Consider the following 72,089-nt stretch of genomic DNA (forward strand, 5'->3'; position numbering starts at 1 on the left):
TGTTTTATCTACACAAAGAAATGAAAAAAGGAAATTCATGACCACTATGGGTTGAAAACAAGAGCTTTTAAAACTTAGAGTTTTTGAGAGATGAACAAGTGGGATGTATAATACTTATAAATAAATAGCAATAACTAGATTTTTTACAACTCAGACCCTTTTATGATCTATCATGATAAGTTTAAATTTATAAAATGACTTAGAGTTATTGACATTTAGTATGGGTTACCATAAGGAAAATTTGGCACTCCTGAGGATATTTCCCTGAGGTAGGCAAACCCCCATATGAAAACATAATATATAGGTATTAAATCATATTTTGGGAGTTATTGCCCCTGATTAGGTTGAAAATACTAATGAAGTGAACTCACTGAGGAATAAAAAAAAAAAGAACAAAATAAAGCTAGATGAATTCTTGCAATCCACCCTTCTGACAAGAAAGATACCTCTAGGTCTTATGTTAGAAATAGAAGGGATACTATTATGAAAGAGGAACAGAAAACAACCTGGATAAAGACGATTTTTTTTAAAGTCACTTACCTTATGAGTCAAGCCCTAGTAAGCCAAAATGCAAAGTGTGTTATAATAGAAACAACTTATAGGCAAAACTACACTTAATGATGTTTACTTGCTGCTACAGTTATTCAATTTGGGTAGTTCCTGCTTTGTATCTATTGTAAATGATCCTGCTATGAACATTCAGCATGAGTTTTTGTATGAACTTATGCTTTCCTTTCTCCTGACTTTTCTTCTGATTCTAGAATTTGAATTGCCTGGTTATATGGCAACAATGGTTCAATTTTATGAGAAATTCTTAACCTGTTTTAGAAGTGGCTATACAATTTTATTACCACCAACCATTTTTTTTAACTTCCTAATACTTATTTTCATTTTAATCTAAATTAAAAACATATAGGGAGTCCCAATTATGGCTCAGCTGGTTAAGGACCCAGTGCTGTGTCTGTGAGGATGAGGGTTCAATCCCTGGCCTGCTACAGTGGGTTAAGGATCCAGCATTTCCATAAACTGTGGCATAGACATGGATGCAGCTTGGATCCATTGTTGCCCTGCTGCCATGGCGCAGGCCACAGCCGCAGCACTAATTTGACCCCTGGCCCAGGAACTTCCATATGCCATAGACACAGCCATAAAAAGAAAAAGAGAAAGAAATATATATATATATATATATATATAGCCACCTTGATTGTTATAATAAGATATCTCACTGTGGTTTTTATTTTCATTTCCCTAATGACTAATGATGTTAAGAAAATTTTCATGGGCTTATGGGCCATTTGTATGTCTTTGGAAAATCGACACTGCTCATTTAAATGTATTTTCATTTTTATCATTGATAGCAAGGGTTATTTATGTATTCTAAATACAAGTATAATTAGATATAATTTGCAAATATCTTTTATTCTCTTGTTTGTCTTTTCATTTTATTGATGGTATATTTTGAAGCACAAATTCTATAATCTTGTTGAAGTTCAATTTTATCTATTTTATCTTTTGTTTTTGATACTTTTGGGGTTATATTTTTGAAGAATTTTTCCAAACCAAGGCTATATATATATTTACTTCCAAATTTTCTTTGAGCTATCCCTGATCATTTTCAGTTAATTTTCCATGTATGATTTGAGGAAGGGCTTCACTTTTATTATTTTGCATATGAATATCTAACTGTTTTAACACTATTCTCTTCACAATAATCATCTTAGTATATTTTTCAAAACTGCTGGTGTCTTGATTGCTATAGATTTGCAACAGATTTTCAATAGGAGAAAGGTAAGCCCTCCAACATTTTTCTTTTTTCAAAAATTTTTGCTATTCTGGGCTCTATATATTTCTATATTCATTTTAGGATAAGCTTTAAATTCCTACAAAAAAAAAGCCAGCTTAATTTTGAAAGAGATTGTATAGATCAATTTTGGTGGAGTTTATCATATCAACAATATTACTTTATAAGAGTAATATTTTCTTAGAGCTTTATAATTTTACTTCTAATATTTACATCTTTAATCATTTAGAGTTAAATTATTTCATGTATAGTTTGAACAAAAGCAACAATTTCATTTTGTATTGATTAATTTCATGGGTAATAAATGGATTCATTAACCTTTAATTAGGTATTATTTAATGTATTTCAATAATGTTTCATTATCTTATATGTACATATTTCACATTTTTTTTGGTTAAATTTGTTTCTAAATATTTTATATTTTTGATGGTATTATAAATGGAATTGTTTTTTTAATTTAGTTTTCAGGTTTTTTATTGCTAGTATATACAAACAGAATAAAGTTTTGTATTTTGATGTTGCATCCTGTAACCTTGCTGGGGTCATTTATTACTTCAAATTATTTTCAGTGAATTCTTTAGGATTTTCAATATGTAATATTATATCAGGTATAAATAGAGATTATTTTTCTTCTTCCTTTCCATTTGGGTGATATTTATTTATTTTTGTTGTCTAATGTTCCCTAACGTAGATATAAATTACAATTTTTTAAATTATTTTACCTCAATATTTAAACCATATATTGGTTTGTAGTTTTTTCTTTGCCTTCATGTTGGTATCAGGGAAATACTTGCCTCATAAACTAAATTTGGAAATATTTGACATATTTGTATGGAGATATAAAAGACCCCAAAGAGCAAAAGCAATATTGAGAAAGAAAAACAGAGGTGAAGCAGTCAGGCTCCTTGACTTAAGACCCTAATACAAAGATACAGTCATCAAAACAGTATGGTATGGTCACAAAAACACAAAATATACATCAATGGAACAACATAGAAAAGCCCAGGAAAAAACCCACACACCTATTGTCAATTAATCTATAATGAAGGAGGCAAGAATATACAATGGACAAAAGACAGCTTCTTCAATAAATGGTGCTGGGAAAACTGGACAACTGCATGTAAAAAGTGAAATTAGAACAGTCTCTAATACCATACCCAAAAATAACCTAAAATTGGATTAAAGAACTAAGCATAAGGACTCCTAAACTCCTAGATGAAGTCTAAACAGAACTCTCTTTGGTATAAATCACAGCAACATCTATCTTTCTAGAGAGCTTTTATCAAATATGTATGTTGAATTTTGTCAAAAGATTTTTCTACATCTGTTAGATTATCATATGGTTTATATTCTTCAGGTTCTTTTTTGTTTTATGTATTTATGTATTTTTGTATGTATGTATGTACATATGCATGTATTTTCTAAGCTACCCTGTGGCATGTAGAGTCCCTGGGCCAGGGAACAGATCCATACTATAGTTGCACCCTACGCTGCAGCTGCAGCAATGCCTGATCCTTTTACCCACTGTACTGAGCTGGGGATCTAACATGTGTTTAGGAGCTTAGAGATGCCACAAACCCCATTGCACCACAGTGGGAACTCCCTTTCTTCAGTTTGTTGATGTCAGGCATCGCATTGATTGTGTATTAAAGAAACCTTGCATCTCTGGTATAAATAAAATTTGATCATGTTGTATTATCCTTTTAATATATTGTTGGATTAAGTTTGATAATATTTTGTTGAGGATTTTTGCCAGTGATATTGGCGTATAATTTCTTTTTTTTTTTAAGATATATTTGCCTGGCTTTTGGTATCATGGGACAGTGTCTCAAAGAATGAGTTTGGGAGTCTTCCTCTGAAATTTTTTTGAAGAGTTTCAGAAGGATAGGTATTAATTCTTATCTAAATTTTTGATAGAATTCTTCTGTTAAGCCTGGACTTTTGTTTTTGTTTTTTTCTGAAAGTTTTTTTTTCTTTTATCTTTTATCTTTTTATGGGATTAGAGCAGCATTTGTGAGTTCCTGGGCCAGGGGTAAAATTTAAATTGAAGCTGGGACCATGCCACAGCCATGTCAACAACAGATATGGGCTGTATCTGCAACTCATGCTGCAACTTACAGCAATGCCTGATCCTTAACCCACTGAGCAAGGCCAGGGAGCAAACCCACCACATCCTCACAGAGAATACATCTTGCCCATACCCACTAAGCCACAATGAGAACTTCAGTTTTTTTGTAAGTTTTTAAATCAAAGTTTCACATTCAGAACTTGCGATTGGCTAATTCATATTTTCTTTCTCTTCTTGGTTCAGTCTTGGAAGGTTGTGTCTTTCTAAGAACTTCTCAATTTCTTCTAGATTATCCACTTTATTGCCATATAGTTGTTTGTGGTATTCTTTTATGATACTTTGTATTTCTGTGCTGTCAGTTGTAATTTCTCCTTTTTCTTGTATAATATTATTGATTTGAGCTCTCACAACTTCTTGATGAATCTTCCTAAAGATTCATTAATTTTGTTAATATTTCCAAAGAACCAGATTTTAGTTTCATTGATCTTTTCTATTATTTCTTAGTCTCTATATCATTTATTTCTGAGCTGATCTTTATGATTTCTTCCTCCTGCTCATTTTGGATATTATTAGTTCTTCTTTCTCTAGTTGCTTTAGTTGTAAGGTTAGGTTATTTGGGATTTTTCTTGTTTTTTGTATTGCTATAAAATTCCCTCTGAACTGCTTTTGCTGTGAAGGTTTTGGACCTTTGTGTCTTCATTGTCATTTGTATCTAGGTATATTTTAATTTCCTCTTTGATTTCTTCAGTGAGTCATTAGTTGTTTAGTAGTGTATTGTTTAGCCTCCACGTGTTTCTGTTTTTTGAATTTTTTTTTTTGTGGTTGATTTCTAGTTTCATAGCATTGTGGTCAGAGAAAATGCTGGATATGACTTCAGATTTCTTAAGCTTGATTTGTGGCCCAGAATGTGATATATCCTGGAGAATATTCCATGTGCTATTGAGAAGAAAATGTATTCTGCTGCTTTGGGATGAAATATTCTATAAATATCAATTAAGTCTGTCTGGTATATTGTGTTATTTAAAGCCTATGTTTCTTTATTGATTTTCTGTTTGAATGATCTGTCCATTGCAGAAAGTGGAGGGTTAAATTCTTCCACTAATATTGTGTTACTGTTGATTTCTCCTTTTGTGGATGTTAGCAGTTGCCTTATAGAATGAGGTGCTTGTATATTGGGTGAATATGTATTTACAATTGTTGTAACTTCTTGGATTTATCCATTCATCATTAACAGGTGTCCTTCTTTGTCTTTGTCTTTTTAGATTTTAACAATTGTAATATTCTTTATTTTCAAGCCTATTTTGTCTGATATGATTATTGTTACTCCATCTTTTTTTGGTAAATTTCCATTTGCATGGAATATCTTTTCCATACCTTCCCCTTCAGTCTGTATTTGTCCCCAGATTTGAAAAGGACCTTGTGTAGACACCATACGTAGGGGTCTTGTTTTTGCATCCATTCAGCCAGTCTCTGTCTTTTGGTTGGAACATTTATCCATTTACATTCAATGCAATTATAGATGAGTATGTATTTATTGCTATTTTCTTAATTGTTTTGGATTGTTATTTTAGGTGTTTTTTCTTCCCTTGCTCTTTTGTTCTCTTCTCTTATGATTTAATGACAATCTTTAGTGTTGCATTAAATTATTTTTTCTTTTTTATGAGTGTGTCAATTGTAGTTTTTTGGTTTGTCATTCTCATGAGGTTTTGAATTAGCATTCTGTATGCATAGAAAATTATTTTAAGTTTATGGTCTTTTAATTTCAGATGTCTTTTCAATATTTTGCATTCATCCTTTCCCCTTCTCGTGATTTCTTGTTTCGATATCATATTTGCCTGTGAATGACTTCCTACTTTGATTTTATTTTTGCTTTTCCTGGTAAACTTTCACATTTATAAATTTCCTGTTTCTAGTTATGGTCTTCTTCTTCTTTTATTTTTGTTTGTTTGTTTGTTTGTTTTCAACCTAGATAATTTCCTTTAGCTTTTGTTGAAGATGGCTTGGTGCTGGATTCTTATAGCTTTTGATTATCTTTAAAGTTATTGATTTTTCTGCCAAATTTGAATAAGAGCCGTGATGATTAGAGTATTCTTGGTTTAAGTTTTTTCCCTTTCATTATTTAAATATATCTTTACACTCTCTGCTGGCCTGTAGTGTTTCTACTGGGAAATTAAATTATAAAGTTATGGGGTTTTCCTTCTATGCTTTTTGTCAGTTTTCCCTTGTGGTTTTTAATACATTTTCTTCATATTTGTCATTTGTCAGTTTGATTATTATGTATCTTGATATGTTTCTCCTTGGGTTTATTCTGTATCATATTTTATGTGCTTCCTCAATCTGAGTGTTTTCTCCCACCCATATTAGGGAAGTTTGCTGCTATAATCTCATCAAATATTTTCTCAGGTCTTTTCTCTCTTCTTCTTCTGAGATGCCTATGATGCAAATGTTGGTATGTTTAATGTTGTTCCAGAGGTATTTTAGAATGTCCTCATTTCTTTTCATTTTTTAATTCTTTTGCATGGCCATGATTTCCACTACTCTGTCTTCCATCTCTCTAATTCATTTTCAGCCTCAGTTATTCAAACATGGATTTATTCTAGTGTCTCTTTCATTTTAGACATAGAATTATTCTTTTTTTTTCTTGTTATTTAAATCTTCCAGCTCTTTGTTAATCATTTTTTATAACATTTTTATCTGTGCATCTAATTTTTTCAAAGATGTTGAATCGTCCATTCTATAAGTACTTTGAATTCTTTCTCAGGTCGATTGCCCATCCCTTTTTCATTCAGTTGGGTTGGCAGGGGGGCTCTTATCTTGCTCCTTTGTCTGAAACATATTTCTCTACCATTTAATTTTGTCTAGCTTTTTATGATTGTGCTCCCCTTTCCACAGGCTGTAGGGTTTCTGTTTCTCATGTCTTCTTCCTAGTGTGTAAGGGTGGCCCAGGGGCTGTGCAGACTTCTTAGTCAAAGGGACTGGTGTCTTCCCACTGGTGGGTTGAACTTTCTCTTGTCCCTCTGGTGGTCAGAGCCATGTCAAGTGGTGTGTTCAGAGGTGGCTGTTGGTTCAATATGACTTTAGGCAGACTGTCACCTCTTAACATATATTTGCTTTTATCCCCTTGATAGGAGGTGTGCTTGTTGTTGTGATGACCCAAACCTGCACTGGATATTGACCTGGGTTTCCAGTTTTCTCTGTGGTTATCATTGCCCTATAAAGGGTAAGTTCTTCTCTCTACTCGTTGAAGTAGGAGCCCCAAGATCAGTAACTGAGCTGTGTCTCTTATGTGTTGTGTGATAGGTAAGTTTGCCGCATTCCCACTGGATAAGGAGCCACTGAGTATTCCTCTCCTGGTGCTGTTTACCTCTGATTGTGCTATGTTGTCTCACATTTTACTCCTTATGAGGGCTCAAGAGACACTGTTTTAGCACTGTTTACTGGCGTATCACAGACAGTTTTGACCTCAGTACAGATCACCTGAGGTCATTAGTCAGGATTGTAGTATTTGTGTTCCTAGGCCCACTATGGGATTTATGGAGGCAGCTCATATTCTTGCAAAGTCCACAGTTACTCAAACCAGACACTTCTCAGGAGCAGAGACACTCCATTTCCCTTCATATGTTTCACCAGTGCTAAATTTATTAGGCTCAGAGCTGAGGAGTAAACCTGTTGTTCACACAGTTGAAAGGAGAGATTTAAACTCTTCCTCCTTAATCGCAGGGCTGTTTTAAGTATGGATATCCACTGTCTCTTTTCTCAGCATGTGTTGCCTATTAGTCATGTGGTAGAAATGTGCAGATGCGGCCACTGGTGCCTGGTCCTGAAGTTCCCACTAGGAGTAGCAGCTCTCAAACACACCAAGAGAGGTCAATAGGAATGGCAGTAGAGAGCCTTGTGAGCTCCCAGGGAGTCAGAGTCAGTGGTCAAGTCCCACTCTCAGTTCCCCTGGAAGTGGCAGCAGAGAGCCTTTCAAGTTCAAGTTCTCAGGGATTCAGGGGCAGTGGTTGGTACTCAGTCAAAGGCTCCCTGGGAGTGGTGGAAGCAAGAATTTCAGGTTCCCCGAAGAGGCCAGAAAATGGTTAGTGCCTTGTTGCAGTTGGAGGTCCACTGGGGGCAATTCAAGGAATGGGCCTTGTGTATTCCTGCAAAGAAAGGAGCAGTGACAGTGACCTACTCATGAGACCCTCTGTGGAGGCAGTTACCTGCTCCAAATTCTAGTGTTCCAGATGACTTTGTGGATAGCACCCACACCAGGAGCTCACGCGAGTGGTGCCCTTATGGGTTGAGAGCCTGTACATGGAGAAAGAAACACCTCTGGTGGTCTTGGGTCTCCCTCTCATGCCCAGCAATAATGGCACTTTGCCTCTCTGGAAGGCCCAAGCTTCTTTTCAGTTACCTCAATTTTGGGAACCCCACCCTAGCTCCCTCAGTTTGTCTCCTTGCAGCCAATCCCAGTACTCCCCCTAATCTGAGCTCCAAAGCCTGAGACTCAGCGTCCTGCCCCCACCCACCTCACTGGTCAATGTCTCTGGTCTGCTGGGCAGTGGAACCAAAAACTTTGCATGTCTTTCTCCAGTTCTCCCTCCATAAACCTATTGCTGCGGTCTCCTCCAAGACTTCAAACCCCCTTTCTGCCCTAGGTGTTCTCTCTGCAAGTGTGGGGTTTCCCATTATTCAGTAACCATTCCTCTTTCACGGGTCCCTCCCAGGGGCACTGTTCTTATCCTGATTCCTTTCTCTCTTTCCCTCTCTATCTTCTCTTTTGTCTGACCTAGGTAATTGGAGGATTATTTGCCCTTTTAGAATTTTGAGATCTTCTGACTGCATTCAGTAGATGTTCTGTGAGAATTGTTCCACATGTAGATATATTTTCAATGTATTTGTCAGAAAAAGAGTACTCCATATCCTATACCTCTGCAGTCTTGCCCCTACCTCCTACATATCTTACTGGGTCAGTATCAACAGTTTTTATTATGTGGACATTTCAACTAAATTATCTAATTCATTGATATATACTTATTTATAGCATTCTTTTAAAACTTTTCATTTCTGAAAATTCAGAATTAATGTTCCTCTTTTCATTTCTCATTTTAGTAACTTAGTATCGTCTTTGATCTTGTTTGATGCACTTTAAATGTTCAGATATTTTTAAACCTTTTTGTTTATTTTTAATCATTTATTTATATATATTTTTCCTAATCTGTTCCATCATATGTGACTAGAGAGAGTTCCCAGTGCTACAGGGCAGGATCCCATTGCTAATCCATCCTGAGGGCAACATTCTGCATCTATTTACCCCAAGCTCCCAGTCCCTCCCCGTCCCTCCCCCGCCCCCTTGGCAACCACAGTCTATTCTCCAAGTCCATGATTTTCCTTTCTGGGGAAAGATTCCTTTGTGCCATATATTAGACTCCAGATATAAGTAATATCATATGGTATTTGTCTTGCTCTTTCTGACTTATACCACCTCACACCAGTCAGAATGGCCATCATTAATAAGTCCACAAGTAACAAATGCTGGAGGGGGTGTGGAGAAAAGGGAACCCTCCTGCACTGTTGGTGGGAATGTAAGCTGGTACAAATACTATGGAGAAAAGTATGGAGGTATCTTAGAAAAATATACATAGAACTACCATAAGACCCAGCAATCCCACTCTTGGGCATATATCCAGATATAACTCTACTTAAAAAAGACATATGCACCCACCTATTCATTGTAGCACTATTCACAATAAACCTTTTTAAAAGCCAAATTTTTGTTAGATATTTTCTATTACTTCATATTCCTATTTCATTAATTCCTACTCTAATTTTTATTATTTCATTTATCCCTTTATGGACAGTTTAGTTTGCCCTTCATTTTACTGTGTTAAACTGAAAAACTGGGTGATAGAGGTTTTTCTTTTTTTAAAATATAAGCCTTACAGGTATAAATTTCCATCCTAATAGTGGCTTGTTGAATTCCCTAAGTTTGGGTATGTTTTGTCTATGTTTTTGTACATTTCATAATGCATTATAATTTTCTCACAATTTGTACTTTTCCCAGTTGATTAGTTAGGTATGTGCTTAATTACATAGTATTTGTGAATTTCCTCAAATTTTGTTATTGAATTCTTTTCTTAAAAAAAGACACATGCACCCACATGTTCATTGCAGTCCTATTCATGATAGCCAAAACATGGAAACAACCCAAATGTCCATTAACAGATGATTGGATTAGGAGGATGTGGTATATATACACAATAGAATACTACTCTGCCATAAAAAAGAACAAAATAATGCCATTTGCAGCAACATGGATGGAACTAGAGACTCTCATACTGAGTGAAGTAAGCCAGAAAGAAAATGACAAATACCATATAATATCACTTATATCTGGAATTAAATATAAGGCACAAATGAACCTTTCCACAGAAAAGAAAATCATGGACTTGGAGAATAGACTTGTGGTTGCCAAGGGGGAGAGAGAGAGAGTGGGATGGATTGGGAGCTTGGGGTTAATAGATCCAAACTATTGCCTTTTGAATGGATTAGCAATGGGATCCTGCTGTGTAGCACTGGGAATGATGTCTAGTCACTTATGATGGAGCATTATAATGTGAGAAAAAAATCTATACCTTATGTGTAACTGGCTTACCATGCTGTACAATAGAAAAAAAAATTGTATTGGAGAAAAAACAATTTAAAAAATAAAAAAAAATCATAAAAAAAGAGAAAAAAGAAAAAATGGAAAAAAATTCTAATTTTATTATATTTTTATTTGAAAATATACTTTTGTATATGCCATTATTTCAGTCATTTTAAATTTACTCATGTTCTCTTTATTTAATTTAATTAATTAATTTATTTATTTGCTTTTTGAACTTCTCCTGTGGAATGTGGAGGTTTCCACGCTAGGGGCTGAATCAGAGCTGCAGCTGCTGCCTACACCACAGTCACAACAGTGCCAGATCTGAGCCACATCTGTGACCTACACCACAGCTCATGGCAATGATGGATGCTTAACCTACTGAATGAGGCCAAGAATTGAACCCACATCTTCATGAATACTAGTTGGATTTGTGACTGCTGAGGCACAATAGGAACTCCCACAGGTTCACTTTATGAACCAGCATATGATTTCTTCTACAGGATGTGATCTTAAGAAGAATATTCAGTTGATTGGAGTGTTTCAAAATATCCATTATGTTAAAATATTTTATAATATTGTTCAAATCTTTCTTTTCTTTGTTGGTGTTTCTTCTGGTTAATACATACATATTGAAAATGAAATAATATAGTTTACAACTAAGTATTATTGAATTGTCTATTTCTTGAGGTATGTAGGTTCAGGCATTTAAATGTTCAGTTATATGCATATATATTTAAATGGTTACATGCTATTTTTTATGAGTATATTTGATTTACATCATTGTGTCAATTTCTATTGTATAGTATAGTGATCCAGCCATATATATATATATAATTCCCTGTGATGCGCAATAGAACCTCACTGCTTATCCATTCTAAATGCAATATAACAAACCCAAATTCTCTGTAAATCCCACTTCCTCCCCTTTCCCTCAAGGCAACTGCAATTCTGTTTTCTGTGTCTGTGAGACTGTTTTTATTATATACATAGGTTCACTTGTGCCATATTTATATTGTACATATAACTGATATCATCTCTTTCTCTTTCTAACTTACCTCACGTGTATGAGAATCTCTATTTGCACCTGTGTTGTTGCAAAGGAGAGTTTTCATTCTTTTTTATGACTGAATAAAATTCAACTGTATACATGAACCACATCTTACTCCATTAATCTGTTAATTGACATTTAGTTTGTTTTCATTTCTTGGATATTGTGAATAGTGTTGCTATGAACATATTGATGCAAGTATATTTTTTTTAATTGTAAGTTTGTCCAGATATTTGTGCAGGAGTCAGATTGTTAGATCATATGGTACTTTTATATTTTGTTATTGGAGGAACCTCTACACTGTTTTCCATGGTGGTTGTAACAATTTACATTCCCACCAACAGAAACTGAGGGTTTCTTTTTCTGCATAGTCTCCCCAGTACTTGTTGTTTGGTGGCCATTCTGACAGGTGTGAGGTGGTAGCTCTATGCAGTTTTGATTTGCATTCACTTAACAATTAGTGATATTGAGCATTTTTTCATGTGCCTACTGGCCATCTGTATGGATTCTTTGGAAAAACATGTATTTAGCTCTTCTGCCGATTTTTTGATTGGGTTGTGTTATTTTTGAATTGTATGAGTTGTTCCTATATTTTAGAGATTAGGTCCTTTCTGTATTTGTTCTAGTATCATACTGGTTTGACGACTATAGCTTTGCACTATAGTCTAAAGCCAGATAGACTGATTCCTTCAGGTCCAATTTTATTTTTTATTTATTTTTTGTCTTTTTATCTTATAGTGCTTCACGCATGGCATATGGAGGTTCCCAGGCTAGGGGTCCATTCGGAACTGTAGCTGCCAGCCTATGCCAGAGCCATAGCAATGTGGGATCCTAGCCAGGTCTGTGACCACAGCTCACAGCAACCCTGGATAGTTAACCCACTGAGGGAGGCCAGGGATCAAATCCATGTCCTCATGGACGCTAGTCAGGTTTGCTAACCACTGAGCCATGATAGGGAAGTCCCCCTATTTTCTTTTTCAATATTGATTTGTCTATATAGGGTCTTTTGGTTTTCATACAAGTTTTACAATTTTTTTATCTCTTTCTGGGAAAATATCATTGGTAATTTGTTAGGGAATCACATTAAATCTGTATATTGCCTTGGATAATATATTCATTTTGATAATATGATACATCCAATCAAATAATACAGTATATCTTTCCATCTGTTTGTTCCATCTTGATTTCTTTTGTCAGCATCTTATAGTTTTCAGAGTACAGATACTTTGTCTCTTTAGTTAGGTTTATTCCTAGGTATATTATTCTTTTTAATGTGATGGAAAATGGAATGGTTTCCCTAGTTTCTATTTCTTTTTTTTGGTCTTTTTGCTATTTCTTTGGGCCTCTCCCACGGCATATGGAGGTTCCCAAACTAGGGGTCGAATAGGAGCTGTAGCCCCCGGCCTATGCCAGAGCCACAGCAACAAAGGATCTGAGCCGCGTCTGCAACCTACACCACAGCTCACGGCAATGCCAGATCATTAACCCACTGAGCAAGGCCAGGGATCGAACCCGCAACCTCATGGTTCCTAGTCAGATTTGTTAACCACTGCGCCACGATGGGATCTCCCCCTAATTTCTATTTCTTATCTTTAATTGTTATGAATGAAGAAGACATCTGTGTATTAATTTTATATCCTGCAAATTTGCCAAATTCATTGATGAGCTCCAAAAGTTTCTGTTGGGGTCTTTAGGATTTTCTAGGTATGATATCATGTCATCTATAAATAGTGATGGATTTACTTCTTTTACAATTTGGATTCTTTAATTTCTCTTTCTTCTAAGATTGCCATGTCTGGGACTTTTAAAACTATGTCAAATAACAGCGCTTAAAGTGGACATTCTTGTCTTGTTCTGGGTCCTGGTGGAGATGTTTTCAGTTTTTCACCATTGAGAATTGATGTTAGCTGTGGGTTTGTACCATATGGCTTTTATTACGTTGAGGTAAGTTTCTTCTATTTACCCTTTGTCAATTTTTTTTTATGACATCAGAAATGGATTTTGAATTTTTTCACAGATCTTTTTGCATCTATTGAAATGATACTGTGTTTTTTATTTTTCAGTTTTTTGATGTGGTATACAACAATGATTGATTTGTGGATATTGAAGAAGACTTGCATCCCTAGGATAAATTGATTATAGTGTATGATCCTTTTAATATATAGTCAAATTGTGTTTGCTAATACTATTCTAAAATTTTTATATCTATTTTTCACCAGTGAAATGGACCTATAATATTCTTTTTTTGAAGTACATTTGGTTTGATTATCAGGGTGATGGTGGTCTCATAGAATGAGCTTGGGAGTATTTATTTCTCTGCAATTTTTTTGAAAAGTTTGGAAAGATTGGTATTATCTCTTCTCTGAATATTCAGCAGAATTTGCCATGAAGCCATCAGATTATGGACTTTTATTTTTAGGAAGTTTTAAAATCACATTTTCCACTTCAGTACTTGTAATTGGCCTATTCATGTTTTCTATTTCTTCTTGGTACATTCTTGGTAGGTTGTAGGTTTACAAAAATCGGTTCATTTCTTCTAGGATGTCCATTTTATTAACATAGTTGCTTATAGTTGCATTTCTGTGATCCCTTGCATTTCTGTGATGTCAGGTATATTTTCACCTTTTTCATTTATAATTTTATTGATTTGAACCCTATCCCTCTTTTTTCCTCCATGAGTCTGGCTAAACGTTATCAATGTTGTTGATCTTTACAAAGAACTGACTTTCATTGATCTTCTCAATTGTTTTATTTATCGCCATGTTATTAATTTCTGTTCTAACCTTTATGATTTCTTTCCATCTACTAATTTTGGGCTTTTTCTGTTCTTCATCATCCAGTTGTTTTAGGTATAAGCTTAGGTTGTTTATTTTATTTTTTTTTTCTTTTTTCCTGTATTGCTATAAACTTCCCTCTCAGAACTTCTTTTGCTGTATCCCATAGGTTTTGGATTGTTTTTTTCTTGATTGTCACTTATCTTTAAGTATCTTTTGATTCCTCTTTTATTTCTTCAATGATCCATTTGCTGTTTAGTAGCAGGGTGTTTAGCTTCCAGGACGTTGTGGCTTTTGCTGCTTTTTTTCCCCTTGTAGTTGATGTCTAGTCTCTATAGTGGTCAAAGAGAATATTTAAAGTACTATGCCACAAGATGTTATCTGTTCTGGAGAATGTCACATGTGTATGTGTTCTTGAGAAGAATATATATCTGTGGCTTTGGGCTGGAATGTTCTATAAACATCAGTTAAGTTTATCTTGTCTACCATATTTTAAGCCCGGGTTTCCCTATTGATTTTCTGTCTGGATGATATGTACATTGATATGAGTCATGTCAAAGTCCCCCATTATTATTTTGTTTATTTTGATTTCTTATTTTATGCTATTGGCATTTGCCTTATATTGTGTTGCTCCTGTGTTGGTAATATTTACAATGATTATATCTTCTTGGATTGAACCTTTGATCATAATGCAGCATCTGTCATTGTTTCCTGTGATCTTTTTTTTTAATTTAAAGCCTATTTTGTCTGATGTGAGTATTGCTACTCCCATGTTTCTTTGATTTCGAGTTTCATTGAATACTTTCTTTCACCCCCTCACTTTCAGACTGTATGTGTCTCTAGGTCTGAAGTTATATATCTGAGTCTTTTTTTTGTATCCATTCAGCCAGTCTGTCTTTTGGTTGGAGCACTTAAACCATTTTCATTTAATGTAATTATAGATAAGTATGTATTTATTTCCATTTTCTTAATTTTGAAAGGTTGTTATTTCGTGTGTTTTTTTCTTCCCTTCCTCTTTTGTGTGTGTGTTCACTTCTTTTTTTTTTTTTTCGGCCTTATCTTTAGTGTTGTATATGGATTGATCTTTACTTGTGTGTGTGTGTGAGTCCATTATAGAATTTGGTTTGTGGTTCCCATTATTTTGATATATGATATATATGTACACAGAACTGTTTATGGTTACTGGCCTCAAATTCAAATATATTGGATATTCTGAATTTGTCTTTTCAACTTATCATGCATTCTTGTTTTGCTATCATAATTGTCAATGGGTGAATTCCTACTTTTACATTATCTTTGCTTTTAGCAATGAGCTTTCTCATTTAAAATTTTCTTATTTCAAATTATTGCTTGTTCTTTTCTGCTACAAGATCATTTAGTAGTTTTTTTATTTTATATTACTCAATGAATTTATTACATTTATAGTTGTACAATGATCATCACAATCCAATTTTATAGGATTTCCATCCCACAACCCCAGTGCATCCTGCCACACCGTGAACTGTCTCCTTTGGAAACCATAAGTTTTTCAAAGTTTGAGGGAGAATACCTGTTCTGCAAAGAAATTCATTCTGTCTATATTTCAGATTCCACATGTCAGTGAAAGCATTTGATGTTGGTGTCTCATTGTATGGCTGTCTTCACTTAGCATGATCATTTCTAGGTCCATCCATGTTGCTAAAAATGCCAGTATTTTGATCCTTTTAATGGCTGAGTAAGATTCCATTGTGTATATGTACCATATCTTCTTGACCCACTCTTCTGTCGATGGACATTTAGATTGTTTCCATGTCTTGACTATTGCAAATAGTGCTGCAATGAACATCGGAGTCCATGTGTCTTTGCGAGTCATGGTTTTCTCTGGATAGATGCCCAGGAGTGGGATTGCTGGATCAAATAGTTGTTCTATGCTTAGTTTTCTGAGGAGTCTCCATACTGTTTTCCAGAGAGGTTGTACCAATTTACAATCCCACCAAGAGTGTAATATGGTTCCTTTTTCTCCACACCCTCTCCAGCACTTATTGTTTGTAGACTTTTTGATGATGGCCATTCTGGCTGGTGTAAGGTGGTACCTCATAGTGGTTCTGATTTGCATTTCTCTAATAGTGAGTGATGTTGAACATCTTTTCATGTGTTTCTCAGCCATCTGTATGTCTTCTTCGGAGAACTGTCTGTTTAGATCTTCTGCCCATTTGTTGAGAGGGTTGTTTGTTTTTTTGTTATTGAGCAGTTGATAAATTTTGGGGATTAATCCCTTGTCAGTTGATTCATTTGCAAAGCTTTTCTCCCATTCTGTGGGTTGTCTTTTCATGTTGTTTAGGCTTTCCTTTGCTGTGCAGAAACTTTTAAGTTTGGTTAGGTCCCATTTGTTTATTTTTGTTTTTATTGTCAGTACTCTAAGGGTTGGATCTGGGAAGATGTTGCTGCCATTTATGTCAGAGAGAGTTTGGCCTATGTTTTCCTCTAAGAGTTTTATAGTGTCTGGTCTTATATCTAGGTGTTTAATCCATTTGGAGTTTATTTTTGTGTATGGTGTCAGGGAGTGTTCTAATTTCATTCTTTTCCATGTGGCTGTCCAATTTTCCCAGCACAAGTTATTTAACAGGATGTCTTTTCTCCATTGTATATTCTTGCCTCCTTTGTCATAGATTAGTTGGCTATAGGTGAGTTTAATTCTTAGCTTTCTATCCTGTTCCACTGATCTATAGTTCTCTCTTTGTGCAGTACCATATGGTTTTGATGATTGTTGCTTTGTAGTATAGTCTGAAGTCCAGGAGCCTGATTCCTCCAGCTCCATTTTTTGTGTTCAGGATGTCTTTGGCTATTCTGGGTATTTTGTGCTTCCAAACAAACTTTAAAATGTTTTGTTCGAGTTCTGTGAAAAATGTCCTTGGTAATTTGATAGGGATTGCATTGAATCTGTAGATTACCTTGGGTAGTATAGTCATTTTGATAATATTGACTCTTCCAATCCAAGAGCATGGTATGTCTTCCCATCTATTTGTGTTATTTTTGATTTCCTTCATCAGCATCTTATAATTTTCAAAGTATAGGTCTTTTATCTCTTTAGGTATGTTTACTCCTAGGTATTTTATTCTTTTGGATGTGATGGTAAATGGGGTTGCTTCCCTAATTTCTCTTACTGATCTTTCATTGTTAGTGTATAGAAATGCCATTGATTTCTGTGTATTAATTTTGTACTCTGTGACTTTGCCAAATTCAGTGATGAGCTCTAACAGTTTTCTGGTTGAGTCTTTAGGAATCTCCAGGTATAGTAACATGACATCTACAAATAGTGATAGTTTAACTTTCTTTCTAATTTGGATTCTTTTTATTTCTTTTACTTCTCTGATTGCTGTGGCTAAGACTTCCAAAACTATGTTGAATAGTAGTGGTGAGAGCAGACATCCTTGTCTTCTTCCTGATCTCAGTGGGAACTCTTTCAGCCTTTCACCATTGAGGATGATGTTAGATGTGGGTTTGTCTTATATGACCTTTATTATGTTGAGGGACGTTCCCTCAATGCCCACTTTCTGAATGGTTTTTATCAGAAATGGGTGTTGGATTTTTGTCAAAGGATTTTTCTGCATCTATTGAGAGGACCATATGGTTTTTATTCTTCAGTTTGTTAATGTGATGTATCACACTGATTGATTTGCAGATATTGAAGAACCCTTGCATCCCTGGGATAAATCCCACTTGATCATTATGTACAATCCTTTTAATGTATCATTGGATATGGTTTGTGAGTATTTTGTGGAGGATTTTTGCATCTATGTTCATCAGTGAAATTGGCCTGTAGTTTTCCTATTTTGTGGTATCTTTGGTTTTGGTATCAGGGTGATGGTGGCCTCATAGAATGAGTTTGGGAGTGTCCCTTCCTCTGCAAATTTTTGAAATAATTTTAGAAGGATAGGTGTTAGTTATTCTCTAAATGTTTGCCTGTTTTAGCCATCTGGTCCTGGACTTTTGTTTATTGGAAGTTTTTTCATCAGTTTCAATTTCAGTTCTTGTGATTGGTCCATTCATCTTTTCTTTTTCATCTTGATTTCACCTTGGAAGATTGTACTTACTAAGAATTTGTCTATTTCTTCTAGTTTTTCCACTTTATTGGCCTATAGTTGCATATAGCAGTCTCTTATTATCCTTTGTATTTCTGTGATGTCCATTGTTACTTCTCCTTTTTCATTTCTAATTTTATTTATATGAGTCCTCTCTGTTTTTTTCTTGATAAATCTGGGTAAGGGTTTATCAATTTTGTTGATTTTTTCCAAGAACCAGCTTTTCATTTTGTTGATCTTTTATTCTTATTCTTTTATTCTTATTCTTCATTTATATTTCATTGATTTCTGCTCTGAGCTTTATGATTTCTTTCCTTATACTAATTTTAGGTCTTGTCTCTTCTCTCAAGCTGCTTTAGATGTAAAGTTAGTTTGTTTATTTGAGCTTTTTCTTGTTTCCAGAGGTGGGCTTGTATTGCTATAAACTTTCCTCTTAGAATGGGTTTTGCTGAATCCCATATGTTTGGAGTGTTGTTTCTTTGCTGTCATTTGCTTCTACGTAGTTTTTTAAATTCCTCTTTGATTTCTTCAGTGATCCATTAGTTGTTTAGAAGCTTGTTGTTTAGTCTCCACGTGTTTGTGTTTTTGGCAGGTTTTTTCCTGTTGTTGATTTCTAGTCATATAGTGTTGTGGACAGAAAAGAATTTTGATATAATTTCAATTTTCTTAATGTTACTGAGGTTTGATTTGTAACCCAGGATGTGATCAATCTTGGAGAATGTTCCATGTACACTTGAGAAGAATGCATATTTGCTGCTTTTGGGTGGAATGTCCTATAAATATCTATTAAGCCCATGTGGTCTAATGCTTCCTTCAGATTCTGTGTTTCCTTATTGATTTTCCGCCTGGATGACATGTCCATTGCTGTAAGTGGGGTGTTAAAGTTCCCCACTATTATTGTGTTATTGTTGATTTGTTCTCTTAAGGTTGTTAGCAGTTGCCTTACGTCTTTTGGTTGGGGCATTTAGTCCATTAACATTTAAGGTAATTATTGATATGTATGTACTTACTGCCATTTTATTAATTGCTTTGTATTTGTTTTTTTTTTTTTTTTTTTTTTGCTCTATTCTCTTCTTCTCTTGTTATATCCTCTTGTGGTTTGATGACTGCCCTTAGTGTATTTGAGTTCATTTTTCTTATTTTTTTGTGTATCTTTTGTAGTTTTTTGGTTTGCAGTTTTTCTGAAGTTTTGATATGTGTGTATATATATAAGAGATTGTTTTTACTTGTTGGTCTCTTAGTTGCAAGTGCATCACCAGTGTCCTGACTTGTACCTACCTCTTCTCATGATTTCTGGTTTTGATGGCATACTTGTGCATGGATGACTTTGTATATTTACTGTATATACACCTTTACTGGTGAGCTTTGTCATTTGTGGTATTATTTTTTCTTGTTGCTGTCTTTTCTTTTCTGCCTAGAGAAGATCCTTTAATATTTGTTGTAAAGCTGGTTTAGTGTTGCTGAATTCTCTTAGCTTTTGCTTATCTGTGAAGATTTTGATTTCTCCTTCAAATCTGAAAGAGAGCCTTGCTGGGTAAAATAATCTTGGTTGGAGGTTTTTTCCTTTCATCATGTTAAGTATATTTTGCTACTCCCTTCTGGCCTGCAGAGTTTCTGCTGAAAAATCTGCCGATAACCTTATTGGGGTTCCCTTGTATGTTACTTGTTTCTTTTCTCTAGCTGCACTCAAGATTTTGTCTTTGTCTTTAATTTTGGTCAGTTTGATTAATATGTGTCTCAGGGTTTTCCTCCTTGGGTATATTTTATATGGTACTCATTGTGCTTCCTGGATTCGAGTGAGTGATTCCTTTCCCGTGTTAGGGAAGTTTTAGGCTATTATCTCTTCAAATATTTTTTTCTGTCCCCTTCTCTCTCTCTTCTCCTTCTGGCACCCCTATAATACAGATGTGGGTGTGTTTAGTGTTGTCCCAGAGACTCTCTTCATTTGTTTTCAATCTTTTTTTTCTCTTTTCTGTTCTGTATCCATAATTTCCACTAGTATGTCCTCCAACTCACTTATTCATTCTTCTGCTTCCTGTATTCTGCTGTTAGATTCTTCTAGTGAATTTTTTTATTTCAGTTATTGTATTTTGCATCTCTTCTTGTTTACGTTTTATATCTTGTATCTCTTTGCTCAGTGTTTCCTGTAAGTCATCCAACTTTGCCTCCAGTTTATTTCCAATGTCTTGCATCATGTTCCACATCAATAGTCTAAAGTCTTTTTCCTGGAGGCTAAGAATCTCCTCATCACTTAGCCTATTTTCTGGGGTTTTTCCTTTCTCCCTCATCTGAATTATAGTTCTGTCTTTTCATTTTTATAGGCTTTTGGTGTGTTGACCCTTCTACAGATAATAGAGTTGTAGCCTCTCTTACTTCTGATATCTGCCCCCCTTGTGGCTGAATTTAATATGGGGGCTTGCTGTAGGCTTCCTGATGGGAGGGACTGTTGCCTTCCTGCTGGTAGGTGGAGCTTATTCCTATCCCTCTTGTGGGTGGGGCTTTGTCTCTGGATGGGATTAGAGGTGGCTGTGTGCCTGGGGGGTCTTTAGGCAGCCTGTTTACTGAGGGCAGGTCCCTGATCCCACCTGGATTGTTGTTTGCCCTGGGGCTTCTCTGCAATAATGGGTGGGGCCAGATTTTCCCCAAATGGCCACCTCCAGAGAAAGGCATGCTGATAAATACCCCTGAGAGCTTTGCTTCCATTGTCCTTCCCCCACAACAAGCCACATTTACCCATTTCCCCAGGAGGTCCTCCAAGAACTTCAGTCAGGTTTGACCCAGATTCTTATGAAGACTTGGCTTTACCCTGGGACCCAGCGAATATGAAAGTCTGTGTGCACCTTTTAAGAATGAGATCTCCATTTCCCCCAGTCCCATGGAACTCCTGAGCACAAGCCCCACTGGCCTTCAATGCCAGATGCTTCATGGGCTCTTTCTCCCAAAACCATATTCCCACATGTGAGAGTTTGATGTGGGGCCCAGAACTCTCACTCCTATAGGTGAGTCACTGTGAACCAGTTATTTTCCAGTCTGTGGGGTTTCCCACCTGGGAGGCATGGGGTTGCTTATATTGCATAATTGCCCCTCCTACCTCTTGATGTGGCCTCCTCTTTTTCTTCTAGAGTAGGATATCTTTTTGAAGGTTTCTGGTCCATTTGGTTGAAGAATTGCTCAGCATTTAGTTGTAAATTTTGTTGTTTTTAGGAAATAAGTTGAGCTCCAGTCCTAGTATTCCAGATCATATAGTAGTTTTGTAGCGATGGTTGGGAGCTGCTGAATGCTCTTAGCTTTTGATTTCTGACAAACATTTAATATTTCCATCAAATCTCAGGAAGTACATTTTGGGTATTCTTGGTTCTAGGTTACCCCTTTTCACCAGTTTAAATATATCTTGCCACTACTTTCTAGCCTGCAGCGTTTCTGCTGAAAAATTAGCTGTTATCCTTATGTGGGTTTCCTTTAATATTTTTTTGTTGTTGCTTTACCCTTCTTACTTTTATTATTTTTCTTTTTGTATTTAATTTCTGTATGTTTGATTATTATGTGTCTCCCTGTGTTTCCCCTTGGGTTTATCTTGTTTTGGATTCTCTGTTCTTGTCAACTTGAGTGAAAGTTTTCTTTCCCATATTAAGGAAATTTTTGTATATAATCTCTTTAAATATTTTATCTGGCCTTTTTTCTCTCTCTTCTCCTTCTGGAAACACTATGATGTGAATGTTTGTAAGTTTAGTGTTGTCCCAGAGATCACCTAGACTCTCCTCAGTTCTTTTCAGTCTATTTTTCTTTATTTTATTTTATCTTATTTTTTTATTTTATTTTATTTTATTTTATTTTACTTTTTTAAGTTATATCTCCAATAAAATTTTTTTTCTATTGTGCAGCATGGTGACTCAGTTACACATACATGTACATGTTCTATTTTCTATCATTATCATGCTCCATCATAAGCAGACACCATTTCCTGTAGTTCCCATTGCTACACAGCAGGATCTCATTGCTAATCCATTACAAAGGCAATAGTCTGCATCCATTAACCCCAAACTCCCAATCTAACCCACTCCCTCCCCCTCCCCCTTGGCAACCACAAGTCTATTCTCCAAGTCCATGATTTCCTTTTCATAGAACGTTTCATTTGTGCCCTACATTAGATTCCAGATATAAGTGATATCATATAGTATTTGTCTTTCTCTTTCAGTTTTCGTTCACTCAGGATAATAGTCTCTAGTTCCTTCCATGTTGCTGCAAATGGCATAATTTCATTCTTTTACAGCAGAGTAGTATTCCATTGTGTAGATATACCACATCTTCCTGATCCAATTGTCTGTTGATGAACATTTGGGTTGTTTCATTGTCTGCTCCTGCAGTCCCTCCAGGGAGGCTCTTGGTACTAATCTCTGTAGCTGCAAGGGCATAGGCTCTTCCATAGTAGCCCACTTTTTTTGGCCTCTCTAGGAAACACTCTGTAGACCCAAGGGCAGGGACTACTTACTCCATAATTGTTGCTAAAAGGCACAGTCTGTATCTACAGTATATGCAAGATTTCTGCAGTCTCTCCTCCTGCTGGGCTGTTGGCAATAGTGTTCTCTTTAGCCATTGCAGAGCTTGTAGTACATCAACAGTCACTCTGCTCACAGCTCCTGTGGCCAGCCACTCAATGTTTTCTGCTTCTGCAGTCCTCTTCTGGGCCACTGGCAAGAGCAGTGGATCTTGTGCTGATCTTGCACTCACTCTGTGTACCTATCCTACAGGGCCCATGGCAGCTACAGCAGTCAGTGACAGAATGTGAACCAATAGACCTCTCAAGGCTCTTTTGGCCAGCTATGCAGTGTGTGCTGGAAGACCTCTCAAGACTCCTGTGGCAAGCTGCATGACAAACTTTTACTGTGGTCCCCTGCTTGGCCACTCAATTTATTACTGAAGAATTATTTATTACCATAAGATGATCTTTATAATCTCTTGTATGTTTTTTTCATTTGCCTTTAAGCCTATTTTTCACATACCAATCCAATTCTGCTTTTTTAGGTTTGCTATTTGTGTACAGAACTGTTTTACTTTGAATCTAGTTATATTTTTGAAGCAAAGCTATTTCTTCTGTAGACAGAATATATTTGGATCTTTTGTTCCCCATAACCTTACAATCTCTGATTTTTTATCAGATGGTTTAATCCTTTCACATTTAATTTTTGATGTACTTGAATTTATGTGAGCCATTTTAATTTTTTGTTTAGACAAAAAAAAAAAAAAAAAAAAAGAAAAAAAAGAAAAGGAGTTCCCGTTATGGCGCAATGGTTAACGAATCTGACTAGGAACCATGAGGTTGCAGGTTTGGTTCCTGCCCTTGCTAAGTGGGTTAACGATCCGGCGTTACCGTGAGCTGTGGTGTAGGTTGCAGATGCTGCTCGGATCCCACGTTGCTGTGGCTCTGGTGTAGGCCAGTGGCTACAGCTCCGATTCAACCCCTAGCCTGGGAACCTCCATATGCCACGGGAGCAGCCCAAGAAATAGCAAAAAAAAAGACAAAAAAAAATAATTTTTTGTTTAAAAATCCCATGTTTTCTTGTTTCTTGTTGCTCTTTTTTAGAATAAAGTAGTACTAACTAGTGCAAAACATTAATTCCCCCTTTTTTTTTTTGGTTTTTGGGGCCACACTTGTGGTATTTGGAAGTTCCCAGGCTAGGGGTCAAATCAGAACTGCAGCTGCCAGGCTTTGCCACAGCCAAAACATGGGATCCAAGCCATGTCTGTGACCTATACAACAGCTCACAGCAACAGTGGATCCTTAACCCACTGAGTGGGCTCAGGGATTGAACTGGCATCCTTATGGATACAAGTTGTATTCGTTTCTGATGCACCACAAGAAGAACTCCCGATTTAATAATTTCCCACCACATATAGGAACTTTTTTTCTTACAAGTTGGCCAATAGTTTACAATATACATCTTAAATTATTACAATCTATCTTAGAGTAAAACAAAGTTAATTCCAGTGAAATAGAAATGTAATTTTATAGTTCTGTTTCAATTCCTATGTCTACACATTGAAATATGTAAATGTTATAAACCAACACTATATTATTGTAATAATTACTTTATATAATTTCATGTCATGAAAATATTGGAGAAAAAAGAAGATAAGGCCTATTTTTATATTGTTTACTAAATTCATTTCTTTTGTAGCATTTTTCATTTTCTTAATTTGTTCTTCTGGATGAGAGAATATTTCATTTCTTTAACCCAACAGGACTTTTTTCCACTCTTTCCTTTGTCTCTTATATTTGAATAGATTCTATATTTCCATATGACATAGGTCCATCAATGGAATCTTATATCTATTTTTTTATACAATTACCATTTCTATTAGCTAAGATAAAAAAGAAAAATATACATATCCACTATCTTTCATAGTTACACAGTTACATTTACTTGTGGTCTTTGTTTTTCATGTTAATTTTAATTACTCTCCAGGGTCACTTTTTATAAGCCTAAAGAACTTCCTTTATTATTTCTTATATCTGCTTACACCATATTCTATGTTTTTTTTTATTTAGGAATATTTTTATTTCACTTTCACATTTGAAAGTACTTATGATCAATGTAAGAGTCTTTGTTGATGCTTTTTTTTCTTCAGAAATTTGAAAATGTCTTTTCATTTTCTCTGACCTCTGTTGTTTTAATGAGAAATAAGCTGTTAATTTTATTGAAATTTCCATTAATGTGAAGAGATGTTGTTCTCTTGCCACTTTCAGGACTTTTTTGTTGTCTCTTGCTTTCAGTAATTTTACTGTGGTGTGCCTAGGTGTAGATCTCTTTGCTCTTTTTGTATTTAGAGTCTGTCTAGCTTCTTGATGTGTGATTCATGCTTTTTATGAAATTTGGTAACTTTATTGCTAGTGATTCAACTCTTTTTTTTTTGCCTGAACTTTATATCCTCTCTTGGACACTTGAATGGTGCACTTAATGATGTACCACATGCTTTCTGAGACTCTATTCATGTTTCTTTCTTCTTTCTTTTCTCTTTTTCACAGCACATAGTTTCCAAAAATTCATCTTTAAATTTTCTGATACACATTTTTGCAAATCAAACTACTTTTGAGCACTTCTGATAAAACTTTATTTCATATATTTAATCCTCATAATATTATAGAATTATAATTTGACTCCTTTTGTATTTTCTATCTTTTTATTTATATTCTGAACTTGATGAGACAGTAATATTATATCTTTATTTAGGCATGGTTTCTTTTAGTTTTTTTAAAATAATTGTAACAACTTTTGTGAAGACTTTAACTCTCCCACATCCAATATTTGGTCACTGTTTCTGTTCTCTCATATATAGGTCACATTTTTCACATTTTCTGTGTTTTTTATGTTTGGTTGGTTTTGTTTGTTTGGTTGTTTTTGTTTGCTTCTTTTTTGTTTATATGTTTTATTGTAAAAAACTATACATTTGAATCATTTATTTTAGTAAGTTTAGACATTAATTTTCCCTGCTTCCTCTTTATAGAGTTTGTATTTGATTTTATTTTGGTGACTTCAGGTGGAGTGTTGTAATGATTTTTTTTCCTACAGTATAAACTTCTGCTATCACTCCTTAAAGGGCATAGCTTTGGGTAAGAGCATAGTAACCCTGGATAATAGCTTTCTTAGACTATCTTCTCTGATTTCTCTGTTAACCTGTTTATCTTTTTGGTATCACACAACAGTGATTAGGCTTCACTAATTGCCAGTTGATTCCTTTTTTTGTTTTGTTTTGTTTTTAACAATTCCCTGTGCCATATATTGCTTCACAGTCTCATCTAATTTTTTACCCCTTTGAAAGGATAGTTTTTGAGGTTATTTTCTGAGGTTTGTTCTGATCACAAAAGTAATCTTTAAAGCATATTTCTCTGGTTCTTTCTAGTTACATTGTGGTCTATAGTTTATCATTTTATTCTCATGAACTTCCTAGATTCCCTTAAATTTGTTAACACCAAAATATCCATTGTTTTGAGAATGCCTTTTCAGTTCCCTACATGCTGTTCCAAATAAGATGTTTCCTAGAGAGAGAGAGAGTGGTGAAGCTGTCTTATAACCTACCCAACCCCTTGGTAAAATAGCTGCACCATTTCTTTGGAGCTTGGAGTAGAGGTAGTGGCCCAATTCTTCCAGAGAGACAATGTTTGCTTTATGAATAGATAAATTGTTTCAGACCTCAGCATCTTCCTTCTTAGCATGCTTCTTCCAGCTTGGAATATCTGCCTTATGAGCAAGCTGGTTGAGGGTTACTTGGGCCCCATTAATCCAAGCCTTCCATGGCTAGGTTGAGATTCCACCTTCTAAGTGGTTTTTTGGTTGAAGAAGGAAGTCTTTTATCTCTTGGATACACTCAACGGGAATTTAATCTCTGCCACATGCCACTGGGATGAATAGAAAATGCTGGTAGGGTCTGACCCATCTGGAGTGATCCTCTAGCCCTAGAATGGCAGCTAGGGAAGCGTGATCCTTGTCTTCTTGGCTTATGCATTCAGAGTGATGCTTTGAGCATACTAAGCTTGAGTGGAGAGGGACTGTTTTATTCCTCAAATTCCACATAGTCTTGCTGTTTTAATCACTATTTCAAATCTTCTTGAACTAGAGTTCATATATTATATGTACTTAGGGCAATTTATAGCTACTTAATTGTTTTAGTTATTTTTCACTAGTTATGGTTGATCAGTGATGGATGGGAATGTCCATAGAGCAAGTCACACCATTCTTGAATTAGGCTCCCTCCTTTATTATATTTTACATATTATTTGACCATTCATAATGACTTGGATATTTGTTTGTAATTTGAAAACAGTAGACTGGAAGATTGAAAATTACCTTTATTGGCTATGCACACTAGAAATAAACTTCAACTATTGATTAAAGAATTGGGAACATTCACGAAGAGTCTCACAGTAAGTTCCTGATGATACCACCTATAATGAAATGACTAATCAACTCAGATTACCATTACTGATTCTTGGTTTTATCATCCTTAAGAATTTTGCAACACATCCACCATCAAAAACTGGGTTCAATGAAGGACTCCATATTCATAATATAAAAGCTTCTGCTTCATGCCAGACTTTTTCCTCCTGCCAAAAAATTGCCCTATTTTGGTCATGCTGATGGAAGACACATTGTTCAGGACTTTTCCTTGCTCTCATTTTTGGCAAATTGAGTTTTTGACACCCCATAAGTCTATTGATGGTGCTTCAACATGGTTGACACATTTTAGATGTAAAGTTTTACTGCTCCAGTCCAGTCATTTGACTCCAGTCATATAACTGTGTACTTTAAAGTTAATATGTTATATTTTCAACTTTCTAGAACAGTTTTATTCTGATAATGCTGTATCTTTATCAAAACAATCACTCAACCATAGACTGGTAGTAAAGGTATTTGATGGACCTCCACAATCTTTAACATTATTCAGTCTCTAATATTTTTTTTACTATTAATACTGCCTTCTCAAATGTCAGTTCAGAAAGAGTTTTACCCTGCCTTTTTTACTTCCTTTAGATTCAAATCTTATTGAATTATTATTGTAGTTCACCTAAAAAAGTGATCCTTCCATCTTTTAGCCACTTCCTGGGGGACAGGGGCAAGGAGGTAAGTGATTCTATATAACAATGTTTAAATATTCAGAGTTCTACCTTTATCATTTCTAGACATGATGCTGTTTTCCCTCATTCAAAGAACACCCAGTTTATTGTGGGTCATGCCACACCAAAATAACAACACTGGCAAAAAGGAGTGTTCAACCTTAATTTTGGTTCTTTCAGGCATCCAGATGCTCTTATTTTATTACTATGATCCAAATTATTTTTTAAAAAAGATTGAAATTTTAGGTGAATAGTTACTTTGCTGAATCAACAGTAAACAAATTAAAATAAGTAAAGGTTCAGTAAATGATTGATTTTGTAAGTTTTAGAGGATGACTATTGTCCATTTTGGATCCAAGTTTTCCAGGTGACCTATTTGAATGTAAATATGTGATCACTGGAAAAACAATGTTATATGGAACAAAATGCACCATATTTATTGGTTGTGAAGGAGAGTAATAAATGAAGGAACTGTAGCAAGAATAACTTAGCCATTGAGACATATAGGAGAAAAAGAACATTTATAATCTTTATCTTTAGGGTATATTCCTTGAGCTTTTTTCTTAAAGATAAGGGCCATTATGCGCACCCCAAAACTTATAAGTACTTTACTTTTGTCATATTTTGAGTCTGACATCTCTCTGCCAGATTAAATCATGGCTCTCTTCATGATTTAATGATCCTATCTCTCAATATTATCAAGAAGCCATTTGGACATATCAAAGGAAAACCACAGATATGGCATTTCCCACAAAAAAAACAAACAGCCCCTCAACATCTGTGGAATAACTTTGCACATCATTTCCATAGCTATTTTTCAGTCATTATATGCAACAGATGAATGTAAATATGATGGAGGTGTGACAAAACAGTACCTTCTTAGATGACTGTCTTTAAGGAAGTTTCTTCAAAATTATGACTAGACTAAATTACTCAAGTTGAACTAGGTATCGAAAGACCTACACACTGGCTTTTAGAGAACATTGGAATGATTGACTGATGTAGGTCCCACTTAAGTTCCTTCAACCATTATCATTGATACATTATTTCAAGGATCATTATATGTTCCTCCAGAGGGCAATTTTTATGTGGAAACAGGGCTTGTGATTGACTTTTTCCTGAAATCACAATGTCTTTCACCAAAAAGTTGTTATAAGAAAACTTGAAGTGTTTATGGCAGCAGCATACCATTTATCCCTCAGATAATTTCAAATTATTCTCCAAAATGAAGCTTCCATTGGTTATTTGTTGGATTTTTCTAGTGGGATAAGAAATTGATATGTACCACTTGGGAAGCTGTTTCTAGGATGGGAGTCATCCAATTAGAAAACATAATAGAAAATGTATTCCTAATTTTAGCTGAAGTGATCAGTAATAAGATCTTGGCACCCAAAGTTGTGCTGGATAGCCTCAACTCTCTATCCAGGATAATGAGAGAATTTGTGATAGAATTTCACAAATTTTCCTTCTGAAAGTCCAAGTCTATGTAGTTGTTAGAAGAGTGATCATTGTCTTCTTGGCTTATGCATTCAGAATGGTGCTTTCATCATACTAAGCTGGAGTGGGGAGGGATTATTTTAGTGGTGCTAACCTAAATTCAAAACTGGGCCAAATGGAATTGTCAATAAAATTTTAAGAAGAAAGCCACTGGGATTCTGTTGAAGGTAGATAATGTTGTATATGAGTTTTTTGAGATAATATGGAACTCAAAGTTTTGGGACAGATTTGCTGAAGTCAGTATTGCAAATGGTTCTTATCTTTCTTCATGGAATCCTATTGAAATATACATTAGTTGAATGCTATATGAGATAAATTAAATGAATATGATCCCAAGCTTTTTCAGCCATGTTAATTAGAGTGTATGGAGAAGTGGTATTTCCACACACAAAAAAATTCCGTAAGTCAAGAAATTATAGAAATCAAGGTCAGAATCTCTGGTTTGCTCATTGTTTTGTATAACTAGCAAGCAAGTGACTGGATATATTTTTTATTGGAAAATATTTTAATGAATACCATTGTAGCACACAATTTTAGAAGATGAATAAGCATCAGAATAAAGGCCAGGCATGCTCACTATCCAGTAAATAAAGATGATATATTCCTCCAGAAGAAGGGGGGGCAGCTGGGTTTATTGTGCAGTATAGGAGATTCTGAGTTCTTCTCCTTTAACCTAACCTATTGTGAGTGCAATTTATATTGGCCTGTATTGTGTTGAAACTTAGGACCAAGAGGAACTAATGCTATGTTCATGAAGCTGATAAACTGTAAGTAATACAATATTTGGTCTTTGGTTCTTGAGTATTGTGTTTTACAGGAAGCATCTGAAATATTGTGGTGAGCAAAACTTTCAGGATACAAATAGTATAAAATCTCAGACTTTACATATTTATTTGCATGTATGTAAAACATTTTAGTCAAATCATTGAAATTATATTGTCAAGAATAGGGGCAGACACCATTTAGAACACTTCATTAAAAGAAAAAGTGTTCTAGGAAGTTTGTACTCAATTGTATGAGCCATGATTAGCCCATTATTGCAGTGCAAATATAAGAGAATTAAGTGATGGATAGTTAAAAAACAGTATTTTAGAATAGATCTGTGATAAAGATGGCAGAGGTGTAGACATGGAACACACTTTCTCCTAAAAACACATTAAAAAACAAAACAAAACTACATGTAGAGCCATTCATAGGAGAACATCTATTGAATGTTGGCGAAAGACCTCACACTTCCAAAAAGGGCAAGAAAATTTCCACCAAACTAGGTAGTACAAAAGGAGGTAAGAGAGAGTGAGAAAAGAAGAAAAGAAAAGATAAAAGAAGAGAGGAAAAATAAAAAGATCAAGCAAGGAGAGGGAGCTTTGAAAGAGGAAAGGAATCCACCACTGGTAGTCCACCTAAAGTATGAGGAGATCAGCTGGGATGGAGTGAGCCCTAAGGCCTCAAAGAAAAGTTCAGCAGTTTGTCTGAGGAGGGCAAAGCAGAGAGAGAGCTGCATAAAAATTTAGTACCACTGCCTCATGTTCCACATTCTGATACACTTTGGTGGGTGTGAGTGCTGAGGTCTGGCTTCAGATGTAAGTTCCTGAGATATGATGAGGGTTGGATGGGTGGGAAGAGCCTGAGGGGACAAAAGAGTTTTGTGCCACAGCCACAGTGAGGGAGGGCAGGAGGCCTGGGTCTACCAGAGAAGCAAGGCATATTGTTGGACAGTGTGAGAAGAGGGGTGTGGGACTATCATAGGAACTTCTGTTTCTGTACATGCTTGGGCTCTCAGGTTGCAGGGGACCTCTTGCACACTACGGTGGATGGATGTAAATTGTAGCAGCCATCTTGAACTCTTGAGCTGGGTGCAGAAAACCACCACTGAGGGTACTGTGATCAAGCACTGTCTGGCACCACAGTCACCACAGAGAGAGCCCTAAAACTCAGCACCACACATTGCCCCCACCTTCCTCTAAATATGTGTAGTCCCACACCAAATGTAGTCCTAACAGCAAAAAATGATAAACCTATACCAGCTATCCAGGGCTATTCATATATATAAATAGCCCTCTAAGACTATGGTAGATGATTCTATTCCTTAAACTCAGAGAATAAGAAAAATATAAGCAAAATGAAGAAGCACAGTAAATACTCATATTTAAAATAAGAGAAATATTCCCCTGAAGGATTAAACAATGAAACAGAATAATATAGTTTGTTTTTGACACTGAGTTCAAGAAGGAAGTAATGAAAATACTGAATGAATTAACAATGGCAATGAACGGCAAGACTGATTACTTTAAAAAGGAACTAGAAACTCTAAGAAGACGTTTCCTAGAAAAATTGGAAAATTTATTTTCTGAGATAAAAGCTGAGTTTAAGGTATTGAATAACAAAATAAATAATGCAGAGGAATAAATATGTGATTGGAATAGAGAATAATGGAAATCACCCAATAATATAGCAGAGTGAAAGCCAAATTTAAAAAACAAAAATAAAGCAATAAGATAGCTATGGAATAATATAAAGCATGACGATCTAAGCAGAATAGGGATCTGAGAAGGAGAAGAAAGAGAATAATGGGCTTGAAATTATTTTTCAAGAAATCATGTCTGAAAATTCCCCAAATTTCAAAAAGGAAACATATATCTAGAGACAAGAAGCACAAAGTGTTCCTAGCAAGATGAACCCAAACAGATCTACACAAGGCATTCATAACAAAAATGATAAAATTTAAAGAGAGAATTCTAAAGACAGCAAACAAACAAACAAACAAACAAACAGAGATTAAATTATGAGGTAACCCCCATAAGTCTAACAGTTGATTTTTCTACAGAAATAATACAGGCCAGAAAGGAGTGGCAAGACATAAGTAAATTCTAAAAGGGAACACATTGCAACATGGATATTTTATGAAGCAATATTATCATTTAAAAGAGAAGGAGAGGAGTTCCCATAATGGCTCAGTGGTTAACAAATCCAATTAGGAATGATGAGGTTGCGGGTTCGATCCTTGGCGTTGTTCAGGGGGCTAAGGATCCAGCATCACCATGAGCTGTGGTGTAAGTTGCAGACACAGCTCAGATCCCATGCTGCTGTGGCTCTGGTATAAGCTGGCAGCTACAGCTCTGATTAGACCCCTAGCCTGGGAAACTCCATATGACACGGGTGCAGCCCTAGAAAAGATAAATAAATAAAATAAATAAATAAATAAATAAATAAATAAAAGAAATAAAATAGAAGGAGAAACAAAGACTTTCTCAAACAAAAAATAAAAGGATACAGCAATATTAAACCTATCCTAAAAGAAATATTGAAAGGTATCCTCAAAATAGGAAAGAAGTAGGAAGGAATAGGGTGGAGGAAATAACAAGGAAAGTAATCACTTAAATAAGCCAGTATACAGATTAGAAAGATAAAAAATAAATAAACCTATGTATGGAATTGATGCTAACACAAAAAGAGCAAAAGGATAAACATGAAGATTTAGTTATTTATTTATTTACCTTTTTTAGGGCCACACCCATGGCACATGGAACTTCCCAGGCTAGGGACTGATTCAGCTCTGTAGTTGCCAGCCTACACGACAGCCACAGCATTCCAGGATCAAAGCTGTGTCTGTTACCTAGACCACAGCTCATGGAAACACCGGTCCTTAACCCACTGAATGAGCCCGGGAATCAAACCCATTTCCTCATGGATAATAGTCAGCTAATTAACCACTGAGTCAGGACAGGAACTGCAAACATGAAGATTTAAAAAAGGAGTTCCCGCCATGGTGCAGCAGAGGTGAATCCAACTAGGAACCATGAGGATGTAGGTTAGATCCCTGGCCTCACTCAGTGGGTTAGGGATCTGGTGTTGCCATGAGCTGTGCTGTAGGTTGCAGACACAGCTCAGATGCTGTGTTTTTGCGCCTGTTGTGTAAGCCAGCAGCTATAGCTCTGATTAGACCCTTAGCCTGGGAACCTCCACATGCTGTGGGTGTGACCCTAAAAGAAAGACCAAGAAAAAAAAAAGATTTTAAAAGAAAGGCATCAAAATCATAAAATCGGGGAAGGAGTGTAAGAAAATCTAGATTTTTTTTTTACACTATGTGTTGAGCCTAAATGAGTATTAGTGCAAAGCAAACAGATATAGGAAGAGCTTAACACACTTGACAAAAGGGGCAACCACAAATCAAAGTTGAACAATAGAACCACAAAACCCAAAGAGGACATAAGCATAAAATAAAAATAAATCATTTCACCAAAAAAAAGATTAAAAAGTAACAAAATAGAAACATAGAATTTGAAAACAAGGTTTACAATTGCAATGAATATATATATATATATATATATATATATATATATCATTAATTATCTTAAATGTCAATGGACTTAACTCCATTCAAAAGACATAGACTGGCAGACTGGATAAAAACAGGAAAAAAAATAGCCTAAAATATGCTACTTATAAGAGACCTACCTTAGGGCAAAGGACATATTAAAAATGAGGGAATGGAAGAAGATATTTCATGTGAATGGAAATGACAGGAAAGCATGTGTAAGAAAACTCAGAAGCAGACAAAACAGATTTAAAACAAAGGCCATAAAGATAAAAAAGGACCTATTTAGTGATAAAAGTACCAATTCAACAAAAGGATATTTGACTCATCATCATATATATGCCCCTAATATAGGAGCACACAAATACATTCAACAAATACTAACAGACACATAATGAGAAATTGATAAGAATACAATAATAGTTTGAGACTTTAACATCCCACCCATGTCAATCCACAGGTCTTCTAAAAAGAAAAATGAATAAAGCAACTGAGATCCTAAGTGACACAATAGAACAGTTAGACTTGATATGCTCAGGACATCACATCAAAAAAAACCCAGAATATACATTCTTTTCAAGTGCACAGGGAACATTTTTCTCTAGGATTTACCAGGTACAGGGTCACAAAACTAATACTAACAAATTTAAGAGTATATTTCAAGCATCTTCTCTGACCACAATGGCATGAAACTTGAAGTCAACCACTGGAAAAGAAATGAGGGGAAAAAAAAAAACTGATTACATAGAGACTAAATAATATGTTACAAAAATAATAGATTAACAAAGAAAAAAATTAAAAAATACTTTGAGCAGTTCCCATTGTGGCTCAGCAGTAACAAACCCAACTAATATCCATGAAAATGCAACTTCAATCCCTGGCCTCATTCAGTGGGTGAAGGATCCAATGTAGCGGGAGCTGTGGTGTAGGTAGCTTGCAGATGTGGTATGGATCCAGCATTGCTGTGGGTGTGACATAGGCTAGCAGTTGCAGCTCTGATTTGACCCATGGCCTAGGAACTTCCATATGCCACTGATGCAGGAAAAAAAAGAAAAAAAAGAAAAAAAAAAAAAAACTTGAGATAGACAATGAAAACACAACCATGAAAAATCTATGGGATTTTTGTAAAAGCAATTCTTAGGGGGAAGTTCATAGCAATACAGGCCTCCCTCAAAAAACAAGAAGCACCTAAAATCAACAACCTAACCTGCCACTAAAATAATTAGAAAAAAATGAATAAACAAAAAAACCTGAAGTCAGCAGAAGGAAGAATGTAATAAATATCAGAGAGAAAATAAAGAGATTTAAAAAATAGAAAAAAACAAATGAAACCAAGTGTTGCCTTTTTGAAGGGATAATCAAATAAGAGAATACTATGAACAATTTTATGCCAAAAAATTTGATAACCTAGAAGAAATGGGCAACCTTCTAGAAACATGCAGCCCACCAAAACTGAATCAAGAAGAAACAGATAATTTAAAACACATGGATCACTAGAAAGAAAATTGATTATGTAATTATAAAAACTCCCTACAAGCAAAAGTATAGGACCAGATGGCTACAGAGATGAATTCTACCAAACATTAAAAGAAGAATTTATGCCCATTCTTCTTAAGTTCTTCCAAAAGATTGAAGAATGAACATTCCCAAAGACATTCTATGAAGCTTCCATCTCCCTAATACCAAAACCAGGTAATGATAGCACCAAAAAAGGAAACTATAGGCCAATATCTTTGATGAATATAGATGTAAAAAGTCTCAAAAAATTTTAGCAAAACAAACCAAAAAAAAAAAAAAAAACACAAAAAAGACCTTACACCATGACCAAGTGGTATTCATCCCAATTCACAAGGATGGTTCAACATATGCCAATAAATCAATGTAATATACCACATTAACAAAAGAAAAGTTAAAACCACATGGTCATCTCAATAGAGGCAGAAAAATCATTTGACAAAATTCAACAATCACTCATGTTAAAAACTCTTATGAAAGTGGGTAGAGAGGGAATATATCTCAACATAATAAAAGCCATTTATGACAAACCTACGGCCAATGTAATACTCAACAGAGAAAAGCTGAAAGCCTTCTGGCTAAAATCTGAAATAAGACAAGAATGCTCACTCTCACAACTCTTATTCAACATAGAATTGAAATTCCCAGGCCACAGCAATCAGACGACAAATAAATAAATAAATGAATGAATAAATAAATAAACAAAGTCCAAATTGGAAGGAAAGAGGTAAAATGTCATTATATGCAGAATCCATGATACTATATATAAAAAACCCTAAGGACGCCATACGAAAACTACTCAACTGAAAAATAAATTCAGCAAAGTAGCGGGTACAAATTAACATTCAGAAATTGGTTGTATTTCTCTATTACTACAAGGAATTACAATTAATGGACTATATTTTTTAAAATATGTTTTAAAATTACACCTCCAAAAACAAAATACCCTCGGAGTAAATCTGACCGAGGAGAAGAAAGATTTTATACTGAGAACTATAAAACATTAATTAAGGAAATCAAAGAGGATTCAAAGAAATGGAGAGGTATTCCAACCTCCTGGATTCAAAGAATTAATATTGTTAAGACGGCCATACTACTCTTTGATTTAATGCCATTACTACCAAGTTACCTATGATATTTTTTTCACAGAGCTAGAACGAATAATCCAAACATTTATATGGAATCATAAAAAACCCAGAATTGACAAAGTAATCCTGAGGACCAAAAATAAAGTAGGACTCATAACTCTTCCAGACTTCATACAAAATTATAAAGCTACTGTAGTTAAGACAGTGTGGTACTTGTAAAAAAATAGACATATTCATTAATGAGACAGAACAGGGAGCCTGGAAATAAACCCACACAACTACAGTCAATTAATCTTCTTAAAGGACGAAGGAATATAAAATGGGGAAATGACAGTCTCTTCAGCAGGTGGTTCATGGAAAACTGGACAGTTGCAAAGAAACAAGAACACACCTCACACTAAAAAATAAACTCAAAATGTCTTAAAAGACTTAAACATATGACATGACAACATAAAACTCCTTGAAGAGAATATAGGCAACATATTCTTAGACATAAACCATACAAATGTCTTATTAGGTGAGTTTCCCAAGGCTAAATATATAAAAACATGATAAACAAATAGGACATAATCAAACTTAAAGGTTTTTGCATAGCAAAAGAAACCATAAACAAAACAAAAAGACAACATATAGTATGGGATAAAATAGTTGCAAATGATGGAAACCTACAAGTGTTTCATCTTTAAAATATACAAACAACACATACAACTCAATATCAAAAAAGCAACTAACAATTGAAAAATGAGTAAATGATGTAAATAGACATTTCTCTAAAGAAGACATATGGATAGCCAATAGACACATGAGAATAAGCTTAACATCACTAATTATTAGAGAAATGCAAGTCAAATTTTCAATGAGGTACCACCTCACACTGGGCAGAATGGCCATCATTAATAAGTCTACAAATAACGAATTCTGGCAAGGGGGCAAAAATGGGAAATCTACAATTTTGGTTGGAATGTAAATTGTTAGAATCAAATGTTAGAGTGTAAACCGTTAAAGAAGAGAGTATGGAGGTTCCTCAGAAAACAAGATATAGAACTTCCATATGATCCAATAAGCCCACTCCTGGGTATATACCACTCCTGGGCGTAGTACTCAGTCATAAAAATGAACAAATTAATGCCATTTGCAGCAATAGGTATGCAACTAGAGATTCTCATACTAAGTGAAGTAAGTCATAAAGATAAAGACCAATAGCATATGATATTCCTTATCATGAAATCTAAAATATGGCACAAATGAGGTATATACAAAGGAGAAACAGACTCACAGACATGGAGAACAGACTTGTGCTTGCCAAGGCACATGGAGTGTACTGTACTGGAATTCTGAGGTTAATAGATGAAATCTATTACATTTAGAATGGATGGACAATAAAGTCCTACTGTATAGCACGGGGAACTATGATGTTCTATGTTCTCTTGCGATAGATCATAATGGAAAATAATATAAAAAGAAAGAATGTATATTATGTATGTATGACTAATTCACTTTGTTATACAATGGAAATTGGCATAGCATTATAAATCAACAGAAACTGTAAAAATTAAAAAAAAGCACACAAAAAACACAATAGAGCATTAGCTAAGAGAAAAAAAAAAAACCAGTATCTTAAAGCCAATATTTCAGAAATAGCTTCCAAATTATTATTAACTTCTTATCTACAATGAATACAGAAACTATAATTTTTTTTTTACTATAACATAGATTTATAGGATTTTCTTTTATCTGTATGTTCATATGCTAGTGTATTGGAAATTCATTTCACTCAGAAATTCAATATGGATTAAAATTGTGCATAACTAAAAAGTTTGCAATAAAACTTTGCAACTAAATTTATATATAAAATTAATATTTCTAGGCCAATTTTACTTATCTTAATAACAGAAAATATCAGATTTTCTTTGATTAAAATACCTTTAAAATATTTTTTATTATTCACAGAATATAATAAATTTTGCTTTAGGATTTTAAAATTATATTCATAAAGGACATTTTAATTGCTCAACATAACCAGAAGTAAGAAATAGTCTTTAGAATGATTAAATTGCCCATTCTTAAATTCTTTAATAACATTTACATAATCATTTGAACTATTTTTATATTTTATAAAATAGAATATTTCCAAATTATGTTCCCTGTAACGCCCTTTCAAATTATTTAATATGTTTTCACACAACTCTGACATCTGTATATAAAATTAATAAAAGTCTAAGTTGCAAATTGTGACATACAATCTGTTGGAGACCACTGAACTGCTGAACCCTGCAGAAAGCAATCTTGGTACATGCAAAAGCATGATAAGCCAAGGAATGCTTGTGATGGCAAAACCAAGATAAGCATGCCTGCCAATACAGTGTTCTAAAGTGCAGGGTCTCCTGTCAAAATAAAATAAGGGGCTTATATGTTAATTGTGTTGTTCTTTAGGCAGCTGCACTATATACTAGATGTATACACCTGTGACTTTTATTGGTCGTAGCCTCCCTAAATCTCACTAAGAGAGAGCTTTGACACTCTCTATGCCTACTCTTGCTCACTAATCTAAACCCATCATTTTCCCTAATAAAAGTCTTGTGAGCTAAAGCCATTGCCTCCTGATCCCCCACTTTTAAAATGTAAAAGAGTCTCCTGTGTTTTGTATGCTGAACCATCCCTCTTTCAGGATCTCCCATTGACCTGCTGCGCAGGACACAGCAACAATCCATTTTTACAAAAATGCTAAAATTTAATCTTTATAATTCTAAGATATGCATTTTTTTATTCTTTGTAGTCTTAACATTATTTCACTGAAGGGCCACCAAAACTGTTTTCTCATAAACTGTGAAAGGAGGTACCTGCAAAGAATTAAAACATTCTTTTCAATTCCCAGAGGTAATATTTCAATCAAGTTGTCACTAATGTTATAATGTTATAAAGCTGGTGCAAATTAATCTCTAAATAAATTACTTAGTCTTTTAGTCTATACAGTTCAAGAGCTGAGAAAACAATTTTTAAAAATTTTCCAAATATGTGAGTATTGGGGTAAAATAGCTACTTATAATCTCTGCTAAGTCTACTTTGCCTTTAATCTTTAGTCAATTTTTTTTAAATCTCAATAAATTTTGTTATGTTTATAGTTTTACATGATCATCATAACCCAATTTTTCAGAATTTCCATCACAAACCCCCAGCCCATCTCTCCCTCCCCAACCTGTCTCCTTCAGTAACCACAAGTTTTCCAAAGTCTGTGAGTCAGTATCTGTTCTTCAAAGTTCATTGTATACTTTTTTTAGATTCCACGTGTAAGTGATAGTATATTATGTTTGTGTCTCAGTGTCTAACTTCACTTAGCATGATAATTTCTAGGTCCATCAATTATTTCATTCTTTTTATGGCCGAGTAATAGTCACATTCTTTATCCTCTCATCTGTTAATGGATATTTAGATTGCTTCCATGTCTTGGCTATTGTACTTCATGCTGCAATGAACATTGTGGTATATTTATCTTTTCAAGTCATTAGTTTCTCTGGACTGATGCCCAGGAGTGGGATTGATGGATCAAATAGTAATTCCATTTTTAGTTTTTTGAGGAATATCCATACTGTTTTCCCTAGTGGTTGCACCACCTTACATTCTCACCAACAAGAAAGATGGTTCCCTTTTCCCCACACCCTGTCCAGCATTTACTATTTGTAGAATTTTTGATGATGGCCATTCTGGCTGGTGCAAGGTGGTACCTACGAGTAGTTTTGATTTGCATCATTTCATGTGTTTTTTGGTACACTGTATGGCTTCTTCAGAGAATTGTCTGTTTAGATTTCTGCCCATTTTTCACTGTTTGTTTTTGGTATTGATCTGCAGGAGGTTTTTGTATATTTGGAGATTAATCCCTTGTCAGTCACTTCAATTGCAAATATTCTCTCCCATTCTGTAGGTTGTCTTTTCATTGTGTTTAGGGTTTGCTTTGCTGAGCAAAAACTTTTAAGTTTAATTAGGTCCCATTTGTTTATTTTTGTTTTTATCGTCATTACTCTAGGAGGTGGATCTGAGAAGATATTGCTGTGGTTTATGTGTTCATCCTATGTTTTCCACAAAGAATTTTGTAGTATCTGGTTGTATATACTTAGGTATTTAATCTACTTTGAGTTTCCTTTTTGTTAATGGTATTAGAAAGTGTTCTAACATATTTTTTTTTTTACGTACAGTTGCCCAGTTTTACCAGCACCACTTATAGAAGGGACTGTCTTTTCTCCATTGTATATTCTTACCTCCTTTGTAGTAGATTAGTTGACCATAGGTTCTTGGGTTTAGTTCTGGGCTTTCTACCATGCAAAAGTCATTTTTAATTGAATTCACAGCACTTGATCATAGTTCATATATAATTACTGCCTGATAGAATATAAAAATCATACCACTGTAACAATTAGTGCATTTTATTAGATCTTATTAGTTAAATTAATTGTGATATATTAACAGGTGTGGACATACACAAATTTATTTTTGAAAGATTGTAATACATGCATTTTATTATGCACAGTGTTTTTATAGGAGAGGCAAGTCAATCATACTAATATTTTAATCTCAAAATGAACAGTGAAAAACATGTTTATTAAATTTTTGTTAGAGATTTTTGATGGAAAATTAGCTTACTATGTAAATAAGTAGTAACAGTTTTCTGTAATTTTTAAAATAATGTTTGATATTAATTTTTATATTTTAGTCACTGGTTATTTTATTCAAGAAGAGTATATTTTTGCAGTTACAATTAATCAAAGAAATATTAATCCACTCCTCACTGTGTACTGATGTCTAAAGGAAAACTTCTGAAATATAATGAATACATGTTTATGTATAATTGATTCACTTTGAAATACCCCTGAAACACAACATTGTAAGACAATTATATTTCAACAAAATATAATTAAAAAAGATTAAATATATGTTTTTGTTTGTTTGTTTAGCAAAACCCATAGTATATGAAAGTTTCTAGGCCAGGGATCAAATCAATTGCAGCAACCAATTGTGCTGAGCCAGGGATCAAACCAACACTTCCACAGAGAGAAGCTGGATCATTAACCCACTGTCCCACAACAGTAACTCCAAAATATTTTAAAGTCCAAGTACTAATGACCAATGAGGTGGTAAACCTAGGATTTCAGCCTAATTAGTGATACTTAAGATAATTATGTTACTTGCCTTTCACAGACTCTTCTTATATGAAGGAAGAAGTCACTATACTAAAAGGCATAAACCAAATCATAATACCATCAAAAAGTTTTGTTTGGTAGTAATATAATTTTTTATAACATTGAAAATCTAACAATTGGAAACTTTTAATTTTTTTTCTAAGTCAAAATAAAATGTTATAGAAGAAAAAAGAGATGTCACATATTGGACATAATTTAGGGAAATTTTCACTAAGTTTGTAATGGATTTTAAATTGTTTTCTCTCAGGCATGAACAGACCACATGTAAAGATCAAAATCACACACTTTTAAAAGAAGGGCAATCACTTTGTCACTTAAGATCATTTTACATGAGAATTAGAAATAACTAATTTAAAGTATAATTGGCATTTTGCATCCAGAGTAATTACATTCAAGAGTATAGTTTCTAGGAATTCCTGCTGTGATTCAGAGGGTGTGTCCATGAGGATTCATGTTCCATCCCTGGATGCTTTTAGTGGTTTAACAATCTGGCATTGCCACAAGCTGTGGCATAAGTCATAGATGTGGCACAAATCCAGCATTACTGTAGTATAGTATAGCCTGACAGCTGCAGCTCTGATAAAACCCCTAGCCTGGGAGCTTCCATATGTCATATGTGTGGCTCTGAGAAGAAAAAAATAAAGAAAAAACATAGTTTCCAAAGCTATTATTTTATATAAAACCCTAACTTATTGAAATTGATCTTATAAGAAATCATCTTTATATTTTTAATAACACAATTTTACTAGATTTTCTGAATAATTCTGGAAAATTTCTTCTCTTAATGAAAGCTATAGCAATATAACATGAATTATAATACATAGTTACTCTCTCAAAATCCTGAATACAATAATATATTTCACAAAGAAACATGTGTTATTTGAATGGAATAGATTAATATTCTTGAAGAGTTAAAAAAGCAATACTCTACATTTATTCAGGAATCACAGAGTATGTACATCAATGTGTGTAAATGAAAATATCATTATTTTACATTATAAAATAATTTCTCAAACAAAATGATTTTCCATTATTCTATATATTAATAGAGTCCTCTAAAAATTGACTTGGAAAGGAACTATGTTCACAGAAAACACCAGGCACACCATGCATTTAAAAATATATTAAATGATGTACGTTGCCTGCTGGATTCTACACTGTAAATTTACTTGTTTGCTCTTCATAATAAAGTTTATAATTCACCCTTTGAAACTAGAGAGATATATCATATATTCCATTTTAGTGGGTCCTTTAATTTCTGCCTTTATTGAGGATCTGGCCTGTGGAAATGATTCTGTGGTATTTTACTGGTGATTTTCTAGCCATCATTCTTTCTACATTTTTAATGGGAGTCTTCTCTAGGGAAGAGTTAACCTTTTTCCTTTCCTTCTTTCTTTCTTCCTCCCTCCCCCTCTCTAGTCTTCTTTCTTCCTCTCTTTCTTTCTATAATTTTTTTCTTTCTTTCCCTTCCTTTCTCCCTTCCTTCCTTGCTCCCTCCCTTTTTTCCTTTTCTCATTCCTTCCCTCAGTATGGACTTGTGGATGTTTGTTATTCTTTGTGTTGTAATCCAGTAACATCATTATTTATTTCCCTCTTCATTGTGTTATTCCAATGTCAGCTATGGGGAGCTAATTCAAGTTAGCTCCTTATGCTCTTTGACATTCTCCTTTCTTTTTTATTCCCCTATTTCTAGCACTGGAATAACTACATTCCACAAAGAATTCTGATTCATTCTCCTGGTGAATAATACAGACCTGAGAAGTAGGTGTGCTAGTTGATACTAGGGTGTAACTACTGGATTTTGAACAGTGGAAAGGAAAAATATTCTTTAGTGATTTTTGCTGTTATTGACTCCATAATGAATTTTGGATTAAAAAAGCAATTCACACAGGAGTTTAATCAATATTATTTTATATTTCCATCAACCTGATATTTAAATCAATATTTTATATTTCCATCAACCTGATACTTAAATCAGAAACCACAATGTTTATTGTGCATGTTACTATCATTGCGCAAAAATGAACACAATTCCCTAAATGGATATCAAAAAAAGTCATATTGCCAATCATTATTAATGATAATATTTTGAAGCAAGATTTAAAAAAGCATGAAAAATCCTGATGTCAAAGAAGGGTCAGATAAAATAAAATTAAAGTTAAATACAGAAAATTATCCCAAATGAATGTGACCTATTGCTTTTTCCTGAGGAAGTTAAGCTCTGGGCATTTATTTTCCCTGTCAGTCTTAGGGACAGCCATAAAACCTGTTCTTGGAGTACTGATCTGTACTAGACCCTTGGTAATTTCACTAAAATTATTAATGGTGATGACTTAGGATCTGAGATCCTAAAATATTATTTGACTTGGGGAAAATACTTGACACAGGTAAAATGTATTGCAGTCTTAAATCTTATAATCCATTATCCACTTAAAAGGTAACAAATTTTATTTATAATTAAAAACATAAGGGTTAATTTTGTAGCATTGCCTTCTGTTATATCTAACATGAGACATGTTTGAAAGGAATTGTGATTTCAGTCTTGAAGTTCTAAAATTTAAGAAAAAAACCACAAGCATGATGTTTTTCTTTTACAAGTTATAAAAATAGCCTGATAATGCATTAAACAGATTTTTAAAATTCTATTACTTACACATTTTTCCTATACTATTTCTTAGGAGACCATTAAAATTTAACTTTTTTTATTTTAACTACTTCTTTATCTCATTTCCTTAGTTACCTATGCAATTGAGAGCTGAAATTCTACACATGAATGCATTTTTTCAAATAGCCATAATTCCAGTATCATTTAAATACTATACCAATATTTTTTGCCAAAAATTCTTTAGATAAATGTGTTGTCCCTCCACATATTTTATCTATAGTGTAATAAACTTGGTTTTGCTTTAAATTAGTTATTCAAATCTAATGTGGAATTATAAAAAAACCATTAAACATATTCTTTGCACTGTGTCCCTAGAAAGATCAGAAATATCTTAGTGAGAGAATAAGGAAGTGTATGAATAAAGTATGTGGACTTTGTTTTCTTAATCTCATAATATCTAATTTCATAGCTCAAAGAAATTATTTCATTCATTCTTATCTGCCACAAATTGAACACTTTCATGTTTCAATGAGTGTTCCTAATTCTAATGTGTTTTTGCTTAGATAAATATGCCCTGCTCATCTTATGCACATCTTCCACTATTTTATTAAAGACATGACAATCATGATCAAAAGACATTTTTATTAGAAAATTTTTTCTAATACTTTTCGGTCTTTCAAAAATAATTTATAGCATTTCTCTGCTACTCTAAGCCTAAGGGGACCATATAACCTATTATCCACAAAGGGGGTAAATTTCCTGACTCCAAGACAAGTGAAAATATGCACAATATGAGCACATTAAATCAGATGATAATGCTGCATATACCTTTTTCATAAGTTAACATTTTTTGTCGTTTTTTTAGATTAATATTCTAATAAAGATATGCAATATTCTACAATAGATTAAATAATTTGCTTTAACATTAGTTAAAAAACATTTTTTTCAAACTATGTTTATAAGTGACTGTTTATATATAAATAAGAAGATAAATATAAAACGATTCTATTTAACACTGCATTTTATAATATTTGCGTTTTTCGTATATATAATATAAAGTATAATACTACATAGTAATTTAGGTAATATATGTAAGTTATTTTAAAATTTTACTGGATATAGTTAACTTAAATGTTGTATTAGTTTCATGTGACAGCAAAGTGAAGCAATTATACATATATACATATATCCATTCTTTTGTTAAAAAAAGGAGCACAGTGTATCCTTCACACAGATGACAACAAGGAAACATCTTACGTAACTCTAGTACAATATCATAGCTAGGATGTTGATGTTATTATCTATAGACTTTATTCAGATTTGTCCATTTTTTTTTGCTGTTTAATTTTTTATTGTTTTTATTTTTTCAATGAATTTATTACATTTATAGTTGTACAATGATCATCACAATCCAATTTTATAGGATTTCCATCCTGCAACCCCAGCGCATCCCCCCACTCCCCGAAACTGTCTCTTTTGCAAACCATAAGTTTTTCAAAATCTATGAGTCAGTATTTGTTCTGCAAAGAAGTTAATTCTGTCCTTTATTCAGATTCCACATGTCAGTGAAAGCCTTCAATGTTAGTGTCTCATTGTATGACTGACTTCACTTAGCATGATAATTTCTAGGTCCATCCATGTTGCTAAAAATGCCAGTATTTCATTCCTTTTAATGGTTGAGTAATAAACAAATGGGACCTAATGAAACTTAAAAGTTTCTGTACAGCAAAGGAAACCCTAAACAAAACGACAAGACAACCCACGGGATGGGAGAAAATCTTTGCAAATGAATCGACTGACAAGGGATTAATCTCCAAAATTTATAACACCTTCTGCAGCTCAATACCAAAAAAACAACCCCATCAAAAAATGGGCAGAAGATCTAAACAGACTGTTCTCTAAAGAAGGCGTACAGATGGCCAAAAAAACACATGAAAACATGTTCAACATCACTCATTATTAGGGAAATGCAGATCAAAACCACTATGTGGTACCACCTTACACCAGCCAGAATGGCCATCATCAAAAAGTCTACAAACAATAAGTGCTGGAGAGGGTGTGGAGAAAAAGGAACCATATTACACTCTTGGTGGGATTGTAAATTGGTACAACCTCTCTGGAAAACAGTATGGAGACTCCTCAGAAAACTAAGCATAGAACAACTATTTGATCCAGCAATCCCACTCCTGGGCATCTATCCAGAGAAAACCATGACTCGCAAAGACACATGGACTCCGATGTTCATTGCAGCACTATTTGCAATAGTCAAGACATGGAAACAATCTAAATGTCCATCGACAGAAGAGTGGGTCAAGAAGATATGGTACATATACACAATGGAATCTTACTCAGCCATTAAAAGGAACAAAATACTGGCATTTTTAGCAACATGGATGGACCCAGAAATGATCATGCTAAGTGAAGACAGCCATGTATCTTCAATATTTTGCATTCATCCCCTCCTCTTCTTCTGATTGCTGGTTTTGATGTCATATTTCCCTGTGTTTGATTTCCTACTTTTATGTTTGCCTTTACTTATGAGCTTTCTCATTTGTAATTTTCTTGTTATCTATATTTGACCTTTTCTTATCAACTTAGAGAATTCCCTTTATCATTTGTTTTATAGCTGGTTTGGTAGTGCTGAATTCTTTTAGTTTTGCTTGTCTGTAAAATTTAGATATCTCCGTTGAATCTGAATGAGTCTTGCTAGCCACGGTGTTCCTGGCTATAGATTTTTTCCTTTAATTATTAAAATATATCATGCCATTGTCTCTAGCTTGCAGAGTTTCTCCTGAAGCATCAGCTGATAATCAGATTATGGGGTTCAATTGTGTATTATTTGTTGCTTTTCCCCTGTTGCTTTTAATATTTTCATTTTCATTTAATTTTTGTCAGTTTGATTACTCTGTCTCAGCATGTGCATAACCACAGAGCCCACAAATGATAAAGCTAGACCTTTTCAGTTGCAGTAGTCCATTCATATGTTCCACTAGTGCTGAATTTATAAAGATGGCAGTGGACATGTAAATTCATGGTCATGCCATAAGGAGGATATGTTTCAGCTACCCCTCCTTAGCTGCAGAGACCCTGAGGCTCAGCTGTGGGTTCACCCCACCTATAGGTGTGAGAAATCCACTGGTGACTGCTTCTTAGGCAGCAGGTGTACAGGGGGCAGGGTGGCAATCAGAGTAAATGTGGAGGTGGGATGGGGCAATAATCAGGGAATGTGTAGGCCTACTCCACATGGGAGTGGAGTGGGGCTATGCTAGGATGGTGTGGTCCAACTCAAGTGGAGACCTTCCCCAGAGCATTCATAGGCAGAGGAACGATCCTGCATCTCACATACAAATTAGCAATGGTTCTTAGCCTTTGTGGTAGCAGCCTGGGCCTCTGGCTAGAATATACCCCATTGCAGCCCTCCACCCTCCCACTCCTCACTGCTGTTTCACACAGCCAACAGCCATCCTATCCCAAGTCTATTCTCTAGTACTCTGCCTCTGCCCAGACACATGTCTCAAGCTTGGGTGCACAGGGAAGTTGAATGGACCATCTTTGTATGTCTTATTCTGTCCAGTCTGCCACAGACAGGCTGGTTTGCTTCTTCTGTTCTTCTGAAGCTCATATCCTGTCCCAGTTGGTCTTCTCACTGGCAAGGGAACTCTCTCAGGTGTGGCAAGCTCTCCTTTCTTTCATCTTCCTCATAGGGGCCCAGGTCCCAACCCACTTCCATTATTTTTTATCTTTTGTCCTTCCTAGTTTTTTGTTTTTGTTTTTTAACCTTTGTCCTTCTAGATCCATCAGGTCACTTGCTCACATCATTTCACGTGTTTTGAGTTCTTCTGCCAGTATTCAGTAGGTGTTCTATGAGGATTGTTCTTTTCATATGCATTCCTAGTCTATTTGTGGGAAGAGAACTCCACATTATCCTACTCTGCCATCTTGATCCTCACTTCTATGAAAGGTATTAATTATTACTACATTTTAAGTATTTGCTATTTCATTACTAGAAAAAATTCTATCTGATCTACAAATTTAGAAATTGTACTATAGTATAATTTCTACACTACTGAGAAGGTGTCAGTTCTCTGAATGGGACAAAGAGTAAATATTGTTTTGTGCTGTATTTAGATATAATAATAATTTATAATTTCCATTGTTTCTATCTTTATACCATAAATTGATTTTTCATTCATTGGAGTATAATTTCATTATTTTCAATAATTGCATTTTTGCTTTGTAGGACATTGTGTAATATTTTGCTTGTAGAATATTGCTTCTCAGAAAATTTGAATAAAGTAAAATATCCATTGATTATACTTTTTTGACATATTTCTTATCATATCAAAAAAAATCATAAAATTATAATCAAAACTATTTTTATTTAGTGCCTGTTGTACACTTTTCTGGAAAACTTTCACAGTTGGTATAGAATACAGATTAGAATAAATACCCTGATTTATAATTTATCAGGTCACTTGCTCAATCTTGAAGACATACTGTTGATACAGCTCTGATATAAACTCATATATATTTGGCTTTCCAGCTACCATTTTTCCTGATGATTTTCTTCACCAGTGAAATTTTGCTTCAATATATGAAGAATAGGATTTTATCTTATGAAACTCTAAATGGCACAAGAGAGGCAAATTTAATAATATAAGAAATTTCTGATTTTACCACAAAATATATAAACTGTGTGCTACTTCTTTCATATTTTCAGGAAAGGATGCAATTGAGTGAGATTTTTTTTCTAACTAAAACCATAGAGCTATAAAAAAATGTGTGTGTATATAAGAGAATGAAAAGTTAGATGAAAAAATTATTGAAAGTGTGCTAAAACATTTAAAATTATGTATATTTTGATCAAAAAACTAATCTTAATTATAATTTAGGTCACCCTTTTAATTTTATAGATAAAGTCAATTAAACCATAACAAATAATAAACAAAATGTCCAAGGTCACGTCACTAGTTTGGTCAACTTCTGGGTAAGAACTCTCTTCCCCTGATTTTAAAGAGTAGTTCTTATTTATTTTTGGTATGTCCTAAAAATTCTTATTACCACTTAGAAATATATGTTATATAAATAAATATATATGCAAAAACCCAATACTTATAAAATATATGTGACAAAATGTTATCAATTTGACCAAAAACAATTATTGTGCATATTCCAATAAATGATAAATGTTAATACATAATAACTTTTCCAATCTTCTAAGGGGTAGTTATTTAATTAGAAGAAGTCCCTGGAAGATTAAGACAATTTTTTGTTAGCTGCAAGGTGAAATTCCTGTAATAATTGTATATACTGGATAAATTCTATTAACTATAATTTGACTTTAGTTATAGAGATTTATGAGCTATAATTTTCATCATTTTATTAAATGCAGAAACTGAAATAATATATTAGCTACAATCTGCTAGCTGTGTGACGTTAGGACATTCCCTTAATTCTCTGTGCTCAGTTATTCATCTATACTGTGGGAGTTATAATAGCACTAGAGAGGCCTATTTTAAGGATTAAAGAATTAGCTCATGTAAATCACTGGTAAAATATTGCCTATTTTATCTTTTTTTTTTCCTTTAAAGTTTGTTGTAACAATTGCCTTTGTAAGGCTTTTTATAGGACTTCATTAAATGCCTGTTAGTGTTGTTAGATTGCATAAAAATTTTTGGAACTTTGAGTTTTGCTCTAATACTTTCCATTCCTCCTGAAATGCTGCCATTTCCTAGAATAGTGACTGTCTTAAAATAAGAAAAAAATAGTGGATTCTCCAATGTCTTATGACACTCATGCATCAATTGTTGGAAGAAGTGGTCTACATGTCATGGTGAGGTGCTTAAGCCAGCTCTGCCTCCAGCAATGTCTACCACCCAATATTTCTGCAGATGAAAGAAGCTTTGTTATATCAGATTGTGATGCTAATTTTGGTAATATTAATTCACTATATATCCCAGGAAGATGATACGTTTTTATAAGCAATTAATACACATGTCTTAATATGGTGGAAAAACTATACACTTTATATATTTTATGATTACTATTTCTCTTTTTTCTTCTTGTCAAATATGGTTTTTATTTTTTTTGCTGTTTAGGGCTGCACCCACAGCACATGGAAGTTCCCAGGCTAGAGATAAATAGGAGCTACTGCTACTGGCTTATGCCAATACCATAGCAGCTCAGGATATGAGGCACATCTGTGACCTACACCACAGCTCATGGCAATGCCAGATCCAGACCCACCGAGCTAGGGCCAGGGATCAAACACACATCCTTATGGATACTAGTCAGATTCATTTCCACAGCACCACAATTGGAACTCACAAAATGGGATTTTGTTTAACAATCACCCTGGATTTTATGGCTCAACTAAAAAGCAGTAAATAGCAGTATGCTTTGAAGTCATTTTAAAATGTTTTTCCTCAAATTACTCCAAGTAACTTCAAATAACTTTCCAAAAATAATAACATATTTTGAAGGCCATAACCACTCATAGATTTTGTCTAAGATAATAAATTTCTCTGTAAGTAACTGAATTCAATTCAAATTTTATAAATCCTGTTCATTGCTCATGTGAAATAAGCTCAAAGACCAGGAAGAATTTATACAAGAGGTAAACACTGAAAAATTATGTGTTACCTCTCTGTAGGAAGGTTAAAATATAAATCAATATTTTTGCAGGATAAATAAGAAACTCATTATTAAAAATAAAGTCCATAATAACTAAGCACAATAATAAGTTCAAAAATAAATATTATGTTCATTTGTAATGAAAAGTAAAGTTTACTTAAAGAGAATTTGAAATAGTTTGGATACGCACATATCAAGAAGCTTTCAAATATACCTGTTTAACTTTGCTTTTAATTTTCATGTGATAATTTTAATTTATTCTAACTGCTATGGAAGTATTGTCTATGTCATCCTTTCAAAAATAATCAGTTATTCATGCCGGATTCAGGCCCAATTGTGCTTTTTCTTTCAAATGTAATATTGGATAAAAAATAGAAAAACTCAGAGGAGACAAAGTATGAATGTTTCAGGAGTATTATTAATTATAATTTTACTCAATATATATAAACTCTATTCAGCTTACAAATTTCATTTAAAAATTTAGTGCTATTTGTATGAGTTTTTAAACAACATTGTCCTTTAACTGAATGGATTACCCTAGTTTAATTGTTTTATCAAACAATAATTTATTGAATATGTTTTATATTATAGATATGATAATGGATTTTTTCTCATATTCAAAATATCAAGACATTTCCTAATTAGAACATTTATTCAATACCCCATAAAACCCAATATTAAGTTATTACTAAATCTGTGTATTCCATAAGTATTGTTTAATTAATGAATAATTTTATTATTGTTAGAAACAATATTAAAAAACAGATATTTGAAATACAGTGTAATTTCTCATAAATCTTCCAGGTAATAACTCTGCAAAAATTAAACCTCTATTATATTTATCCCTATTGTATTTCCAAACTTTGATAGCAGTCTCTCTTTGCTATTACCCTTTGCCTGAGTGTGTTAATTCATCATTATTTTTCTGTCAGCTGTCTGAAATGTTAGTTGAAGATTTCCAAAATGCCTGAAGGGGTACAGTATCAGCTGAAGATACCTGAGTCAACATGGTAAAATCAGTTATTTCATTCCAGGCAATATACATACACACTCATTTGATACATTTCAATATATAATTTTTGTTATTGCATTAAAATCTTGAAGCAGTGCAGTTTTCAAAATAACATTTTTTGTCTTCTATTGTTTTTGTTTTAATTCTAAATTTTTGGGAAGAGATATTCTCCAAGAATTGCACTAAAAAAGTTAAGTTCTCATAATACTTGAATAAATTGCTAATCAATCTAGACTCTGCATTGTTCTGCTTTTAAATACACTTCAGTACATGAAGAAGCCAAATATATTTTGGGAAATATAATTATTGGATTGGAAGGGTTATGCATACTATATAAACACATTATTAATTTAAAGTTTAGGTTAAAACACTAATTCCTATTTCTTTGTAGTATAAAAGAGATGGAAAATCGTAGTTGGAAACAGGACACAGATATTTAACTTAAAGTAATTCAAGGTCCACAGGCTAGTTTAATTTTATTGGTATCTCTGCCATGTCAGCTTAACTATTTTTGTGTATTTTGTTACTTCTTAGCCCTCATATTCTCTTTGGTATTTCTATAATCTATTTAATAAATAGTGCTAAACATGCACAGTTTTCATGGATTGATTTGCTTCTATCCTTGTTTTAAATGTTTTTCCCTCAGCAATGGATCAAATCTTTGTCTGAGGGTACCCATATCACCTTGAAAAACACATACAACAGAGAATTTGAATATCTGAGCATTTGGAAATATATTAGTAAAATTGTGTAAATATTGCCATAAGTAAATCTTCCTCTAGGACTCAAGAATCAAAGGTCCCTTTTGTCCTATTTGAAGTCAATTTTCATGATAAGAGTTATTAGACATTATAACATGTATTATAGTTCAGGCATCCATTATATAAGTAATTATTTTTATACTATTATTTGAATAAACATTTGACTAATATTTGAGCAAATATTTGAATAATAAGTTCCATATTTGTGTCTACTACTGAGTGAAGTATTACTTCTTTTTATAGATTTAGGATTTTATATTCACTAGCTGAATTATGCAAAAGTTGGCAATCAACTCCATTTTTACCTTGATTATGTGTAATATCTTTAGTTATAAATTTGGGGACAAATTTCCTATCTCATATATTTGAGAGCATAATCATTTCAGTCTCTCAGAGAATGTGTAGAATTTACCTCTCTTGAAGATGATTATCAGAATTTATTGGATCAGAATTCATCAAAGGATCAAGAAGTCACCTTTAAAGTATCAGCAAAAGGAATGGTCAGCAAGTGTGTTCAGGTTTCCAAATTAAAGGTAGGAAGCATGCAGCAGGATGTGAGGCAGGATGCAAAATGGAATATAGAGGAAAGTAACTGGGAGCATTCTGAACACACCAAACCAGAACCAAAAAGAAAATCAAGAGTAAGAAGACGGAACAGTGTATCCAGTGTTTATATAGAAATCAAGGTCAGGGGAAATATACTTTAGTATTATGATCCAGGCTCTCTTTCCATCACATGTGAGAATGGAGATGAAAATATCTAGAAGAGAATACTTGAGCAAATTATTATTATTATTTTTTAATTCTGAGTGGTGTTTTATCATTTACTAATTCTGGCTTACATGTATATTCTTTAAAGACACTCTTTTTCTTTGAAAAGTTCTGATTTATAAAGTCATAAGGAAGAATATATTTTTGCCAATTCCCAATATAAAATAGAAGAAATTTAAATTGTTTAGAAATATTTTCCATAGGAGTTCCCATCGTGGCGCAGTGGTTAATGAATCCAGCTAGGAACCATGAGGTTGCGGGTTCGATCCCTGCCCTTGCTCAGTGGGTTAACGATCCGGCGTTGCCATGAGCTGTCGTGTAGGTTGCAGACGCAGCTCGGATCCCGCGTTGCTGTGGCTCTGGCATAGGCCGGTGGCTACAGCTCCGATTGGACCCCTAACCTGGGGAACTCCATATGCTGTGGGAGCGGCCCAATAAATGGCAAAAAGACAAAAAAAAAAAAAAAAAGAAATATTTTCCATAAACAATGTATTATTTTTTCAGCCTTTACTTGTAATGTGCTTGTACATATGCATATATGTTTTATATGAGCCTATATTTGTATAAATTCATGGACATCTAACTTTGCAAACATATTTTAAACTGTAGACCATCATATACATTCAGATATTATTGCACTTTTCTTAGATGGTAAAACTTTGTTCTATACCTGGGGAAATAGCCATTAATATCATGAAAAATGTGTTTTAATTCTTATCCTTAATTTATATTCAAGATTATATCTGTGACCTTTCATAAAAACAATTTTAACTTAAGAAAAGTTTGTAATTCACATTTATGAAAGTGCAGTACTAGTATTTTTTCTTCTTTTCAAAAACTTCTGTTCTTTTTTCTCAAGGTCACTTAGCCCTGTATCAGACAGCAACAGATCTTCAGCAATAACAGCAGATGCCATCTTAAATTAACGTAAGTAAATTTTTTTTTTGCAATTTTTGTATTTTCTCTCTTTTGCACCCATTTTGACAGTGAACAAAGTTGGGGTCAATGTGGGATGCCCTGGAGGTGCTCTAGAGTTATTTTAATGGGTTCAATTTGCTTTTTTTTTTTTTTTTGGTCTTTTTGCTATTTCTTGGGCCGCTCCCACGGCATATGGAGGGTCCCAGGCTAGGGGTCGAATTGGAGCTGCAGCCACTGGCCTACGCCAGAGCCACAGCAACGCGGGATCCAAGCCACGTCTGCACCTACACCACAGCTCACAGCAACGCCAGATCCCCAACCCACTGAGCAAGGGCAGGGACCGAACCCTCAACCTCATGGTTCCTAGTCGGATTCGTTAACCACTGCGCCATGACAGGAAATCCTCAATTTGCTTTTCTTTTCATCTAAGTACAGCTTTTCATCTTAGATATTTTTGAGGTATAGGAGAAATGATTTCTTACATAAAATATTTTTAAAAGTTTACTCTTTATGTAAACTTTCATTATAGAACCATAGATTTTTTTTTTTTTCTTTTTGCTATTTCTTGGGCTGCTCCCGTGGCATATGGAGGTTCCCAGGCTAGGGGTCCAATCAGAGCTGTAGCTACCGGCCTATGCCAGAGCCACAGCAATGCGGGATCCGAGCCACGTCTGCAACCTACACCACAGCTCACGGCAACGCTGGATCGTTAACCCATTGAGCAAGGGCAGGGACCGAACCTGCAACCTCATGGTTCCTAGTTGGATTCGTTAACCACTGCGCCATGACAGGAACTCCAGAACCATAGATTTTAAATGTAGAGAAATCATCTATTCCACTGTTTCTCAAGGCTTATAAAGGAAAACATTCTATCTACAATATATTTCTATTCTCATTTCCCTTCATGAATATTGTTAGTGATTCTTGCTTGCTTTTCCTACTTTTCCCCTTACCTTCTTTAGGTCAACAGTGGAGGATTTAACTGGTTTACGTGTTTCTAGTACATTTTGAATTACAAAACACTGCAGTGGTTCCACTCCTCATTTCACGGATAAAGAAACAAAGGTACACAACAGGTTAGCTAATTGACCAAGCACACACAAAACTCTAGATAGACCTAGATTGCCCTAAGGGGTCATTAGTATAGGACAGTTTCATTCATTTAACTCTACATTTCCCCTTATTATATTTTTGCCACTACTGTCATAATTTCTTTATTGAAAAATCCTGGCTCATCCTTGTCCATTTTTCTTCTAGGATTGCTATTTAATTTTTAATTTAAATTTATTTTCTTTCAGTAACTTTTTTATAGTAGCTTTTCTATATTTATGTACCTAATGCCAGAGTCCAAATAAAAGCTAAACCAGATTATATGTGTTCTGCCTTGAAAGGATCCAATAAGTTACATAACATTTAATATCCCAATTCTAATTTTAATCCCCAATATCCTAGTGATTTGGACATTCTTTTCCAAGGAGTTATGTGTAATAGGAAAGAATCAGAACTAGAATTTCATATGCAGACTCCCGGGGTTAGAATCATATATCTGGTAATTCCCATTGTGGCTCAGCTCAGCAGTAACAAAACTGACTAGTATCCAAGAGGATGCAGGTAGGTTTATTCCCTGGCCTTGCTCAGTGGGTTAAGTATCTAGATGTGGGCTGTGGTGTAGGCCTCAGCCTCAGGCCAGATCCTACATTGTTGTGGCTGTAGCACAGGCCAACAGCTGTAGCTCTGATTTGACCCCTCACCTGAGAACTTCCATATGTTGCACATATGTCCCTGAATAAAAAAATCTTTATTTACTATATAATATTGATGGGTTATTATACTATTTTGTTTCACAATTACTTCAACTTTGCATAACAATTTTACTTGACTCTTAGTCCAGAGGGTTAAATGCTTAGAACAATGCATAGTACCTAATAAACACTTAATAAGTATAAAGTGTTATTATAATTCCCTCTTTCCCATAACTATCCAATCACAATGATCTTTCTATTGTTTGAATAGTCCTTGTTAGGCATATAATTAGCTCTTAAGATTTTACTCTTCATGCAACTTTCTTGCTTGATCTAGATCTTATCTGACTCCAAATATCAAATCCATTTATTTTCTGTCACATCAACATCTTCATTCCTCTCATGTAAAAGTTTTGACCTGATATTTCTTATTCATTTATTTTTGAGCACGTCTGTGCTGTACATCCCTGAGTATGATGAAATTGTCTATAATAATACCTACACATCAGAGTAGTTTAAGAGTAGCTTCTAATCATCCATGTTCAAAAGTCATGTAGTAATAGACGCTCAAAACTACTGTCAAATGAATTTATTATTTTTTAAAATATTTTTTCTTTTTTTCTAAATGGTTTACCTTAATGATTCTCCATTTATCAGATATTACTGTGTATCTCTAAAAAATGTAAGTATAAAGTGAATGTTTTTAGAGAAATAAGAAGACAAATAATATAATTCTATTCCAGAAAAAAATTACCTTTATTTATTCTGACTCCAATAACAGTTATTTATTTATGTCAGTGTCAAGTACCTAGTTATGTTTGGTTTGCATTGAAATAATTTATAATGAGGTAAATTTCCTTTGAACCCTGCTGTTATGTGTGTTTTAATGAATATTAGAATCGTGTTCCCAATGGAAATTTCACAATATATGTACAGATAGACAAATAAGGATTAATACCATTATCTAAAAACATACCACAGTGAGTAGTACATTTTTTTGGAGGGAGAATCAAAAGAGAAAGGAGTAGCTTTTATTATTTTGCCAGGAAATGAAGGCCACAGAAGACTAATGCCCTAAAGACTGTGCACTCTTTTGGGAGAGAATAGAAAATGGCCTTAGGGTTTGGGGAGTGAGAAATATGGCAGCAGGTAAGGATCAGGAGGCATGTTTGCATTCGTCTTCAAAGCTAGTGTTTAGTGGCCTAAGGATGGCTTCTGTTGGTCTCTGAGGGTATCACACTATGCCTTCTTTCCTGAAGGAAGAATGCTTCATCAAGTACTTAACATTTTCCATTTGTTGGGGGTTTTATTTCTGTAGAAGACCTCAAAGGTACTGTTATGTGTATCCATTGAGGTGGAACCAGGACTCTTTCCCAACGTTGCATTATTGTTTCTTGATTACTCCTCCATGTCTCTATATCCTCTCAATTCCTTGATTAGTAACTGTTTGAACTTGCCCTTTGGAACTCAGGAAAGGTCAAGGAAGCTGAATGAGGACTATTTCATCCAATAAAGAAAGGGGGACAGAACAGCTTTTGTGTCTAAGACCCTCACAGGGTCCTGCTCAGTTTCATTCCCTTCTTTTTTTGATATTTCTCAATCTTGAGGAGAGCAGTATTGGATAAGAAAAAGAATAATCATTTTAGACAGACACATTAAACATAAACTAGGCAAAGCAACTTGCTTTTAGGGTGACTCAGTTTTAAATCCCTGCTTTGGTTTTATCTTCCCCCAGGTCTTTTAGAGAATGGGGAAGTGACCACCCTGGCTACTTTCTTCTGAATTGGGGCATGTCCTTGCCTCAATTTGGGGAATGGACCCTGAATTAGAAATATTCTTGAATTCTTCTGGATCCATGTCTTGTATGATTAAGATCTCAAGCCCTTGGTCTACCATTTTGGTGCAACAAACCCAGTTAGAATTAGGAGGACTGATAACTGAAACAATTAATTGGACAAAGAATTGTACATGTATTGATAACTGGAATAATTAATTGAATGGACAAAGAATTGTACATGTTGTGAGTCCAGTAAATATGATGATGGAATAAAGGAATGAGTAAGATGGACTAAAGAGCAAAATGAATCCATTTCACCTAGATATTTTACTATTTTAAGGAACAGTAATACCTTTTTTCTTTTAATACATTGCCTAAAATTTAGATATATATCTGTTTCTAACTTGCTAAATTATATTATGTAAACTTTAATTTTATAATATGGTATATTTATTAATATTAAATATACAGTTTACAAAAAGGAGTGTATATGTGTGTTTGAAATATTAGATATAAAATAAAGTGACAATAAATTATTTTAATAATCTATCAAATGATTGGAATTTTTTCAAAAAGGGAAAGAATCTGAGGGCCTTTATATTCCCTTATTTGATACATAAGTTTCATGGCTTTTTTGTTTTATTCAGATATAATAAAAAGCATGATCACATATAGCTTTCTTACTATTCCGTGACATTAAAATTACAAAGTTGTCTTTAATATCTACTGACTGCATCTATAGAGTTTTTATTTTCAATTTTTCTTGCTTTATTGAATTCTTAAATTCTATTTTCCCTTGTGCTTTTTAAAACATATTGTGCTTTGTAACTTTCCATTATAGAAGTATGTTTTCTTTTATTTGGAAAATTTCTATATGAATAATTTAACCTCTTAACATGAGCAATATTAAAATGTTTTACAATTTGTTTGGGATGATTTTAAATTATAGGTTGTTGTTACTTTAGACTCAAATTTTAAACTAGGCAGACACTGATAAATTTATCACAATTATAGCAATCATTAATGAAATCAAATTAATTCTATAGAGAAAGGTTATACTAATATATACCAGTTTATCATATTTTATATGATTATGATTATTGATATTATTATTGCTATTTAAATAGCCCCATCCATTTTAGAATCTTAATCAACAAATTGGTAAGTTAAAGTAAATTATAGGAGGAGGAAAGATCAAATGGTGGAGGAGTAAGAGATGGCATTCAACTTCCCCACAAACATATATATAAAAAAATTACATGTAGAACTATTTACACAGAATGGCTGCTGAACACTGACAGAAAACCTTAAACCTCCAAAAAGAGCAAGGAAACCTCAACATAACTGGGTAGAATATAAGGAAAAAGAAAAAGAGAAAAGGAATCAGGATGAGACTAACATTTGTGAGAGGGAGTGGTTAAGGAGGAAAGGAACCCACAATCTGGCAAGTCACCTAACCTATGGGAAGATCAGCCAAGATGGAGGAACTTCAATGTCCCAGAGAAAAGTGCAGCTGCTGGACTGAAGAGTGCAAAGTAGAGTGAGAGCTGCACAGACAATATGTACCACTGCTCCCAGACACCACAGCCATGCCACCTTCTCACAGATCCTTGCTACTGTCAAGGGCCCAGCAACCTGGCACTGGATACTAATCCTGCCTAGAGACTGCATCACCCTGGAAGAAGTTGCAGCACCCTAAAAATAATTAGTAAGCCCTCATAAAATATCCAGGGGCACTTACGCATATAAATAGCCCTCCAAGACTATAGTAGTTGTTTTCCCTAAACTCACAGAAAAAGAAAAATATAAGTGAAATGAAGAAGGTCAGGAACCATTCCCAGTTAAAAGAACAGAAGAATTCACCTGAAACAGCAAACAATGAAACAGACCCCTGCAGTGTAATAGTCACTGAGTTCAAAAAGGAGATAGTGAAAATACTGAAGGAATTAAAAGTGAAGAGGAAAATACTGAAGGAATTAAAAGTGAAGAGGAAGGAATTAAGAGTGGATATGAACAGTAATGCAGATTACTTTAGAGAGGAACTAGAAAATATAAGAAGAAGCCAAGAAAAAGTAGAAAATTCATTAGCAGAGATGTAATCTAAGTTAAAAGCAGAATGAACTACACAGGGGAATGAATTAGTGACTTGTAAGATATAATGATGGAATTCACCCAGCCAGGACAGCAGAGAGAAAACCAAATTAAAAAACAAAAAACAACCAATATACAGATGGCCAGCAAACACATGAAAAAATGTTCAACATTGTTGACTATAAGAGAAACGCAAATCAAAACTACCATGAGATTCCACCTCACACCAATCAGAATGGCCATCATTAATAAATCCACAAATAACAAGTGCTGGAGGGGTGTGGATAAAAGGGAACCCTCCTGCACTGTTGGTGGGAATATAAACTGGTACAGCCACTATGGAGAACAGTTTGGAGATACCTTAGAAATCTATCCACAGAACTTCCATATGACCCCACAATCCCACTCTTGGGCATCTATCCGGACAAAACTCTACTTAAAAAAGACACATGCACCCACATGTTCATTGCAGCACTATTCACAATAGCCAGGACATGGAAATAACCTACATGTCCATCGACAGATGATTGGATTCAGAAGATGTGGTATATATCCACAATGGAATACTACTCAGCCATAAGAAAAAATGACATAATGGCATTTGCAGCAACATGGGTGGAACTAGAGAATCTCATACTGAGTGAAATGAGCCAGAAAGACAAAGACAAATACCATATGATATCACTTATAACTGGAATCTAATATCCAGCACAAATGAACATCTCCTCAGAAAAGAAAATCATGGACTTGGAGAACAGACTTGTGGCTGCCTGATGGGAGGGGAAGGGAGTGGGAGGGATCGGGAGCTTGGGCTTATCAGACACAACTTAGAATAGATTTACAAGGAGATTCTGCTGAGTAGCATTGAGAACTTTGTCTAGATACTCATGTTGCAACAGAACAAAGGGTGGGGAAAAAAAATGTAATTGTAATGTACACATGTAAGGATAATTTGATCCCCTTGCTGCACAGTGGGGAAAAAAAAAAAACATGAAAGTAATATAAGAGATATATGTGATACTATAAAGCAGTCCAATCTATGCATAAGAGGGATTCCAGAAGAAGAAAAGGAAAAGGGGATTGAAAATATGTTTGAAGAATTTATGTCTGAAAACTCTCCAAATCTAAAGAAAACAGACATCAAGATACAAGAAGCACAGAGTGCCACAAACAAGTTGAACCCAAACAGGCCCACACCAAGATATATTATAATGAAAATGGCAAAAATTAAGATAGGATACTAAAGGTGGCAAGAGAAACATAAATCATTAATTATATGGGAACCCCCATAAGGCTATCAGCTGATTTCTCTACAGAAACACTACAGGCCAGAAGAGAGTAATGAGATATATAAAAAGTTCTAAAAGGGAAAAATCTGCAGCTTAGAATACCCAGTAGGAATATCATTTATAATAGAAGGATAAATAAATAATTTTCCAAAAAACAAAATCTAAAATAGTGTAGCAATACTAAACCCTTTATGAAAGAAATACTGAAAGGGATCCTCTAAATTAAAAAAATAAGTAAGAAGAAATAGGATGGATGAAATCACAATGGGAAAGTAGTCATTTAAGTTAGCCAGTATACCAGTCTAAAATGGGGGGGGGGGACACTATTCTAAAAGTGATGATAAACACAAGGAGCAACAAAAGGACAAACATGAAGATATTAAAAAAGGACTCAATATCATAGAAAATACAGACATTTTTTAAAGAATGTATTTATTCCTATATGACTATGAGGCTAAAGAAAGCATATATAGGAAGGGGTTAACATACTTTAAAAAAAGGGCAAACACAAATCAAAATTGAATATTACATTCACAAAAACTAAAAAGAAGAGGACATGAGCATAAAATAAAAGGAAATCATCCAACCAAACAAAAGAAAGAAACAAAGAGAAACACAGACTCAACTGGAAAACAAGGTTTAAAATGGCAATAAATGAATATTTAACAATGATTGACTTAAATGTGAATGGACTGAATGCTCCAATCAAAGATATAGAGTGGCAGTCTGAATAAAAAAAAAAAAAAAAATCAAGAGCCTACAATATGCTGTCTACAAGAGGCTAACTTTAGGGCAAAGGACGCATATAAATTGAAAATGAGGGGACGGAAAATGATATTTCATGTGAATGGAAAAGACAGGAAAGCAAGAGAGGCAATACTAATGTCAGCCAAAATGACCTTTAAAACAAAGCCATGAAGAAAGACAAAGAGGGGCACTATTTAATGATAAAAGGATATATTCAAGAAGAGGATATTATGATTGTCAAAATGTATGCCCCTAATATAGGAACACCCAGATACCTACAACAAATATTAACAGACATAAAAGGAGAAAGTGATGGGGATGCAATCACAGTAGGAGAGTTTAACAACCCCCACACATCAATGGACACATCCTCTAGACAGAAAAATCAATAAAGTAAGAGACTAAATGACACAGTAGAAAAGTTAGACTTAATTGCTACTTTCAGGACATTACATCCAAAAAAATCAGGATATACATTCTTTTCAAGTGCAAATAGAACATTGTCAAAGATTGACCACATACTTGTGAGCAAAACTAACCTCAAAAAATTAAGACTATAGAAGTTATTTCAAATATCTTCTCTGACCACAATAGCATGAAACTAAAAATCAGGGAGTTCCCGTTGTGGCACAGTGGTTAACGAATCCGACTAGGAACCATGAGGTTGCGGGTTTGGTCCCTGCCCTTGCTCAGTGGGTTAAGGACCCGGCGTTGCCATGAGCTGTGGTGTAGGTTGCAGACGCGGCTTGGATCCCGCGTTGCTGTGGGTCTGGCGTAGGCCGGTGGCTACAGCTCCGATTCGACCCCTAGCCTGGGAACCTCCATATGCCATGGGAGCGGCCCAAGAAATAGCAAAAAAAAAGACAAAAAAAAAAAAAAAAAAAAAAAGGAAAAAAAACAAACTGACTACATGGAGACTAAACAACTTTCTACTGAAAAACCAATGGTTCAATGAAGAAATCAAAATGGAAATTTAAAAATACCTTGAGACAAATGATAATGAAGATACCACCATTCAAAATCTATGGGAATTTGCAAAAGCATGCTTAGAGGGAAGTTCATAGTGATACATGCCTTCATCAAAAAAAGAAAAATCTCGAATCAACAATTTAACCTACCACCTAAAGAATTAGGAAGAAAAAAAAAAGAACAAACAAAACCTAATGTCAGAAGAAGGAAGGAAATAATACAGAACAAAGAAAACAATAAAAACAGATATTCAAAAAAATAGAAAAAAAAATAAGTAAAAGCAAGAGCAAGTTCTTTGTAATGGTACACAAAATTGACAGACTGCTGGCCAGACTCACCTAGAAGAGGAGAGAGAGAACTCAAACAAAATAAGAAATTAAAGAGGAGAAATCTCAACAGATACAATGGAAATACAAAAAAATAAAATAAGAGAATACTATGAACAATTACATGCCAACAAATTTGACAACCTAGAAATAGTGGACAACTTTCTGGAGACTTACAGCCCACCATAATTGAATCAAGAAGAAATAGATCAATTGAACCGACCTATCATTAGAAATGAAATTGAATATGTAGTAAAAACACTCCCTATAAACAAAAGTCCAGGACCAGATGGCTTCACGGGTGAATTCTACCAAACATACAAAGAAATTTTACCCATCCTTCTTAAACTTTTCCAAAAGTTTGAAGAAGAGGGAACACTCCTAAAGCCACCATTACTGTAATACCAAAACCAGAAAAAGATAATACCCAAAAAGAAAATTATAGGCCATACTTTTGATGAATATAGATGTAAAAACTCCCAACAATATTTAGCCAACCAAATCCAACAACATATAAAAAAGATCACATGCCAAGACCAAGTGGGATTCATCTATACTATGTATAGAAAACCCTAAAGATTTCACACAAAAACTACTTGAACCAAAAAATGGATTCAGCAAAGTAGCAGGCTACAAGAATAACATTCAGAAATTGGTTTTATTTCTGTATAATAAAAAAGAAATATTAAAATAAAATATATTGTAAAATCACCTGGGAATAAACCTGACTAAGTTGGTGGAAGACTTACATGCTGAAAAATACAAAACATTAATTGAGGAAATTAAAGAAGAATAAAAAAAATGATAGTCCATGCTCCTGGATTTGAAGAATTAATATTTTTTAAATGGCCATACTACTCAAAGCAACATGCAGATTCAGTACAATCCGTGTAAAAATTACCCACAACATTTTCGTGGAGCTAGAACAAACAATCCAAACATTTAAATGGAACCATAAGACCCAGAATTGCCAAAGAAATCCTGAAGAAAAACAAAAAACAAAACAAAATAAAACGTAGAAACAAGCAGTAGGCATAACTCTCCCAGTTTTCAGAGAATATAACAAAGCTACAGTAAACAAGACAGTGTGGTATGGGTATAAAAACAGATATACAGACCAATGGAACAGAACATATAACCCAAAAGAAAACCCTGGAACCTTGGCCAATTAATCTTTGACAAAAGAGGCAAGAATATAAAATGGAAAAAAAGTCTTTTCAGCAACTGCTGCTGGGAAAACTGGACAGCTGCATGTAAATCAATGAAACTAGAACACACCCACACAACATGCAGAAAAATATACTCAAAATGGCTTAAAGACTTAAATGTAAGACAAGACACCATAAAACTCCTAGAAGAGAACATAGGCGAAACATTTTCTGACATCGACCATACAAATGTTTTCTTAGGTTATTCTCCCAAAGCAACAGAAAATAAAACAAAAATATACCATTGGTACCTAGTCAAACTTAAAAGTTTTGCACAGCAAAGGAAACCATAAATAAAACTAAAAAGACTACCTACAGAATGGGAGAATATAGTTTCAAAAAATGCAACTCACAAGGGCTTAATCTCTAAAATATATAACATAACTCAATAGCAAAAAAACCCATAACCCAATTAAAAAATATGCAAAAGGCCTGAATAGACATTTCTCCAAAGCAGATATACAGATGGCCAACAAGCACATGAAAAAAATGCTCAACATCACTAATTATTAGAGAAATGCAAATCAAAACTATAATGAGGTACCACCTCACAATGGTCAGAATGTCCATCATTAAGAGGACAACAAATAATAGATGCTGGAGAGGGTATGGAGAAAAGGGTACCCTCCTTCAGTGTTGGTGGGGAGGTAAGTTGATACAATAACTATGGAAAACAGTATGAAGGTACCTTAGAACACTAAATATAAAACTACTATTTGATCTAGCAATCTCACTCCAGGACACATATCCAGACAAAATTTTCTTTGAACTGTATATATATATATATATATATATACATATGTACCCCTATAGTCATTACAGCACTATTCACAATATCCAAGACATGAAAACAACATAAATGTCCACCAACAGATGAATGCATTAAGGAGATGTGGTATATAAAAACTACCCAATGGTATACTACTCAGCCATAAAAAAATAATAATAATGCTATTTCACCAACATGGGTGGATTTAGAGACTATCATGATAAATGAAGCCTGAAGGAGAAAGACAAATACCATATGATATCACTTACATCTGGAATCTACTGAATGGCACAAATGAATCTACCTACAGAAAATAAACTCATGTATATGGAGAACAGACTTGTGGTTGCCAAGCGCGAGGGATAGGGAGTGGGATGGATGAGGAGTTTGGGGTTAGTATATGAAAAGTACTTCATTTGGAATCAATAAGCAATGAGATCCTGCTGTATAGCATAGGGAACTATATCTAGTCACTTATGATGGAGCATGATGGAGTATAAAGTGAGAAAAAGAATGTATATATATGTATGACTGGGTCACTTTGATATAGAGCAGAAATTGACAGAACCTTGTAAATCAACTATAAGAAAAAATTAAAAAAAATAAAAATAGTAAAATTATGATATATTCAAATAAACATGACTTGTCCTTGAATTCTAAAATTTCTTGAATGACTCATATTAGACATTAAAATTGCTATAGTGTTTATTTCAAGTCTCTTCATTATATATTAACTCATTCACCCACATTTTTAGTAGTCTATCTTTCTTTTGAATAAAATTAAAATAATAACTTATGAAAAATTTTATGAATTTATCAACTAAATATATGGAATTGCTTAGCAAAATGCTCTACTCTAAATGTACATTAACGTGTTCATTTTTTAATTCATAAAATTAATTTTTATCCACCCTCAATCACGCATTCATTCCTTCACACATTTTCTTATTTGTCTATTTGTTGACCTGTTTCTGAGATATAGACTGTTATTTATTTGAATATGGTTTTTAAAGATTCTATGTATAAAAAGCCCTCTTAAAATCAGAAGATATCAGGAAAAGTAATGGTATATAAAGCCATTGCACATAGCATATGATAACGTGCAATCACACATCTTTGCAGGCTCTAAAACAAAAGAACTGCACATTGGAAAAATCTGTCTCAGATTTTAGAGTTTTAGGTTTACGGTTAGATTTTTTTTTTCTTTTTTTGGTCTTTTGTCCTTTTAGGGTTGCACCTGCTGCATATGGAGGTTCCCAGTCATAGGGGTCTAATCGGAGCTGTAGCCACCAGTCTATACCACAGCCACAGCAATACCAGATCTGAGCTGCATCTGCAACCTACACCACAGCTTACAGCAATGCGGGATACGTAACCCACTGAACGAGGCCAGGGATTGAATCCACAACCTCATTGTTCATAGTCGGATTCATTTCTGCTGCACCATGATGGAAACTCCTGTAGTTGGAATTTTTGCTCTGTAGTTAGACTTTATATATTAGGACTTGAATAATTTGTCAAAGTACACTTCTTCCCCCCCACACACACAGTAGCACATCTTGTAAAAATTCCATGTAACTACAACTTGTTAAATATCCTTTGTGACAAGAACTGGTAGGACTGTTGAATAAAATGATAAAATTATAATATTCTAATAAACAATGATTTGATAATAATTCTGCAAATTTCAAAACATCCAGAAATTCAATTAAGAAGTCTTTGGATAATGTACATGTTTTACTCTTGCTAGAATTTTTGAACTTCAAAGTTGGAAAGATTTAATTATATCAGAGTCAGCTTAGTGATAGAGCTTATTTTTATTTTTTTACCTTATTTTCTCCTCCTACTAATGCTACTGTTTGGATATGATGGTACTTGCAAACCATAATATAATCAAAAAGGACTTCAATTTGTCCCATCCATGTACTTTAGGTTGTAGAGAACTGAGTACAGAGGGCCATTGGCTATCACTGGCATACTTTACAGTCCATAAGCTATTTTCACATTTTTATTTCTGCATTTGTAGAACCTGTGGTTTGCAGGATTTTCAGAAAAATCACATTAACAGTATCAATATACCAACACAATGAGAGGCTTATCATCTGAATGTATTCTGGTTATTCAATTTTATTACACAAGAAAAATTGTCTATGTAAAGTTTTCCAAAAATCTAGTGATGTAAGCTTACTGCTCTTCTCCACATTCCAGTGTTAAAATAACTTTTTCCAGTTTTATGTATGAAACTACTTCCACATATGGAAACAGTTAATGTGTGCCTGAGGCTATGTATATTACCATTCAGGTCTGAGTTGTTAAATCTTGTGTTTTTAGTCACCATCTTTTTATTTATTTATTTTTCTTGCTACCCTGGTGTGACACAGCCCTCACTATGCTTTAAGAGAAAGTTATTCAAAATATGTTGAAATCTAAAAGATTACATTTTAAATGTAATTTGAAAACTCTATTCTTACATACAGGCTTGCACCACGGAAAAAAATTAAAAATTGTGACCTGAAACACCTCTGGCCAGTCATAAATAGCAGTCAGCATCAGGCAGTTTAGACAAGGATAGTAGTAGACTGACCAGGGAAGGTCGGCTACTTCTATAAATATGTGAGGGATTCTTCTTTGTTTAAACATATTTTTTGCTTTTTTCTTTCTAATGTGAAGCAGTCTGGAACTTCAGTCACACATTAATTATAGCTATTAGTAAATAAAAATAGGATTAATAAAGAATTATGTTTTTTTCCTAGGACCCAGGAATACAGGAGTGGACTTTTTGATTGATGTTGGATGCTTGCTCAGATTAACTTTCATTTATTTTTGGTATGTGGATCTCCAAAAATGTAATGTGGATATCTTTCAAATGACTGAAAGAAATTGGTGAAAGAAAAACGTATCCAGTTCTTTCTATTCCTTTTGAACTTCTATCAGAACTAGATGACAAAGGCCAGCTTTTCTCTACTTGCCTTGAGTTGACAGTGTGAGGATGAATTTTAATTACTTTTTCTAATCAACTAATATGATTATTACCAACAGAAAATATAATCAATATTTGGCAAGATGAGGTTAGTATCTCTGTATGGCTTCTAACCTCCACTACATTTTCGGATCTTAGTTTCAATCTTGTCTCTCAGGAGACTGAAATGAAAACTGTAAGAGTGAAAGAGGAGGAAGTCACTGCCCTCAATTTCTTTCATTAGTTTGTTTATTGTGCACAGCAATAAGTGGAAACGACTGAAAATGCTATCTGTGAGCACTCTAGATTTTATTCTTATGTTGTTCTGTTTTAGTTTGGCCCTTAATGTCATGGTTTTTTTGTGATTGTTAGTTGACTGGCTGCATTTAAAGCCTTGAGTCATGGAAAGTTGATTAAGAGGAACATGGTATTACTGTTACTTGCTATCTTATATTTACTGTGGATTAAAAAATAAACATGTTAGTCTGCTAATAACTGCTAAAAGTTATTCTAAAAATACTTCTTTTGTTTATTGGAGGGATTTGAAATCTCTTTCTCTTGTATAAAAATCTAGGCATTCAAGTGGGAGATGGATTATAAAAAGTAATGTTACAAACTGGATATCATGAGAGAAATAAACAGTGTTCACATTTATTTGATAGACCTAGTATCTTAAAATATATGGAGTAGTTGTGATGATAGTAATGTATCTAAATGCTTATAAAGCAAAATATTTTATGTTAGCAGGTACATTAATAGCACAGGCAATTATTTAACCCTTCTAAAGTATTAAGCCTTGGTAAACACTCAAAATAAGTTCAATGATCTGTTACATCATCTAAAAACACAAAATGATAAGAAAGACATAGTTAAATTTTAAAATAGTAATAGATTTAAACATATACATTTTTTCATGTTTTATCCCATCCTCCCTTATTACTAACCAGAGCGAAGAATATTGCTCTCCTGCCATGTTCATTTGTTGTCATCAGACAGCCATTTGAAATTGTTTCAGAAGACTGCATAATTGGAAGTGAATATTGGCTTCTTTTTTCTCATGAATCATAGACTCAGAAGCTCTTTCTCATGGTTGGTTGTTCATTTCCCATGCCTCAGAACCTGTTTTTCAAAAGATGTATGAAGTGTTACTAGGACATTTTATTTTCTCAATTTCAGCACTTGAATCACTTGTGTACAATTATATACTCCTCTTCCCAAATGCTTGTATAGCATATTTAGGTATTGTTCCTTATTTAAAGAATAATAATAATAAAATAGAGAAGAATAGCACTTTGCAATGAAAATCAGCAATATGACTTCCATCAGCAAAATTACTTCCTTTTTTTTTTTTTTAACTTTTTAGGGCCACACTTTTGGCATACAGAGTTTCCCAGGCTAGGGATCAAATCAGAGCTACAGCTGCCAGCCAACACCCCAGCAATGTGGGATCCAAGCTGTGTCTATGACCCATACCACAGCTCATGTCAATGCCTGATCCCTTACTCAATGAGCAAGGCCAGGGATTGAACCCACATCCTCAAGATTCATTTCCACTTCACCACAATTGAACTCCCCGAGTTTACTTTTAAGTCACTGGGGGGAAAGGAGTCTGTGCTAGAAGATTATATATCTCTCAGATCATTATATCCTTAACTTTATATTACACATTTTAACTGTTTAACAAAGATAGCTGATTAAGCTCAAAAATTAAATAAACCACATGTGCAAATTAAAGTTGCAGAACCAGGGCTTAAAATTCAAGCACAAATCTTTAGTGCTCCAAAAATTATGCTATTACTGCTAATCCGACACTGAGATAAACTAGATTTAAATTTGCAATTGCTAATGAATAGGATGTGATAAAGGTAAGATTTGTGTTATCCTTAAGTTTCAATTTCCTTTTTGGATTCTTTGATATGCTAATTTTTAGCTTTGCACAATATACATTTAAGAGATAAGTTCTCTTCCTTCCTGTATCCATCATTAGACAAATGTCATGGTAGATGGGAGGATACCAATGTTGAATTAACTCACTATTTTTTTTAACTCTTCTAGGTCATCAGTTGTGTAGGCAGAGAAAATGTGATTTGAAAGATTCACTGGTAAGCATTCTTTTCTGACTTGCCCTCCTCTTAATTTGGTTTTCCAGGCAAATGAAACATAACCATTTTAGGGAGGGAGGGGACATTCTTTACCCTTTGTTTGTTATCCTTTTAAATGGTTCTCATTTGCTTAGCTTTATTCTTTTCACAAACATACATGTATGTAGTAGGGCACATAATTTATTCTATTAAAAAAAAGCTTTAAAACAAATTGTCCTCCTAATTAGAGGCAATTGTGTTATAGTTATGGGTTGGAAAATCATTTATCTGTGACTTTTTATCTTCTGTAAAGTGTATTTTTCCTCTTCTTGCCAACACTTTATTGAAATCTTCCATATCTCACACAAATGGTTAAAAATGACAATTGGACAAGATAAAACATTTTGTCCTAAAATATTTATATACAGTATGCTCTCTAAACACACACACATATACATATACAAATGCACATAGACAGACACACATAATCTTACAGGTACACATCCAATCTGCCACTTTGGGCAAGAATTTACTCTAGTAGTAATTCTGGGATGCAGAGATTTGGGGGACCATGATATCATAGTGCTTAAATAAATCTGACTTCAATTATCAGTGCATTTTCATAATTTTATAAGCATTTAAAATTTTTCTAAATTATTTTAAATAATGGAATATTTTAGAATGTCAAAACATAAGATATTTCTATGTTTTCCTAAAAATACTAATTTCACAATTGATATTTGAAGTGGTAACACAGAAAATAATTGATAGGGCATTGAGTTTAATACACAAGAGAAATACTCTCTTCTTAGATTCTTACACTTGCAAAATACTTCTTTGTGTTATGAATTTCCCAAATATATTAAGAGATTTTATCATGTGCAACAGGGACTTTATGTAAATATATTATTTCCCCTTCCCCATTTCCTACCTATATCTCTTCAAGGACACCAATAAAATTTATATTAGCACCAGGGGAATATCCAACTTTACATATTCAGTTTCCCTTTTCGGAGAATTCTGTTGTAAATTGGACTACACAATTTTTCTTTACATTCTAACTATAATTCATTATACTCTTGTGATTTCTTTGTAACATTTTTTTCTTGATTTGCAGGAAACTCTTCAAAAGCATGCCATCAATCACTGAATGTACACATGAAGAAATGACCTTTATGTCTATTTCTTGTTCTAAATAATTTCTCTGTCTTTGTACAAATTCTTCAAGGTAGTATAAATTTTTTTTCTGCTTGTTGTTCCAAGTTTTTGCTATGAATTGTGACTGGGGAATAGAAGGAGGTTATATATGTATGTTATATACATATTAATATGTATATGTAATATATACATATTTATAGTTATCTAGGTATAAATATTCATTAAAAAAGATCTATTAGCTCATTATTTAGCTTCTTGTTTTCTTAGTTATTTTAGGTGAGCAGACAGAAGGAGGACTAATCATATAATATTGAAAAACTATATTTTTGGCCTTTTTATGGACACACCAACAGCATACGGAAGTTCCCAGGCAAAGGGTCAAATCAGAGCTGTAGCAGAAGGCCTACACTAAAGCCACAGCAACAGCAACGCAGGACCTGAGCTGTGTCTGTGACTTATACCACAGCTCATGGCAATGCCAGATTCTTAACCCACTGAATGAGGCCAAAAATTGAACCTGCATCCGCATGGATGCTAGTCAGATTCATTTCTGCTGAGCCACGATGGGAACTCCAATTAAAAACTATTTTTTTTTGTGTTAGTATATTTCTCTTCTGAATGTTTTAGCTGTTTTGAGTATCTAATTATATGATCCAGTTAGCAACTCCTTAAG

The sequence above is a fragment of the Sus scrofa genome, chromosome 11, assembly GCF_000003025.6.
Source record: "Sus scrofa isolate TJ Tabasco breed Duroc chromosome 11, Sscrofa11.1, whole genome shotgun sequence".
Lineage (NCBI taxonomy): Eukaryota > Metazoa > Chordata > Mammalia > Artiodactyla > Suidae > Sus > Sus scrofa.